We start from the raw sequence: 72,089 nt of genomic DNA, 5'->3' as shown, positions 1-72,089 counted from the left end.
GCCGTCACCGTGGGATCACTCAGTACCAAAGACTCCACATAATGAAACCATGCCAAATACTAACCAGCTCTGTGTCTGCCGGGCTGTAGAGGGCATGCTGGGAAATGGTCTGTCCACTGATCACTGCCAGTCCTCAGGAACTTTCTGCTGGCGTCTTCAGGAGTGTGAGCTCAGCACGCTGCTGCTGGGACGAATATGGAGGAGAGTCATCAGCAAAACACCGAGCACCTCTGCTAATTACTCTCTCCCTGAACCGCACCATTTACTATTTTCTAATTTTAGGTGTGTGCAGGTTTTACCTACAATAACAAATCAATATTATTTGTTTTACATATTTTGTTGATTTAAAAAAAAAAATTGAAATTATGTAAATGTACCACTTGTTTTAGTTTGTGCACCCTTCTACTTGTTAAACGCGCAGAACATAATGAACTTGTTAGGCCGTGATTGGATTTGTCATTACAGATTATCATCTGATACATTTTCTGACTCTTCAAACTTTGTGGTAACCACCCCCAGCTTGGGGCTGCGAGCCCTGTAAAGACTATAAAAAGACACCAATATGCTCCCAGCTTGTGATAATAACTGTCTGAAATGTCATTAAAAATGGGAACGAAACTGTGGAAGTCATGGCAAGATTTGGAAGAAGTGCGCGCACATCTGCTGGGTAGAAAGACGTCCGTGAGTGAAGGTGCCACAGGAAGGTTGAGCTGACGGCGGAGTGGTGGTCCACATTAATGAGGCATCAGATGAAACTTCAACCTGCCACCTCATCATAAAAGTCAGCATGTGAAGTCTGAAGCAGCTAAATAAACCACACGTCGCTGATTCATCGCAGTTTTAGAAACACATGAAGTTTAAATGAGGAAAAGACCAGGTTGCACTTTTTTATTGTTTTGGGATGTTTTTCTTCAGAAACTAATGATGTGGCTGAAAACAGAGAATTGAACTGTTGGTTCATGGTAAAATCTGATTGAATGTGTTTAATCCTTCTGCTCCCTGATCATCGTGTTTAGCATCCACCTCTGAGCCGGTCTGAGCGGTGAGCTGCTCGTTATCCGACATGCTCTCAGCATCAGAGCCCAGTCAGCTCAGCTTCCTCAGGCCGTTCCCTCGGCCTGGCTCCGCTCCAGCCCCTCAATGCAAATGATAGATGTTGTTTTCTCTGTTGAGGGAAAAGTCGTCCACGTTTTGCTCAACAGAAGGAAGTGTCGCGCCAAGCACGCCTTCAAGGTCAGAGCTCGGTGCCGTGGAGAGCCTCCCCCCATCTGGAGAGAGAAACGCATCGGTGTCCTTCACAGAGCTGGCTGGCTCCTCCACACTGCAGATAAACCATCCTTCAGAGGAAACCAAGTACACTCACTCAAGTACTCAAATACTCAAGTACTCAAGTACTCAAATACTCAAGTACTCAAGCACTCAAGTACTCGTCAGCTGATAAAGATTCTGCTTCGACAAACCAAAACTCTCGCTATATATACAGTACCAGTCAAAAGTTTGGACACACCTTCTCATTCAATGGTTTTTCTTTATTTTTATTTTTTTCTACATGGTAGATTAATATTGAAGACATCTCAACTATAAAGGAACATATATGGAATTATATGGTAAACAAAAAAAACAACAAAAAAAATGTCTTGCCTTCTTAATGTGTTTGAGAGCATCAGTTGTGTTGTGCAGAGGCAGGGTTGGTGCACAGCTCTCTACAGTGAATCGGCCTATTGGACTACAGTTCTGTCATATTGTGGTAAGAACCACTCAACTAAGTAAAGAGAAATGACAGTCCATCATTACTTTAAGACAGGAAGGTCAGTCAATCCAGAACATTTAGAGAACTTTGAATGTATCCTCAAGTGCAGTCGTGAAAACCATCAGACGCTCTGATGAAACTGTCTCTCATGAGGACCGCCCAGGACAGGAAGACCAAGAGTTACCTCTGCTGCAGAGGATAAATTCATTAGAGTTACCAGCCTCAGAAAATGCAAATTAACAGCACCTCAGATTAGAGCCCACATAAATGCTTCGCAGAGTTCAAGTAGCAGACACATCTCAACATCAACTGTTCAGAGGAGACTGCATGAATCAGGCCTTCATGGTCCAATTGCTGCAAAGAAGCCGCTACTGAGGAAGAAGAAGAAGAAGAAGAAGAAGAAGAGACTTGATTGGGCCAAGAAACACAAGGAATGGACATCAAACCAGTGGAAATCTGGACTTTGGTCTGAGGAGTCCAGATCTGAGATTTTTGGTTCCACCCACCGTGTCTTTGTAAGACACAGAAAAGCTGAGCGGATGGTTTCTACATGTGAGGTTCCCACCGTGAAGCACGGAGGAGGAGGTGTGATGGTGTGGGGGGGAGGGGGGTTTACTGGTGACACTGTTGGTGATTTATTCAGAATTCAAGTCATACTTAACCAGCATGGCTCCCACAGCATTCTGCAGCGACATGCCATCCCATCTGGTTTGAGCTTAGTGGGACCAGCATTTGTGTTTCAACAGGTCGACGACCCCAAACACACCTCCAGGCTGAAGGGCTGTTTGACCAAGAAGGAGAGCGATGAGTGCTGCGTCAGATGACCTGGCCTCCACCATCACCGACCTAAACCCAATGAGACGGTCTGGGATGAGTTGGACCGCAGAGTGAAGGCAAAGCAGCCAACGAGAGCTCAGCACCTCTGGGAACTCCTTCAGGACTGTTGGAAAACCATTCCAGGAAAAAGGTGGCTACTTGGAAGAATCTAAAATATAAAACATTCTGGTTTGTTGAGCATTTTTTTGTTTACCATGTGCCCCTTTATAGTTGAGATGTCTTCAATATTAATCTACAATGTAGAAAAAAATTAAAATAAAGAAAAAACATTGAATGAGAAGGCGTGTCCAAACTTTTGACTGGTACTGTATATATATATATATATATATATATATATAGAGAGAGAGAGAGAGAGAGAGAGAGAGAGAGAGAGATATTACTATATTTAGAGATATATAGAAATATATTTAAAAATAATATATATATATATATAATTAATATATAAATATATATAGATATCAGTATATATAGCTAATAGATATATAGATATTAATATATATATATATATATATAGATGTATATACTGTATATGTATATTGATATATGTTCATACATAACCTCCATCCTGACAAGATCCAATCATTCAAAAAACATATGTAACAGTTTTTTAAGTGCCTACAGTATAAAATACAATCAAAATGCAATGAAATAACGTTGCTTAATGTTACGAGGGGCCGATGACCTGAAAGCTCGACTCAAAACTCAGTAAGAAAAATGTCGACAAACTTTGAGTGAGAAAAGTCAAATGAAGCAAAGCAGAGGAACAAAGAGGCAAACGACAGACTCACATGTCGTACTCTTCCATGTTAGGACTCTTACTTGTGAAGCGCTTGAATATCGTTGTCTCAAACTGCACACTGCAGATAACCGTAACACCTGAACGCATCACCATGAACATATCTGCAGCTTTTACTGAATTATTTTACACAGAAGGAGAAAATGTTCCTGATGCTGTTCAGCAACAGTCTGGTGAAATGTAGTCAAACATAAACAAATACTTTCATTTAAAAACTCTTTCCGTTGGTGGTTGCGTGAAGATGAGTGATGAAGGTGTCCTTGGTTTCATTCAGTTTATGGGATGTTCTGATCATCTGCATGTTTCTGAACTGATGCACTGAAAACACTGTCAGTTACTTGGAAGATATCAAACAACTGCAATGGAAATCTTTCAGTTGTATTAATTTGTGTCTTCTCAGCATGTTAAGGCCACATATGTCACCATGTTTGTTTTTTATAGTTACCATGGTTACAGCAGTTGTTCTCATCTCTTGCAAGGTCAGTGGAAAAGACTGTGATTCACATCAGGAGTCTTAGTGATACAGAACGACCGTCCTCAGAGAGTCCAGCTGTCAGTCCAGCCTGGTTGAACTCTGTCTGTCTGTCTCTTTGTCTCTGTCTGTCTCTGTCTGTCTGTCTGTCTCTGTCTGTTTCTGTCTCTCTCTCTGTCTGTCTGTCTGTCTGTCTGTCTGTCTGTCTGTCTGTCTGTATGTCTGTCTTTGCTTGTCTGTCTCTCTGTCTGTCTGTCTGTCTCTGTCCTCCCTGCTCATGTAGCAGTAGCGTTAGCATTAGCAGAGCAGAGACTGCTTCAGGGACTCATCCACAGTCTCCATCTGCACTAAACTACACGACTACAACGTCTCTGTTAATAAATTACATTGAGGAATATCTGTTCCTTCTCACTCATTAATGTCCTGCGACACTTTCATCTACTCACAATGTTCCTTTTATTTATTTTTCATCTATTTTTTCATTATTTATTATTTGTATTTCTTTAATGTATTACTGACATCACCACATCTGAGCCATAATAGTTCTGCCTCCTATCAGTCTGCTTCTTTAAATACTACTGGTTGTGTCACTACTGAGGATGTAATAGTAATATGAGATGTTTTTATTAAAGTAGTCAGAACAGGTCGGATCAAAAAGATGAAGCTTCTGAAGAAGGAACACGACGGAGGGAATTATTGTCCAGGTGTGATTCTGCAGGTTATTAAGACTTTGCATTAATCACAAATTCATTTGTGCATTTGTCAGTCTTTAGTTTTTATTTGACAAATGATTTAGTTGTTGCTTTGGATTTAGTTTTGTGTTAAATTAATTTTGCTTGATAGTACATGTGAGATGGATTTCAGTGTCCCTTCATCTTAATGCAGAATCAAAGGCGTTCCTCATGCTGTGAAGGCAAACAGTCCAATCCTCGGGGAACCCCCATGAATCCTTCTTATTGTTCCTCTAATTTGTGGATGTGGTTGGATTTATTAATGCAGCTCACCACATCAGCGCTGTCTGTCTCTGAGCTGCATTATTATAGGATTGTAGGCTTTCTAAAGGAGATGGCGTTGTGCTCTGACGTGGACGTGCACTGATGAAAGAACATGTAAGAGATGTGCACTTGTCTCAAGCAACACTTCCATAACCCTGTGATGGCCGCGTGTTATTTTTAGAGATCTGACGGATGATAATGAGCATGTAAATGTTGGGTTTCCTTCCAGTGCAGCAGAGACATTGAGCCAGTCTCTCTCCCCCGAACACATTTCTTTGGTTAAATCATCCCAATTAGCCAACAAACCCAGACGTGGTCTCCTGGGAACGAGCTCCCCGCGGGAGGGCCGCATTAAATGAATCAGACTGTGCAGCAACGCTTGTGTTCCTTAAAAAAAAACAAGGCTTCTCTTCTTTTCAAAGTCTTTGAGTCCTGACTGAATGGATTTCCAACAGATACACGTTTAATGATTGTGTTTTCCACACCTTCGTGACTCCATACAGGGATTTGAATTCTAATCTTTGCTGGAACATTTAGAACATTTTCAGCATCGCTGTGTGTTCGGCTCTGAAGTCTAACCTGCTGCATAATGAGGATCTCCTCACCGAGCTAACAATCACACACTATTAAAGTCACCGTGCAGAGCCTGAAATCCTTTTGTTCGCCGCTAAGTGTTTTAATATCTTATTTTATGTGTTTGACTTTTCATTATTTAAGCTTTTGTTCCACTTGACTGTGAGAGGATGTCATCATACGAGGCACAGACTCAACCTTTAGAGCGACGCATCAAACGCTCGTGTAGAATTTCTTCTCTGATTTCTAAGAACATTAAATGTCTCTTTTTAATGACTTTCATCACAGTGTTTTTTTTTTTCTCTTTTTTTTCTATCAAAGTGTGTCACTTTGAGTTTAGTGAGAGTTCAACCAGGGAGAATATTTCCACCTCGTCTCTCTTTCATTCACCTTGAGCTCAGCCTGTCTTGGTTCTCTATAATACCGACTCGTGTCTCCATCCATGTTCATTTTATCACAAAGGACCAAACATTGTCCACCCTCTCCTGAATACATGTCTCATCCACTCTCTGAGAGGTGACCGACGACACTTCAACACTTCAAATCTGAAGTTCGCTTGTATCTTTTGTTTATATGCTATTAAACAGATTTTTGAAGAAAAGCCACAATGATGACTAAAAAAGTTTGACCACGCAGCCTTGAGCTTCGGCGTGTCGGAGACATTTTGATGCAGTCGTCTGGCCACCGTTGTTAAAAACATCCAACAGCAACTGTTCTCTTTATCTGGTCACGACACTTCTCCCATCGACTGCTGTCGCTGTGTTCACTGGAAATATGTATTAAACACCAAACACAAGTTTAAAAAGGATAATTGTATGTATTAAAGCAAAATGTTTATCTAAATCACTAATGTCAAAAAAGTAATTACCTCCCTGAACTTAATAACTAGTTTTTAAAACTTTATTATCCAACAAGTAGCTCTGCCCCCAGAGATCTGATTGGTCAACTGAACATTTGCAACAAATCACCATGACAACACATCCTGCTCATCACTAGAAATATCACATAGAATTAGAATAAAATGTCCTATAATATGTAATATAATGTAGTTTCTACTAGTTATAGTTCCATGTGACCCATTTGGTGAAGTCTGATCTCTTTTGGTCCTTTTTGGTCACTTTTAACGTGATTATCGACATCGCTACTGACCGCATCTGACTGAGTCCCTTCATTGCCATTTTTCATTTTATCAAATTAAAAATACACAGAGCTCTCATGTGAAAGGCCCCCTGACCAGAAAACGAAGCTGCACTGAGGCTACAGTCTGTAAATATGAGAGAAATATTAATCTTTCCATATTTAGGGGCGGCACGGTGGTGCAGTGGTTAGCACCGTCACCTCACAGCAAAAAGGTTCCGGGTTCGAATCCGGTCCTGGGCCTTTCTGTGCGGAGTTTGCATGTTCTCCCTGTGCTTGCGTGGGTTCTCTCCGGGTTCTCCGGCTTCCTCCCATCATCCAAAAACATGCACCTCAGGTCAGGTTACCTGGCGCCGCGCTAGTGGCAGCCTGCTGCAGCAGCTCCCCCCTGAGAGCCCCCCTGCTGTAGTGAAGACATTTCCCCTCGGGGATTAATAAAGTGTATAAAATCAAATAAAAATCTAAAAGGGATGAATTCAACTCATCACAGTTTTTCAGTGTGACAGATTGTCTTCTTTTGTATTTCCGTTATATCAAAGTCTTCCAGTGACTCAGTGACTGGCATCCATCTGTCCACATTTACACAAACTCTTTGTTCACACAGGACTGACGGATCCTCAACGGGTCTATCCACTAGAGAGCAACATATGTTGATTGATCATTTTTTTAAAGATTTAGACCAAATCCTGGGCAACAAGAAATTGAAAATCCCGTCACATCATGCTGAGCAACCTTTAGAACAACAGAGCCTCTCTTTGATCAATCTCTGTCTCTAATATTCTCTCTGCAGTTTCACTAGCACGCTGTATTCTTCATTTAATTCATTTAGAAGAGAATACAAGACCCCTCTGAGTTACAATAAAGGAGCCCGAGCATGTGCTTGAAATAAACTTGTTAACCAGCACCAATTAGGCCAGAATTTTGTTTTGGATTCTTTTGCTGAGGAGACCTTGTTAAGGCTCCGTCACACGAAGGCCTTCAGTGTGAGACGGACTAAAAATACAGCTCAGAAAGAAGATGCTTCAACCTAAATATTTACCCGTCCTTTCGTACATCTTGACGGTTGCTAAGGAGCCCGTGACAACGCTACAATAACAACGGGAAATGAAATGTGTGAATCCAGAAGAGAAAACAACATGGAGCAGCTAAAGTCCTTCAGAAGTGTGGCGGTGGAAGAAGCTCTGGTTCTGTCCAGAAGATTCAGAGCTTCACGAGTCCGAGCAAACGGTCACCGACTGCATTAACACGGATGAGAACGTCTTTGAAGCAGAATTATTTCTATCGCCATGGAAGTTTGTTTGTGTTGGTGTAATGATGCATGACAAACAAAAAATTAAGAGACAAAGAAATAGAAAAATTCCTTGTGTTTACGTGGAGTTTTCCAAGTCGTTGTCAGTTGTGTTCCCAGACTGTTGGTGAGGCTGCAGTCGGGCAGGAACGCTTCTCCTGGCGGGAGGTTTCGGTCCAGATCAGACCAACTTTAAGTTCAGTGTTTTAAATAAGGAAACTTCGGTATGTCGACATGAGGAACCGGGAATTGAACCGCCAACTTCCATCTGAGCCACAGCTGCTGGACCGGGTCGGTGAGGGTCTATCCTACTAGCTTCAGGTCCGGGCGGGGGGGCAGGTTGTACCAATCACCCTCTTAGAGTGCCGTCGCACCGGTCCAGCAGCAAACCGCACGGCGGAGTCGTGCTCCATCGCTCCCGGCTTCAACCTCTTCTGCTGCAAACAAGAATCGTATCCTCTGTTGAGCCGTCCTGGTGGTGCAGCCGACGTTCTGCAGGTGAACCTCAGGTCCAGGAGAAGGTCTGAAAGGATCTGAGCTCTGACAACAGAACGTACTCTCACGCTTTGTGACCACGGCGGTTGTTTGTTTGCTGTTGTTGCTAATTAGTTGCAACGACTGTATGCAGACACGATTCCTACCAAACTTCTTGACGCGGTTGTCGAAGTCATGAGTAAAACAGTGTAAACGTGACATGTCCTCTCCGTCTGTGTTCATTCTGTTCTCTTTAAAAGTCCAGCTAACTGTATGAGAAAGTGAGTGTAAATACTAATTGACCAACTCAAAAAGTGATTTAGTGTTAAACAATCTAATTATCTTGTTTACTTTGAAATTAATTTAAATTCAGCACCATAGCTAATATCGGAAGCCGATTTAATGAGTATGTTTTTAAGCAGATTTGACTGTGTGCTCCTGTGTGTCAGATTTCCTTTTAAATTAATGGTATCTGTCCTCCAAAAGCCAAAACTGTGGTGTGAAATAACCCTGTTAGCTGACCTATTTTAAACAGAACATGAAGCCAACCACAAAGCTTTAATGAGGACAGAGCTGGAAAAGTTTCACTCTTAACTCCCGGTCAGATGTATGTGCGTAACGGCTATTTTCAAGCTGGCTGGTGTTGAAATGAAATGAAACCACATCTTTGTTTGTCCCACGTTCAGCAAACCGAAGCCTGAAGCACACGGCTGCATCAGACAGAAATAAAACTGCAGCATCATCCACATTGTACGTAGCTATGGATCCAATTAGGATGGCAGTGCAGTTAGGTGCAGAGAGATATTAAAATGTGATAACATCAGTGATGTCTGCCTGTGCTGCTGCCGTGTCTTCTTTCTCGGTAACGCCTCTCCACAGCGAGGTACATATCCTGCTCTAAGACACAGGAAATTAAACTTGTTTTCCTTCCCGTGATAGTTACTGCCAGGAGATTAGATCACCGTGGTGAACTCACCTCAGTCGCTGATGTAAACCCCTGCGGTGTCAGACTGTCCCTCAGAGGCCACCGTAGGTGCCTGTGGGCCACATGTCTTTCCTGCCAATAATCACCCCATTAAAATGAATGATTTCGCCCGGACCGTGTACTGTACATAATCGTCAATTAGCCGTTGGCGTCGAGATGGCACCTCGGCTAACCTCTGAGTCTGCTGCTGCCTCATTACAGGGAGTGTGACTCACTCGTGATCACAGCCGCTCTCCGGGCAATAATGGGGATTGAAACATCAGCGTCGTGTTCGTGAGGTTCACACAGAGCTACGAAATGAACTGCGTGCAGCATCTTTGCGCTGCTTGATCAGCGATATGAGGAGGCTTCATAGAATTGGTTTGTTTTTTAATGACACAATTAGAAAATTATGAAACGGGAAAGAGGAGGCAGACAGAAGCAGGATGTCTTCTTTAAAGCCTCTCTGAGTGTCAGGACTCTGTCTGCATGTTGGTTTGTTGTTTTCTGTCTCATGTATCTGACAGAGCACATCGGCTTCACTTTAAAGTTCAATGCGCAGGTGCTTTTTAAAACTCTATTATACCTCGAGCAATGCAAATTATTATGAAGACTGCAACGATTGTATGATTTGTTTTTAACTTCCTGACTCTCATGTTTCTACTGCCTCGTCTTCACACAACTACCACCGCATCTGAGTACTGGTCTGATCCCGCCCACTGAGGACGAGCGAACACAGCATTATCTGTTTCTGTGAAACCAACAAAATGATCTGTATCTGTATTGCTGCTCAGATGGGGCGGGGCTTAAACCGGAAGTGGGTTGAGGTAACCGGAAGTTGTTCATTTAAGCCTGAGATTGCTGAACATATTATTCATTGGAAAAGTATTTACAGAACACCCCAGAATTGAGCTTCAGAGCAAAGTTTTTATCACAAAAGTAAGACAACTGTTTGTTTTTTAATAAAAGTTGTTGTATCTGTTGTTATTCTTGAGCTATAGGGAGACAAAATGTAATATAAGCTAATACAGCAATTAATGAGTGTGTGTGTGTGTGTGTGGGGAGGGGGGGTATCTTCAGCCTGGTTTTGTTGATTCATTCAATAAACTGATGGGGGTAAGCTGGGTGATTCATGCAGAGCCTTACACTGTGTTGTCAGTGAGAGCGGTCAGCTGAGTGAAGCAGCGATCCGACGGAAAAAAGGAAAACAAACCGGCAGAGTGACGAGCGGCGACCTGTAAGGACAAGATGTTTCATACAGACCTGATTGAAATGAACTGATGCAAGAAATAAACCAGAAGAGCAGCGAGTTGTTAACTCCTGCAGAAGCTCTGTCTCAGAGCAGCAGTGTGAGGGGAGGTGGGGTTCAGTGTGTAGCTGTGTGCACACAGTTAGTGTCTGTTAGAAGATGGAGCCCGCACGGATATTGACACAACTACTTTGACTAGAACTCTTCAAAAGTACATTACCCGTACCGGACACTCGTTTCTGCCGACTACCTGTCTCATCCCTACTGCCCACCTCTATGAAAATGGTCCCACTCTGTGATTTGCTCAATGATTTGCAAATCCCATATTTAATTGCAAACAGAACAAAGACAACATATCAAATGTTGAAACTGAGAAGTTTTATTGGAGCAACACGTCTCAAACAAGTTGGGACAGGGTCATGTTGACCACTGTGTTGCTTCATCTCTTCTTTTAACACTCTGGAAACATCTGTGACCTGAGGAGACCAGTTGCTGGAGTTTTGAAAGTGAAATGTTGTCCCATTCTTGCCTGATAGAGGATTTCAGCTGCTCAACAGTTTTGCGTGCGGTGTGGTCCCACCTGTCCTGTCTATTGGTCCGTCTCCGTCCAAAGTGATCGAGAAAACTTTCCAATCATAAATACTGTTAATATTCAGTTCCTCTTTCTGCCTTCATGCTTTGTCTGCACTCAGATGCTGTAAACATGCAGAGGGCCATCCTCAGCTCACAGATTAGTGTTTGTCACAGCTTCAGGCCTCTCAGTGAACTTTCAGACTCATTTAAATCACGTTTGTGTGTGTTCACCAGAGACAAGCTCTGATTTGTAAAGAAATGAAATCTTATGGAGGAAGTTTGTCCTCGTCATCACATTTACCTGCTTTTAAGTGCCTGTGTTCAGGGTTCGGGGTTCGGGGGGGTTCTTTCTGCACTCAACAGTAATATTTTAGGTACCAAATATTTTTTCTGAATCTCTCGACACTCAAATGGACATTAAGCTGCCTCGTCTGTGGTCTGCTTGTTGTGAGCTCCTGAATTCTCCAAACAGTATATATTTCACAGACTGACTGACTGTGATGGCTCAAACACTAACAGACAGTAAGTGTGGATGATGGACCGCCGTCGTTTTTGATTTCAGACAGAGACTGTGTTGTTCAGGTCAGCATCTGCTTCTGTACAGAGGAGATTTTCATGGCAGAAAGGGGGCGAAGCTTCAGCTTAACGTACAAAACTGCAGTTAGAAGATTTGTCTTCTTGTAAAGTCTGAGATGATATACATATATACTAAGGTTGAAAAGTCAGCAGCACTTTTTATTTCAGTGTCCACATACATGTATGACATTTTGCAATTCTGGTCTCCTAAAATATCATTAAAGTGTCATTCTAAATTATGTCGTCCCGTATCTCCAGTATGTAATATTATAATATGTCCTCCACAGTTTCATAAAAACATCATATGTGATCCAAAATGTCAAATAAAGTTATACTTTACTATGTCATCCAAGAAGTCATCAAAAAGTTTTGTTATAAAAATGCCATACTACGATATGTCTTCGGAAATTTAAAAAACATTTCATACCATAGTATGTTGTTTAAAACATCATACTACAGTATAATCGTCTAAAACGTCAAAAAAGTCATACTATCGTATGTTTTCCAAAACGTCAGAAATATGTCATCAGAAATATTAAAAAAGTCATACTATAGTATGTAATCTAAAATATGATAAAAAAAAGTCATACTATAGCATGTCGTCTGAAATATGATAAAAAAAAAGTCATACTATAGTATGTAATCTAAAATATGATAAAAAAAGTCATACTATAGTATGTAATCTAAAATATGATAAAAAAAAAAGTCATACTATAGTATGTAATCTAAAATATGATAAAAAAAAGTCATACTATAGTATGTAATCTAAAATATGATTAAAAAAAAGTCACACTATAGCATGTCGTCTAAAATATGATAAAAAAAAAAGTCATACTATAGTATGTAATCTAAAATATGATTAAAAAAAAGTCACACTATAGCATGTCGTCTAAAATATGATAAAAAAGTCATACTATAGTATGTAATCTAAAATATGATAAAAAAAAAAGTCATACTATAGTATGTAATCTAAAATATGATTAAAAAAAAAAGTCACACTATAGTATGTAATCTAAAATATGATTAAAAAAAAAGTCATACTATAGCATGTCGTCTATAATATGATAAAAAAGTCATACTATAGCATGTCGTCTAAAATATGATAAAAAAAGTCATACTATAGCATGTCGTCTATAATATGATAAAAAAAGTCACACTATAGCATGTCGTCTATAATATGATAAAAAAAAGTCACACTATAACATGTCGTCCCAAAAGTGATAAAAAAGTCATACTATAGCATGTCGTCTGAAATATTAAAAGTCATACTATAGCATGTCGTCTGAAATATTAAAAGTCATACTATAACATGTCTGAAATATTAAAAGTCATACTATAGCATGTCGTCTGAAATATTAAAAGCTATACTATAACATGTCATCTAAAATATTAAAAGTCATACTATAACATGTCTGAAATATTAAAAGTCATACTATAGCATGTCGTCTAAAATATTAAAAGTCATACTATAACATGTCGTCTGAAATATTAAAAGTCATACTATAGCATGTCGTCTGAAATATTAAAAGTCATACTATAACATGTCATCTAAAATATTAAAAGTCATACTATAACATGTCTGAAATATTAAAAGTCATACTATAGCATGTCGTCTAAAATATTAAAAGTCATACTATAACATGTCGTCTGAAATATTAAAAGTCATACTATAACATGTCGTCTGAAATATTAAAAGTCATACTATAGCATGCAATCTAAAATATGATAAAAAAAAGTCATAATATAGCATGTCGTCTAAAATATGATACAAAAAAAAGTCACACTAATGGAATCCAAATATAGTCTAATATTTTAACGTCATTTTAACAACGTACTGTAGAAAAACATTTACATGATATTTCTGAAAACATACTTTTGTATTATTTTTTTGTGGCATTTCTGACAATACGAGGACATTTTAATGACGTTCTTGACAACAGACCATAACGTAACATTTTTAGGATATTTTGGACAAACTTTTTTTACATCATACTGGAGTATTATATTATTTTGACTTTTTGGGCAACGTTATACAAACACATGTTTTTGATGTTTTCAAAGACAAACTATAATATGACATTTTTATCACGTTTTGTCTGACATTAAATATTATGAAATATTTAGAACATTTTGTAAAACATGATAGCATGACATTTTTACTACCTATTCACAATATCGGCGCTTTAAATTTTCCACAAGCCTCGTGTTGTGACGTTTAAGGAACGGTCTGATTTGCTGTATATGGACACGGCTGATCTCCTAATTAACTAAACAACTCAAGAGCTAAACATAATAACCTACCATTTACCTCTGTAATATCAACAAAGAATATAAACGGAAGTGACACAAGTAGGTTATCAATATTATTAAAGAAAGGATCAAATTAGGACACGTGCCACCTGGACGGCAATTAACAAACAAAGATCAGGTGGCTGTAACACACACACCAACCCCAACACAATTAATACATGCCGAATTATCCCCAAAACACACAAAGTCTTACTATTCCCAAAGTGCGCAAACATAAATGGATTCAAACTATCTTTACGAATAAGTCCCAAAAAAGTGTAATGATTGGTGAAGAGTGGCGAGCCGCCGCCAACCAACACATCTGCCCAGCGCTGTTCGTAGGGAGAATCCAAGGAAAGAGTCCAGAACATTTCATTCCCTCAGAAAGATCCCAGGACACGCTGCCAGGTAACGTCCTCCGGACGCTGACGCCACCTGTCCGAGTGGTCCTCTCACATTTAGAAACTCCAGTAAATGGAAACCATATCCATATTCTGTGAGGATGCAACCGGCCACTGATAACAAATCATTTACAGTATTTAAAGTGATGGCAAAATGAACAAATGACATGTCCGCCATCACAATGACTATATAAATGACAAACGTAGGTGACCCTTACAATGTTACCCCCCTTGTTAGCTTGAGACAATGTTAGCCTCTGTCGCTTTTAGACGCCGCCCGTGTTGTCGTTGCCTAGCAACAGTGTTTTTACATCTTAACCACCTGAACAACAAGCAGACAGTGCACACGACTGTAACCACGAGCTCATGAGCTCCGTTGGAGGAAGCTGCTGCAGCTGATGACAAAAACACTTGATAACAGAAAGGAAAGAAGAGAAAAGGAGGAAACGCCCACGAGGCGGAAAATAGAAGCTGTGTCAGCTCTCCTCGCAGATCTGGAGGGAAGGCAGCTGATGCAACTGAAAAAGACATTCTGAACTGGAAGATGAAGGAAAGAGGAGGAGGAGGAAGTTAACCGTCGCCTTTATAACATAACTGGCTTATTTAATATGAAAGGTAAAGTCACTCACATCACGTTCCCAAAAAACCTTCACATAAATTATTCAAATGGTTGTGGGAGGAGGAGTCGTCATTTGCATACAGATAAAAGTCAATTTAATATTGTAAATTACCTTTTTATACGGCAATCAGGAAGATTTGGTTTTAATCTTTCAATAAATGTCTCGCTGTGTGTTTTCTCTGCCTACCTGGTGAGTGTGGGCGGGTGAGGAGGAGGAGGAGGAGGAGGAGCAGTGGGGAAGGGTGAAAGGGGGGGGGGGTGAGGAGGAGGAGGAGGAGCAGTGGGGAAGGGTGAAAGGGGGGGGTGAGGAGGAGGAGGAGGAGCATTGGAGAAGGGTGAAAGGGAGGGTGAGGAGGAGGAGGAGCAGTGGGGAAGGGTGAAAGGGGGGGTGAGGAGGAGGAGCAGTGGGGAAGGGTGAAAGGGGGGGGTGAGGAGGAGGAGCAGTGGGGAGGGAGGAGGCAGTGGGGGAGGGTGAGAGGGGTGGGGGAGGGGTGGAGATATCCCACAGGAAAAAGATTCCCCATTCGTTGTGCTGCCTTGCCTTTAATTAATAGATTATGTACACATGCACACTCCTGTCAGTCTCTCTCAGCTTCCCATTACCACGGTGACCTCTCTCTCTGCTGCCCGGCAACCTCTTACACACACACACACACAGACACACAGACACATAGACACACACACACACACACACACACACACACACACACACACACACACACACACTCACACTCACACTCACACACTCACACATAGCAGGCACAGGCTCGTAGGGGTTGATGAGTAGGTGGCAGAACGGGGTATTGGGAAGTAAATGTGCTGGAAGAGTAGAACCAATGAGGCCTGATGAGAATTGTTGCGTTTCAAACACACCTGACTGAGACAGCACGAACACCGTAGACTCAAATCTGTTCCAACAGTAAGATCATACAACATCCTCAACGATCACCGTACAGCAGCCAGGCCTGCTGCGTGAGAGAAATGGTTTCAAATGTTGAAGCCAAATGTGGCGCCTGCAGAAAGTGTGACTTTATTTAGGACTGAGACCTTCAGGGGCTCCATTATGTGTGTAAACGTAATGTTTCGTAGTGTTCCTGCAGGCAGTCTGCATGAAATGAGTCCATGTGCCTGCACACATAACTTACATTGCACACATAAATTCCCTGCGACTGCACCCGGCGGGCACACAGCTGGGAAACTTTCTGATAATTTGCGTGCACAAATGATTTTACTAATGAACGAACGGCTGCAGATGAATTAGTAAACGGTGCTTTTAAATTAATGATTAGTGCCCCGAAATCAGGGAAGTCATTCTCTCAAATTAATAACACTGACTCAATAACTTTTACAGTTGTGAAACTCCAGAGCACAAACACTGAGAACAGACCGCTGCGTTTACAGGACACATCCTGGACACAATTCATTATTACAACGTATTTTTCAAGGCATATATTATTTCACATGTCTGTAAGGGGGAGTCACTTCTTACTTTAAATATAATTGCATTCCAGGATACAATGAGAGGAGAAAAAGATGGTGAGCTTTGAAGAATTTACAGAAGGTAGAATTTATTAGTCCAAACAAAGTCATTTAAGTGTCTTATTGTACGACTGCTTTTGTTGGAAACTTGAAAATGGGGGTGTAGGAGACACTCCACTGAAGACGGGATACTTCCAACCAGAAACATCCCAACCAAACTGAGAGCTCAGAACGAGCCAGTGGGCCTCGAACTGAGATTATTTTGTCAGATTTACCTCTTCAGGTTTGAATTTTCTATCTAGTTTTGGACATTTATTATACATCTGATAAAAAAAAAAAAATTCATGTATGTCCCTCCTGGAAGGATAGTTCCACCAATTTACACATTAAAATGTATTTCCACTGTGTGGCGTTAGAGAAGTGAGTTTATCTGTGCTCACCTGTGCTGCAGGCTGCAGGACACATCAGTGTAACACACCTGAGTCTGACTGAAGCTGAGAGTTCAGGGGTTGATATTGAATGTTCCATATCTTAACAAAGAAGATCAAATCGATTATGATCCTTTTATGAGCACAACACTGTGCCGAAGGAAACAGATTCAGAGGAGAAAGTTGGACGGAGACTTGGCACCCATCCTGAAGAACTCTCTTAAAGGCAAATCAGAAACCAAAATCGACATGTTTCCCAACCAACTGCACCATCCACAGAGTTTGAGGTTGGACCACCCGAGCTGACTGAAGTCATCCATGTGGTAAGAAGAGCAAGGTCAAGTTCTGCCCCCGGGCCGAATGGTATCCCATACAAGCTCTACAAGAGATGCTCTCAAGTCCTGGAAGAACTATGGAAACTGATGAGGTGATCTGGAAACAACAGAGGGTTCCCGCTGAGTGCCGTCGAGCTGTGGCCGTCGTAATCTCCAAAAAGATAAAATCATCTACGATTGGTTAATTCCGAAGCATCTCACTGCTGAATGTGGAAGGGAAGATGTTCTTCTCTGTGAAGTTCCTGCTACAAAACAATTACATTGACGCAAGCTGCCAAAAGGCTGGAGGCCCGGGTGTCTCAGGTTGTACAGAACATGCAACCCTAATCTGGGATCGGATCCAGTCCGCCAAGAAGGACAAGAAGGACCTTCATGTTGGCTGGACTTGGAAAACACATCCATAACGCATCAGATTTGCCACTTGCTGCAGGACTATACAACCAAGTGGCTACAACTTGGCAAGAGAATAGCAATGAGGTGTTGCATCTCACCTGTCCTACTCACAGGCACTTTGAGGTCATCCTGACTGGTGCAAGGACAGTGGTCAGAGGAGTTCGCAACAGTGCAGGCCATCGGTTGCCACCCTTTTGTTGCTTCATGGATGATGTCACGAGCCTGCTGCAGCCAGCTGCATGCACAACACGGCTACTCAAGAGGCTTGAAGAGCCTCTCAATCCTCAAGGGTAGCCAAGTGGACACGGTCTCTTTCCAAGTGGGAGGAGAGAGAATCCCGGTGCTTGCAAAGCAACCAATCAGAAGCCTGGGCAGAGAGTAAACAGCTGATCTCACAGACAAATATGTGGCAGCTGCAGTCACAAACCAACAGACAGAGGGACTAAAGAGGATTGACCAGAGCTACCCTCCTGGAAAATATAAAGTCTGGTGTTACCAATTCATGCTATGCCAACGCGTAAGGGCCAGATCGGTTTCTGTGGTCAAAGAAGACGTTTTGTGTTGATATATCCTCGAAAGTAAGATGAGCTGTGATTAGTGACTGTATATTGTTGTTCATTGGGGTTGTGGACAGCCCATATAATCACTGCACATGTGCAGTAAGGAGCCATGTGACCAGGATAAGATTAAAGTCAGTTTCTTGATTACCTGATGGAAAGGAGTGGACAGGACTAGTTTTTGAACGTACAACTCTTTGTTGATGGAGGACAGGTGGATTATTTCCTGAAGGTTGGATGTCATCTGAGAGAGAGAAGCTCTGAAGGATGTACGATGCTGGGACAGATCTATGCCTTGGTGTGTTTGGGACTTCGACTTTTTTACAAGTACTGTATGTGTGTCCAGTCTATTATTCTACTAATCTAAAGAAGTTGCAATTACTTGGAACTGCTCCTACACAAGGTGTGATGTGGTCACTCAAGATGTGCGAGATAACGGTAACAACAGTTGCAAAACTGGATGCCATCAGACTTCCAAGGTGCCTCTGTTCAGAAGGAATGCACTGCAACTACCACTGAAGAACATCTCACTTGGTGACAGGCTGGAGAAGACTGCTGGAGCTCAGACAGTCAAGAGACCAACTGGTGAGGAAAGCTGGTCCCAAGATCCGGACTGGTAGAGCACGTAAGACATGGAGGACTGTGTGGATGATACCATCTCGAAGAATCCATCGTTGGAAGAATCCAGCAACGAGGACGGTGGCTGTGCTGGGGAGAGGCGCTGCAGCTATGGTCGAAAGCATCCGCCAAAGAAAGAAAGGCAATGGTGGTCTCAGAAGTGACAAGAATGGAGGAGGACAAGTTATTGGTCAAATCAGTCAGCCAACGACAGCAGGGCCAAGATCAATGGGACGGACCGACCTGTGGACGATACCTCAGGCAGGACTGAGGTTTCTAGTCAGAGCCAGGTATGACACATGGTTCGGCTCTGAAGAAAACTGTGGCTTGTGCGGAACAGCTCAAGGAAATCTTCATCACATTCTGTGTGGCTGCAAGACCGCCTTGGCCCGGGGTCGCCATCGGTGGCGGCACGACCAGGTGCCAAGGAAGCTAGAAGAACTCACTGGGAGCATGAGGACCGTGGCTAACAAGAAGCATGGATTTGTGGCAGCTGGACACTCAGTTCAGAACTGCCCCACACGGGACAGAACATTTCCAGAGGAAATAACTGGGCAATGAGAGCAGACCTGGACAAGCAGCCAAAGTTTCCCACGATCATCACCACCACATTGAGACCTGACATTGTCCTGGGGTCAGAAAACGAAGCCAGTTGAGCTGACAGTCCCATGGGAGGTCGGCATCCAGGAAGTTATGAACGGAAAATGTCGCAGTTTGCTGAGCTTGTGGCCGAATGCCAAGAGAACGGCTGGAGAAGAACAACCTGTCCAGTGAAGTTCTCAGTCTCTGAACCAGAGACTTATTCAAAGGGCAAGGAAGCCCTAAAATATTTCTCTGAAGAGGCAGAAAAGGGAAGCTTCTGGCTTTGGCTAAGACGGAAAGACAAGAGCTAAGGAGAACCGAAAAGCCTTGTAGTGGAACCACCTGAAATCTAAATCCAGCTGCAGGTAGTGGCAGGGAGACGTCTCCGACCGCTGCCCCATCCATCCGGAGATGTTCAGGTTATAGGATGGACGAAACATCGGTGAAGGATGGCTCCCAGCTGGAGACCCGGCAGCTGGTACTCAGGCACCGGCAGAAATACCCATCAGGTTCCAACATCAACCTCTCACACAATAATTACAACCTAAATTAAACCTCTCCAGCTCACCGTGTGTGTGCTGCGTGCAAGAGATTTCAGATGTCAGTAAAATGAGTGGAATCTTTATACATTAACATGACAATTATATTAGAATTAGTTTTAAATGAAAATAAAACAATTTTAATCACTTATTCCTCCTTGTCCCTGCAGTTGATCCTAAATGCTTCTCTCTCAGTACGCTGGTCTACTTGTGGTTCCTGGAGTTTCCAGAAGTAGAATGGGAGGCGGAGCTTCAGTTTTCAGGCTCCTCCCCTGTGGAACCAGCTCCCAGTTTGTGTTCGAGGGGCAGAAACCCTCTCTAGCTTTAAGATTAGACTCAAAACGTTCCTTCTTGATGAAGCCTATAGTTAGGGCTGGCTCAGGTAGACCTGAACCAACCCTTAGTTATGCTGTTATAGGCCGAGGCTGCTGGAGGACCTCGTTACATGCTGAGCTTCTTTTCTTTCCTCCTCCTCTTTAACTGACTCATACCTCACCATCTTCTTCTCTCCCATAGTTTCTTCTTATTATCTGTTGTCTCCATTCAGTTCCTTCACTCGTGTAGTTTCTGTTCTTTCTTTTCCAGATGTCCCGTCATGGAGCTGCATGTCTCTGCTCTGTGATTGTCGTCTCCACCAACAGTTCTTCTCTTCTATCTCTATGCTGTCCTTTTCTCTCTCTGCTCTCCTCTCACCCCAACCGGTCGAGGTAGAAGCTCCGCCCACCTCTGATCCTGGTTCTGTTAACAGAAGCTCCGCCCACCTCTGAGCCTGGTTCCGTTAACAGATGCTCCGCCTGCCTCTGATCCTGGTTCTGTTAACAGATGCTCCGCCCACCTCTGATCCTGGTTCTGTTAACAGATGCTCCGCCCACCTCTGAGTCTGGTTCTGTTAACAGATGCTCCGCCCACCTCTGATAATGGTTCTATTAACAGAAGCTCCGCCCACCTCTGAGCCTGGTTCTGTTAACAGATGCTCCGCCCACCTCTGATCCTGGTTCTGTTAACAGATGCTCCGCCCACCTCTGAGTCTGGTTCTGTTAACAGATGCTCCGCCCACCTCTGATAATGGTTCTATTAACAGAAGCTCCGCCCACCTCTGAGCCTGGTTCTGTTAACAGTTGCTCCGCCCACCTCTGATCCTGGTTCTATTAACAGATGTTCTCCACCTCTGATCCTGGTTCTGTCGGAGGTTTCTTCTTGTTAAAGGGAGTTTTTCTTCCCTCTGTTGGAGGTTTTTCTCCCTTAAAGAGGAGTTTTTCCCTCCTAGCTTATGTGGGAATTATTGAATTATTGAATTATTGAATTATTGAATTGTTGAATTGTTGAATTGTTGGTTTCTCTGTATAATATTGTAAAGTTTTGCTGTAAAGACTTTAATGTGTTAAGTGCCATGAAATAACCTGTGTTGTGATTTGGCGCTTTATAAATAAAATTGAATTGAATTGAATAAAATGTGGTAATGACCAAAAATCCCAGAAAGCCAGATGATTTCTTTAAAGGAAATAACCAACTTCTAAAGGCCAAAGTGTCTGTTTTTTATTATTTCTCTGCACACGACTGTCTGCTGTCCTTCTGTCACGGAGATTCTCTGATGCTGACAGACAGATGACGACGTGCATCAGATGTTTCCGTGTCTGCGTCCTGTGACCAGCGCAGGCAGCTGAAAAGTGTCCTGACAATAATGTACTTTGCGCGGCGGTGGTTGTACACCTTGATGATCAATGTAAGTCATAAAAAGCGGAGTGACAAAGAGAAGAGATAAATCTCTCCGGTCCTCAGCGAAGCAGGACACATAAAAGCAGGCGGCGGCGGCTTTTCATGGCTGTTTCCAGATTCCTCTCCTCACCTCGGGGCGGAAATGCAAATAAAATCGAGATTATAAAAAAGGATAATGTGTGGGCTTTGGAAGATAAGGAATGAAAATATCAGCGGGCCTCTTTTTGATTTGTATGTCCAGCGGCGACACTTGAGATGAACGAAGCATGTCTTAAATTACCATGTAATAAAATTTTTACCTCAGAAGGTGGGGAGTCTCGCTCCAAAAACAGCATTGGCAGCTTAATGGTGCCAGAATGTGCAGAAAAAGACCATTATATTCTCCCATCTGTGACAAATCGTAATAGTAATGTGGCATGTAAAGATGGAAGTGCGCTGATGTTACGTCTGGTGGACATCCTCTCTGTTGATTTGATGATCTAGATTGATGGAAGCATGAAAGACAGAAATCAGCAGGTCATTCCTGGCCAGTAAGTATGAAGACTGAGCTCTGGTCTCTGCTGGAAGATACGTTGCTGAAACAAAAACAACAAATGTTTTTTTGAATTTTTTGCAAATTGTTTTGTTTATATGCAGATTTTAGGTCGTCTTCATCGATAATGTTTCTACTTTATATCTGTAGAAGAGTAAAAATGGTCTTTTGGATAAGATTCATCACAGAAGCAGGTTATGTAAATGGCCCGACCTCTGATTTGGTCATTTTGGAGAGAAGAAACAAATAAATAGATAAATGAAGAGGCAGATACGCACCCAACACGTGGATATGAGCGCGCTGAGCTCTTTACAAAGCTAAAAGGACCCTGATCTCCTCCATCAAGAAGTCAATGTGGACCTTCAAGTCAGGCAGACACCAAGAAGCTGGCCTGTCCCGTCTGATCTCTGTCAGCCAGATCACCACAGAGAGTGGTGGTAGATGCAGTCAGAGGTATTACTATCATTTCATATGACTGACGGTATACCTACTGAACTCGTAGTAAGACAGAGAATGTGTTATTTTTGTAAGTTGGGTGAACTGACCCTTTAATTTAGACAAAGTGTTGCACAGCTCAGATTTGGAGACAGCTGCTGGTGGAGGTGGTGGCAGACTGGCGCCGACCCGACAGGGAGGGGGGAGCTAGGGGGGAGGGGGGAGGGGGTGAAGGGAGCGGTGCATTAAAAAGACACAGTCCTGTCTGTGCAGTCAGAACCACAGAAAAAGAGAACAAAAGCAGAATCAATACTGCCATTATCAGCCCTGTGTAAGACTGAATTAGATGTCATACAGCCGCCGGGTTAAAGACGGGGTTTGACATATGTGAACATTAAGAATGCTGCATGATGGAAACAGCTGTGTGTGTGTGTGTGTGTGTGTGTGTGTGTGTGTGTGTGTGTGTGTGTGTGTGTGTGTGTGTGTGTGTGTCGGAGCTGCTTCCATGCATACAGACACATTTGGTACATTTCAGTCTTCAGGGACACAGTGGTGAGGAAATGATGAGTCAGCGGTGGACTCTATCAGCCATTATAGCATCTGAATCATTCACAGAGAGGAGGAGGGCAGAAACATTGTTTTCCCACAAACATGTCATGTTGACGTCATCACTCAGTTCAGCTGCATCAGACGGGTAACGTAGTCGTTACTACGGCGATGACAGGCAGAGCAGTTACATCTTAACAAAGCAAACAGTAATTCAAAGTTAAGTCACAGAGAGCGACGTTTCATTAACATCCAGGTTTTATAGTTATCTTTATATCCTGCATGAAACATAGTTTCTTCTGAAACGTATGTTTTTACATGTATGTGGGTGTAAAACGCAGCCAGTAGAGACACGTTACATCTGGTGATGTCAGAGCCATGATGGTCGGACTCCAACACGGTGTCACGGCAAAGCGTGAAATAGACACGCCCGTCCACTTCAGCAAAATGTGAGATAGCCACGCTTTGGCCTGTCGAGGCGTGAAAGTTGCATTTTTTGTCAGTGTGTAGCTTACACAGGTAAATGTCAGGTGACCCGGGGTCATGTGACCAAGGTCCTGCAAGGCTGGTTTAGAGACCAAGTACAAGGCAGGAGGCGTGTCATTCATCACAGACCGCCATGTGGGACGATGAGGTTTGAATCCAGGAAGTCACAACAATTATCTTGAGTTGAGTTGATGTTATTTTGCCAAAAGTTCCACGTTCCTGTAAATCACGAGGCTCAAAGCACACCGTGGGTTTCACTATCGCCCCCTACAGGAAAACGTGTAACTTCCACGCCCAGACAAGCCAAATGAAGCTATCTCACGTGTCTATTTCACGCTTTATAGCGTGACAGTTATATGTTTCTGTAAAATCCAAAACAGGATTTAAAATCCTTCTCTTTACATATGAAGTGACAAAAACAGCTCCAGGTAGCTCTGCACTCCTGGAAACATAACTATGAAGATCATATTCCATTTCCACCATTATATTCTGATCTGGACCAAACCTCACAGCTTCCCTCCGACTGAAGCCTCATCAACAGGACCCGTCCCATCAGAGACCAAAGAGACCAAACATCCCGGTGAAACCTGCATTTGGACCATCTGGGTTTCATGGTTGCTGCATCTTTTGGTTGCCGTGCGTTACTCCACCAAGACAAGCTCCTCGTGTGGAAACGTCCCAGCAAACCTGTTCCCAGAGTGTCACAGACAGTTTCTGTTTCCAGCCTTTCAGATGATGTGAATATGAGGAAAAGAAAACAGATCATCTGTCACCAGCTTTCAACACCGAGTTTCTCCCGGTGGAGCTTCTCGCTTGCTGTGCGATCAGGGAACACCATGAAAGGTATGCAAACCCTGAAAATGAAATCTGTGGACGTTAACACAAAGAAGCTTCAAAAGAGGAAACATTTTCCTGCTTTTTCAGCGTTGCTTTTAATATTTCAGGATGTCAGCCGCTGACAGGACGATGCCGGCTGCTTTAATTCCTTCTCTGAGGGAAGCAGCAGACGATTTCCTTTTATGACCGGAGAAGTAAAGGAGCAGTGGAAGAAGACGAACATCCCCTCAGCATACTGTAGCATGAAGCCCATGAGGCCAGATGTACTGACTGCACTCAGTCGTGTTAACATTTGGTGGGATGCTGTTTGAATGTTTGAATGTCAATTTGAGAAATGCCTTGTGGGAGCGCAGACACATGGCACACCGAAGAACAACGGTGCCGCTTTTATCATTCACTCTCTTCACTTGTATTCCTGTTTGCTTTTATTATTTGTAATTCACTTTGCTGTTCCCCTGCTGAGCGTTTCAGATGCAGCTTTACTGTCTCCCATTCAACATGCATTCATTCGCAGGAATGTTTCCGGTAATTTCCCACCTGCCTTGTTGTGCTGCTGATCATCTGCCTTTGGAAATTACACAACCTAATTTAATTTTAAAACTCCACTATCTGTAATTTGATGCTACTGTTGTGTTGGAAGGCACCGAAGCACCGACCATGAAGTTAAACAGAGGAAATGTCTTCACGTGTTTCTGAATGGACATTTTAAAGCTTGTTTAGGAGGTAGTTGGTCATTTTAGAAGTAAAAGTTGTTAAGAAAACAAGAAAGTAAAATTTCGATGTTTGTAAAGCATCTGTAACATTACAGAAATACAAAAAATGTTTCACATCAAAGAGACAGGTTGTATCAGACATGCTCATATCAGTCGTGAAACATTAAACTTTAAATCCTTTAATAAAAAGTGCAAAATCAAAAGTCATTAACCAAATTATAGGAACACATTAGTTAACTACTGGAGTGGGAGAGCACTTCTGAATGAAGGCTGACTTTTTCATTTAATAACAAACTTTATTTGTAATGCACCTTTACACAAATAGAGTTCAAATATAAAATGAGCGATATGCTTTTTAAAGGTGAGGTAGTTCAAGTGCAAGAGAGCTTCAAGAGTAGTTAGTTAAAGGCTGAAGTAAAGAGAAATGTTTTGAGCTTTCTTTTAAAAGTATGAACTGAGACGTGGATCTTTGTGTTGATATGAAGTTAAGCAGCGGTCATGAAACAGAAAATAATAACATAATAATCTGAAGGGCTGTGAGACGATGACTATGAAATAAAAAAGTTCCTGTGAACAAAGTTGTATTTTCTTTTCTTTGCTTTTACCTTAATGAAATGAATACAAACATATGAATTTAAAGGAAACCATGTGAGACATGTAAAGGCCAAATGTCTCTTTGGAGGAACTCCTGACAAATGAGAAGTATGTCTCATCTTTTTTTAAGGCCACAAACCTAAAAGGTCGGGTGCCACTGCTTTGATCTTTAATCTGTAACAGTACATATGTGTTATGAGCTTCATATTAATTTATAATGTAAGAAGTAACAGGACGGGGTGGGATGTACACTCGACGTGTTGTCACGCAGAAAATGGCCGTGATATTTGTAAAGGAATCACCATTTAGTTCCAGATATAAACAGGACTCTTCATCAGTCAGACAGCTCAGCTATGAGAGAGAGGAGGTGAAGAAGCCCATGAGGGAGTTGAACCCGTGAGAGAGGCCTTCGTCTGCAGTGATAGAGAGCAGGAGAGCGGCGTCCTGCCCTGGTGATGCATCGGCCAGACGAGCTATTGATTGGCTCCGCCCGCTCGCTTTGATGCATCATGTCATCTTTGTTTGGAGAGCAGGATTCAGGACGCAGGCACTTCCACTGAAAGCTTGCAGAATAAAAGCGGCCTGCATCGGTCGTATACGCGGCGGCGTGTCTGCGTGATGATGGATCAGGTCATCTGCCGGGTCCCAGGGCCGGACCGCGGAGCGTCATCTTCATCAGACAAAGCCTGACAGGACGTCCATCATCACCAAGTCATGCCGATGGGGCCGGTCCCTCATGGAGCAACGCCGGCTTACATCAACACAGCAGCAGCAGCTTCATCATTTCCACTCAGTTCAAATTGAAAGTCCGTGTTTGACCGTGATCATCGGGGGTTCAGGCCCACAGCGGCCAACCGGTGTTTATATACGAGCTCATTACTGTGTTACATCCACGTGCTGAGCGTCATGCACGGCGACAGACTGAGGAGAGAACACGGTCGTGAGATTTCTTCCAGAGAAGCCTCGGACACTCCCTCCATCATACTGCCTTTTATGGTCGTTACGTTTCATCGTTAGTCATTAAAACTCACTGAAACACTCAAACCTGCGCTGCAGCAAACATGTCCTCTAATCTATCGGGTCCTGCAGGGACACGACTTCAGGTCTTCACCTACTGAGACGTGAACAACGGTGACTTTCTGCAGACTTGTCAACAAACACCGTTTCCGAGGTCCAGGGAAGCAGTGGAAGTTCTGCTGCCTGATGTTGTGATGTTATTTGTGGAGTTTGAAGTTGCAAGTTCAGAAAGAAAAATTCGATTTTTTTTTTTTTTAAGCACCACCAGAGAAAGTAATAAATGTGTAATCACTTCCTGTGATAATAATCCTGCTGCACATCACAGACATATTTTAGTTTCAATTTTTTTTTCATTAATTTATCTAACTTGGAGAACCGTGGAGATAAAAGGTCCTAAAAGTTCCTAAAAGGTCCTAAAAGTTGCGTATGTTTCCAGAACAGACCGTCTGTGAGTGGAATATAGAAACAAGGACTACATCAGCTGTCAAAATAAGAGCTTTAGATGCTGTTTAATTCATGTTAGTTATGGAGATCCACAGGGTTCAATGCTCAGTCCAACATGTTTCATACTATACACGCTTCCCTCAGGCTGTATCATCAGAAACACTGCATAAACATCCATCTTTATGCAGATGATGTCCGGTTATATCTTCCTGGGAAACCAATCACTCAGTCAAACTTCAAGGATGTCTGAAATGACCCGACACATCTTAGAAACGTTTATCCAATCATGTAGTTACTCTGGATGGCGTTGGCTTGGCCTCCAGCACCTCGTCTATGACCAGGTTCATCCTTCAGCATCCTCCAGGACAGATTTTTTTTTTCCATCTCCTCAATGTCGTTAAATCAGGAACATCCCGCCTCAGCACGATGCAGAGAAATGAATCCATGCATGTGTTACTTCAAGGTGAGACTATTGTATGTCCCGGTGGCTCTTTGAAAGGCGTCCAGATGAAACAGAAGCCGATAGAGCATCTCCCCGCCGTCGGCTGCTTGTGGAACTGAGAATTCAATTTTAAATTCTGCTGCTGGCATTCAAGGCTCCTCGTAATCAAGCTCCGGCTCACATCACAGATCTCAGAGAACCCCGTCATCCCAACAGAGCAGCGCACCGTCAGAGTACCGACTTCCTCACAGCTTCCTCACAGCTTCCTCACAGCTTCCAGACCTTCAGCTATCGGCCTCCTTCCTGTAGAACCAGCTGACTGCTTGGATTCTCTACCTTCAAGAAACCTTCCTATTTAATAAAGCTTATCAGTAGAGCAAGTTACAACCACCTGAATTATGTCTTTGCTCTTCACTGTTTTAACTCTGACAATATTTTAATGTTTATGTGTTGGTTTGCATCTTTTGTTATACTTCTCTTTTTGTGTGTTTGTAAAGTGTAGCGGTTCCAAATGATTTTACAATGTAAATAAAACTCAATTGATCATTTTCTTTAAAAACATTAGATACATTTTTATGGGAACATCTTGTAAATAGTTTTATAACATTATTCTACTTTTAAGAAGAACATTGTGGGAATGTCCTGCTGAAAACATGACGAACACATTTTCCCTTCTAGCTGTGTAACATTAAAACCACTGACAGGTGAAGAATAACAATATATAACTTCAGTCAGCTATACATTTTCCCTTCATAAGGATTCTGATGTTCAGTTCACTCCCATTTATTTGAATAGGGTGGACAAAATAATAGGAACACTTCTCAACATAAACAAGTCTCCAAAATGACCCATTAAATAAATCAGCAGCTGTCAGACTGAACAACTCAACCTGATTTACTAAATGTATGCGTGTGTAAAATCACCTGCAAAACAATGTCCATCAGATCTACTGACGACGTGCAGCGAGGACTTCATCTTTCTAATGTCCAGTTTAACACACATTGTCCATTCTGCCTGTTTTCCTCCATCATTTGTAATATTGGACGTTTCTACCTGAAGGTGTAAAATACATGAAACATGGAAATAGAACAAGTTATCACCTGCAATGATATTTACTAAACCAGGAAGTAGAAACAGAAGTGATTATTGTGTATTTTAGTACGACTGAAGGTTTTAATCAGATGAACATCAGGAGAGACGGCTGCTCTTATTGTGAAGGAGACACGGCTGCTCTTATTGTGGAGGAGACACGGGAAACCAGAGAATACGTAGACAACGTGGTTTTACACCCGTTAAACATTTCTGATGTCAGAGGCAGAAATGATTCAGACATATCGTTTGTCCAGCGATGATATTTCTGAGTTATTGAATGAACTGAAAGATGATTGACAGCCAACAACAAGGAGGAGCCACGAAATACCAGCAAAGTCAGAACTTCTTCCGACTCAGCATTTTGCTGCCTCTGGGTGGTTCCAGCGTATCTCTGCTTGGATCTCCCTCCAGTCCTGTTGTTCAGGTGAGCTGTCACATCCTGAATGAGTCCTGCAGAATTCACAGGTAGCTTCATCAGGTTCACGAGACCTCCAGGAACTCCATGAAACATCAGCTGCTCATCACAGAAAGATCTGGACCTGCTGATCAGTGTCTGTTAGAAGATCTCATCCACCGTCCTCCTCTTTTATTTACCCACGCTTTATTATTAAGCCTTTTTTTCTTTTTCTTTTTCCCACAGTATTTAGTTTCTTGCTGATAATCTTCTATAAAGTGTTTTGTTCTTGTTATATTTATATTTCTTAGTTTCAATGAGATCAGATTTCCTTTTCCTTTTGCGGTTGTTGTTTTCAACACACAAACACCTCATTTAAATAGAGATTTGGACCTGATTTCAATCCCATAATTACCTAGTAAATCACACACAAAACGGGTGCGAAAAAAATGTGCAAACTTTTGGAAGGAACACAGTTTAGTTTTTAGTCTTTATTTGAGATCTTTGTAAATCAGGCCCGTATAATATTATTGGCTCTTCACCCGTCACTGGTTTTATGTTGGATCAGTGTAGTTCCTCTGAGTTCTCCTCATCTACCAGTCTTGATACTGTTGCCATGGTTACGCATATTTGGTGTTTTTTTTGTGTGTCACTAATAATAATATGATCAGTCTACGGCAAGCCTGAAGCAGACCACGTAGGGAGGTGGTCACAGCTTCAGAGGGGAGTTCAACGTTCGCAATAATTCTCATCCCAACAATACAAATGAGAACATGAGGAGGAAGAAGAAGAAAAGGTGGAGAAGGAGGAGGAAGAAGAAGAGGAGACAGTATGAAGAGGAAGAAGAAGAAAAGGTAGAGGAGGAGACAGGAGGAGGAAGAAGAAAAGTTGGAAGAGGAAGAAGAAGAAAAGGTGGAGGAGGAAGAAGAAGAAGAAGAAGAAGAAGAAGAAGAAGAAGAAGAAAGGGTGGAGAAGGAGGAGGAAGAAGAGGAGACAGTATGAAGAGGAAGAAGAAGAAAAGGTGGAAGAAGAAGAAGAAAAAGAAGAGGAAGAAGAGGAAGAAGAAGAAAAGGTGGAGGAGGAAGAAGAAGAGGAGGAAGAAGGAGGAGGAGGAGGAGGAGGAGGAGGAGGTATCCTTGTAGTATTTTAAAGCATCTGTGATGCCAAACAGACAAAAGCGTTTACATGTATGTTTGATGACGACCAGCGTTGGCTACCAGCTGCTGATCAGAGACGGATGACAGTAAAATCAGATATTCTGCAGCAACATTAAATCCTCCTCCTGAAGAGGTGGAGCTGTAGATAGATGCTCCGTCCTGCTCTCAGTCCACCTCGCAAGTACAGCAGGCCGAGGGCAGCTGGGAAACTGTGGGATGTTCACAATTTAAATAAATAAATAACTCTAGCATCTATCTGGAAATATAAAATAAATCCAACATCTATCTGGAAATATAAAATAACTCTAACATCTATCTGGAAATATAAAATAAATCCAACATCTATCTGGAAATATAAAATAACTCTAACATCTATCTGGAAATATAAAATAACTCTAACAACTGGAAATATAAAATAAATCCAACATCTGGAAATATAAAATAACTCTAACATCTATCTGGAAATATAAAATAACTCTAACATCTATCTGGAAATATAAAATAAATCCAACATCTATCTGGAAATATAAAATAAATCCAACATCTATCTGGAAATATAAAATAAATCCAACATCTATCTGGAAATATAAAATAACTCTAACAACTGGAAATATAAAATAAATCCAACATCTATCTGGAAATATAAAATAAATCCAACATCTATCTGGAAATATAAAATAACTCTAACATCTATCTGGAAATATAAAATAACTCTAACATCTATCTGGAAATATAAAATAAATCCAACATCTATCTGGAAATATAAAATAACTCTAACATCTATCTGGAAATATAAAATAAATCCAACATCTATCTGGAAATATAAAATAAATCCAACATCTATCTGGAAATATAAAATAAATCCAACATCTATCTGGAAATATAAAATAAATTCAACATCTATCTGGAAATATAAAATAACTCTAACAACTGGAAATATAAAATAACTCTAACATCTATCTGGAAATATAAAATAACTCTAACAACTGGAAATATAAAATAAATCCAACATCTGGAAATATAAAATAACTCTAACATCTATCTGGAAATATAAAATAACTCTAACATCTATCTGGAAATATAAAATAAATCCAACATCTATCTGGAAATATAAAATAAATCCAACATCTATCTGGAAATATAAAATAAATCCAACATCTATCTGGAAATATAAAATAAATTCAACATCTATCTGGAAATATAAAATAACTCTAACAACTGGAAATATAAAATAACTCTAACATCTGGAAATATAAAATAACTCTAACATCTATCTGGAAATATAAAATAAATCCAACATCTATCTGGAAATATAAAATAAATCCAACATCGATCTGGAAATATAAAATAAATTCAACATCTATCTGGAAATATAAAATAAATTCAACATCTATCTGGAAATATAAAATAAATCCAACATCTATCTGGAAATATAAAATAACTCTAACAACTGGAAATATAAAATAACTCTAACATCTATCTGGAAATATAAAATAACTCTAACAACTGGAAATATAAAATAAATCCAACATCTGGAAATATAAAATAACTCTAACATCTATCTGGAAATATAAAATAACTCTAACATCTATCTGGAAATATAAAATAAATCCAACATCTATCTGGAAATATAAAATAACTCTAACATCTGGAAATATAAAATAACTCTAACATCTATCTGGAAATATAAAATAAATCCAACATCTATCTGGAAATATAAAATAAATCCAACATCTATCTGGAAATATAAAATAAATTCAACATCTATCTGGAAATATAAAATAACTCTAACAACTGGAAATATAAAATAACTCTAACATCTGGAAATATAAAATAACTCTAACATCTATCTGGAAATATAAAATAACTCTAACATCTATCTGGAAATATAAAATAAATCCAACATCTATCTGGAAATATAAAATAAATCCAACATCGATCTGGAAATATAAAATAAATTCAACATCTATCTGGAAATATAAAATAAATCCAACATCTATCTGGAAATATAAAATAACTCTAACATCTATCTGGAAATATAAAATAAATCCAACATCTATCTGGAAATATAAAATAAATCCAACATCTATCTGGAAATATAAAATAAATTCAACATCTATCTGGAAATATAAAATAACTCTAACAACTGGAAATATAAAATAACTCTAACATCTATCTGGAAATATAAAATAACTCTAACAACTGGAAATATAAAATAAATCCAACATCTATCTGGAAATATAAAATAAATCCAACATCTATCTGGAAATATAAAATAAATTCAACATCTATCTGGAAATATAAAATAACTCTAACAACTGGAAATATAAAATAACTCTAACATCTGGAAATATAAAATAACTCTAACATCTATCTGGAAATATAAAATAAATCCAACATCTATCTGGAAATATAAAATAAATCCAACATCGATCTGGAAATATAAAATAAATTCAACATCTATCTGGAAATATAAAATAAATTCAACATCTATCTGGAAATATAAAATAAATCCAACATCTATCTGGAAATATAAAATAACTCTAACATCTATCTGGAAATATAAAATAAATCCAACATCTATCTGGAAATATAAAATAAATCCAACATCTATCTGGAAATATAAAATAACTCTAACATCTGGAAATATAAAATAACTCTAACATCTATCTGGAAATATAAAATAAATCCAACATCTATCTGGAAATATAAAATAAATCCAACATCTATCTGGAAATATAAAATAACTCTAACATCTATCTGGAAATATAAAATAAATCCAACATCTATCTGGAAATATAAAATAACTCTAACATCTATCTGGAAATATAAAATAACTCTAACAACTGGAAATATAAAATAAATCCAACATCTGGAAATATAAAATAACTCTAACATCTATCTGGAAATATAAAATAACTCTAACATCTATCTGGAAATATAAAATAAATCCAACATCTATCTGGAAATATAAAATAAATCCAACATCTATCTGGAAATATAAAATAAATCCAACATCTATCTGGAAATATAAAATAAATCCAACATCTATCTGGAAATATAAAATAACTCTAACAACTGGAAATATAAAATAAATCCAACATCTATCTGGAAATATAAAATAAATCCAACATCTATCTGGAAATATAAAATAACTCTAACATCTATCTGGAAATATAAAATAACTCTAACATCTATCTGGAAATATAAAATAAATCCAACATCTATCTGGAAATATAAAATAACTCTAACATCTATCTGGAAATATAAAATAAATCCAACATCTATCTGGAAATATAAAATAAATCCAACATCTATCTGGAAATATAAAATAAATTCAACATCTATCTGGAAATATAAAATAACTCTAACAACTGGAAATATAAAATAACTCTAACATCTATCTGGAAATATAAAATAACTCTAACAACTGGAAATATAAAATAACTCTAACATCTATCTGGAAATATAAAATAACTCTAACAACTGGAAATATAAAATAAATCCAACATCTGGAAATATAAAATAACTCTAACATCTATCTGGAAATATAAAATAACTCTAACATCTATCTGGAAATATAAAATAAATCCAACATCTATCTGGAAATATAAAATAACTCTAACATCTGGAAATATAAAATAACTCTAACATCTATCTGGAAATATAAAATAAATCCAACATCTATCTGGAAATATAAAATAAATCCAACATCTATCTGGAAATATAAAATAAATTCAACATCTATCTGGAAATATAAAATAACTCTAACAACTGGAAATATAAAATAACTCTAACATCTGGAAATATAAAATAACTCTAACATCTATCTGGAAATATAAAATAACTCTAACATCTATCTGGAAATATAAAATAAATCCAACATCTATCTGGAAATATAAAATAAATCCAACATCGATCTGGAAATATAAAATAAATTCAACATCTATCTGGAAATATAAAATAAATTCAACATCTATCTGGAAATATAAAATAAATCCAACATCTATCTGGAAATATAAAATAACTCTAACATCTATCTGGAAATATAAAATAAATCCAACATCTATCTGGAAATATAAAATAAATCCAACATCTATCTGGAAATATAAAATAAATTCAACATCTATCTGGAAATATAAAATAACTCTAACAACTGGAAATATAAAATAACTCTAACATCTATCTGGAAATATAAAATAACTCTAACAACTGGAAATATAAAATAAATCCAACATCTATCTGGAAATATAAAATAAATCCAACATCTATCTGGAAATATAAAATAAATCCAACATCTATCTGGAAATATAAAATAAATTCAACATCTATCTGGAAATATAAAATAACTCTAACAACTGGAAATATAAAATAACTCTAACATCTGGAAATATAAAATAACTCTAACATCTATCTGGAAATATAAAATAACTCTAACATCTATCTGGAAATATAAAATAAATCCAACATCTATCTGGAAATATAAAATAAATCCAACATCGATCTGGAAATATAAAATAAATTCAACATCTATCTGGAAATATAAAATAAATTCAACATCTATCTGGAAATATAAAATAAATCCAACATCTATCTGGAAATATAAAATAACTCTAACATCTATCTGGAAATATAAAATAAATCCAACATCTATCTGGAAATATAAAATAAATCCAACATCTATCTGGAAATATAAAATAACTCTAACATCTGGAAATATAAAATAACTCTAACATCTATCTGGAAATATAAAATAAATCCAACATCTATCTGGAAATATAAAATAAATCCAACATCTATCTGGAAATATAAAATAACTCTAACATCTATCTGGAAATATAAAATAAATCCAACATCTATCTGGAAATATAAAATAACTCTAACATCTATCTGGAAATATAAAATAACTCTAACAACTGGAAATATAAAATAAATCCAACATCTGGAAATATAAAATAACTCTAACATCTATCTGGAAATATAAAATAACTCTAACATCTATCTGGAAATATAAAATAAATCCAACATCTATCTGGAAATATAAAATAAATCCAACATCTATCTGGAAATATAAAATAAATCCAACATCTATCTGGAAATATAAAATAAATCCAACATCTATCTGGAAATATAAAATAACTCTAACAACTGGAAATATAAAATAAATCCAACATCTATCTGGAAATATAAAATAAATCCAACATCTATCTGGAAATATAAAATAACTCTAACATCTATCTGGAAATATAAAATAACTCTAACATCTATCTGGAAATATAAAATAACTCTAACATCTATCTGGAAATATAAAATAAATCCAACATCTATCTGGAAATATAAAATAAATCCAACATCTATCTGGAAATATAAAATAAATTCAACATCTATCTGGAAATATAAAATAACTCTAACAACTGGAAATATAAAATAACTCTAACATCTATCTGGAAATATAAAATAACTCTAACAACTGGAAATATAAAATAAATCCAACATCTGGAAATATAAAATAACTCTAACATCTATCTGGAAATATAAAATAACTCTAACATCTATCTGGAAATATAAAATAAATCCAACATCTATCTGGAAATATAAAATAAATCCAACATCTATCTGGAAATATAAAATAAATCCAACATCTATCTGGAAATATAAAATAAATTCAACATCTATCTGGAAATATAAAATAACTCTAACAACTGGAAATATAAAATAACTCTAACATCTGGAAATATAAAATAACTCTAACATCTATCTGGAAATATAAAATAAATCCAACATCTATCTGGAAATATAAAATAAATCCAACATCGATCTGGAAATATAAAATAAATTCAACATCTATCTGGAAATATAAAATAAATTCAACATCTATCTGGAAATATAAAATAAATCCAACATCTATCTGGAAATATAAAATAACTCTAACAACTGGAAATATAAAATAACTCTAACATCTATCTGGAAATATAAAATAACTCTAACAACTGGAAATATAAAATAAATCCAACATCTGGAAATATAAAATAACTCTAACATCTATCTGGAAATATAAAATAACTCTAACATCTATCTGGAAATATAAAATAAATCCAACATCTATCTGGAAATATAAAATAACTCTAACATCTGGAAATATAAAATAACTCTAACATCTATCTGGAAATATAAAATAACTCTAACATCTATCTGGAAATATAAAATAAATCCAACATCTATCTGGAAATATAAAATAACTCTAACATCTGGAAATATAAAATAACTCTAACATCTATCTGGAAATATAAAATAAATCCAACATCTATCTGGAAATATAAAATAAATCCAACATCTATCTGGAAATATAAAATAAATTCAACATCTATCTGGAAATATAAAATAACTCTAACAACTGGAAATATAAAATAACTCTAACATCTGGAAATATAAAATAACTCTAACATCTATCTGGAAATATAAAATAACTCTAACATCTATCTGGAAATATAAAATAAATCCAACATCTATCTGGAAATATAAAATAAATCCAACATCGATCTGGAAATATAAAATAAATTCAACATCTATCTGGAAATATAAAATAAATTCAACATCTATCTGGAAATATAAAATAACTCTAACAACTGGAAATATAAAATAACTCTAACATCTGGAAATATAAAATAACTCTAACATCTATCTGGAAATATAAAATAACTCTAACATCTATCTGGAAATATAAAATAAATCCAACATCTATCTGGAAATATAAAATAAATCCAACATCGATCTGGAAATATAAAATAAATTCAACATCTATCTGGAAATATAAAATAAATTCAACATCTATCTGGAAATATAAAATAAATCCAACATCTATCTGGAAATATAAAATAACTCTAACATCTATCTGGAAATATAAAATAAATCCAACATCTATCTGGAAATATAAAATAAATCCAACATCTATCTGGAAATATAAAATAACTCTAACATCTGGAAATATAAAATAACTCTAACATCTATCTGGAAATATAAAATAAATCCAACATCTATCTGGAAATATAAAATAAATCCAACATCTATCTGGAAATATAAAATAACTCTAACATCTATCTGGAAATATAAAATAAATCCAACATCTATCTGGAAATATAAAATAACTCTAACATCTATCTGGAAATATAAAATAACTCTAACAACTGGAAATATAAAATAAATCCAACATCTGGAAATATAAAATAACTCTAACATCTATCTGGAAATATAAAATAACTCTAACATCTATCTGGAAATATAAAATAAATCCAACATCTATCTGGAAATATAAAATAAATCCAACATCTATCTGGAAATATAAAATAAATCCAACATCTATCTGGAAATATAAAATAAATCCAACATCTATCTGGAAATATAAAATAACTCTAACAACTGGAAATATAAAATAAATCCAACATCTATCTGGAAATATAAAATAAATCCAACATCTATCTGGAAATATAAAATAACTCTAACATCTATCTGGAAATATAAAATAACTCTAACATCTATCTGGAAATATAAAATAACTCTAACATCTATCTGGAAATATAAAATAAATCCAACATCTATCTGGAAATATAAAATAAATCCAACATCTATCTGGAAATATAAAATAAATTCAACATCTATCTGGAAATATAAAATAACTCTAACAACTGGAAATATAAAATAACTCTAACATCTATCTGGAAATATAAAATAACTCTAACAACTGGAAATATAAAATAAATCCAACATCTGGAAATATAAAATAACTCTAACATCTATCTGGAAATATAAAATAACTCTAACATCTATCTGGAAATATAAAATAAATCCAACATCTATCTGGAAATATAAAATAAATCCAACATCTATCTGGAAATATAAAATAAATCCAACATCTATCTGGAAATATAAAATAAATTCAACATCTATCTGGAAATATAAAATAACTCTAACAACTGGAAATATAAAATAACTCTAACATCTGGAAATATAAAATAACTCTAACATCTATCTGGAAATATAAAATAAATCCAACATCTATCTGGAAATATAAAATAAATCCAACATCGATCTGGAAATATAAAATAAATTCAACATCTATCTGGAAATATAAAATAAATTCAACATCTATCTGGAAATATAAAATAAATCCAACATCTATCTGGAAATATAAAATAACTCTAACAACTGGAAATATAAAATAACTCTAACATCTATCTGGAAATATAAAATAACTCTAACAACTGGAAATATAAAATAAATCCAACATCTGGAAATATAAAATAACTCTAACATCTATCTGGAAATATAAAATAACTCTAACATCTATCTGGAAATATAAAATAAATCCAACATCTATCTGGAAATATAAAATAACTCTAACATCTGGAAATATAAAATAACTCTAACATCTATCTGGAAATATAAAATAAATCCAACATCTATCTGGAAATATAAAATAAATCCAACATCTATCTGGAAATATAAAATAAATTCAACATCTATCTGGAAATATAAAATAACTCTAACAACTGGAAATATAAAATAACTCTAACATCTGGAAATATAAAATAACTCTAACATCTATCTGGAAATATAAAATAACTCTAACATCTATCTGGAAATATAAAATAAATCCAACATCTATCTGGAAATATAAAATAAATCCAACATCGATCTGGAAATATAAAATAAATTCAACATCTATCTGGAAATATAAAATAAATTCAACATCTATCTGGAAATATAAAATAAATCCAACATCTATCTGGAAATATAAAATAACTCTAACATCTATCTGGAAATATAAAATAAATCCAACATCTATCTGGAAATATAAAATAAATCCAACATCTATCTGGAAATATAAAATAAATTCAACATCTATCTGGAAATATAAAATAACTCTAACAACTGGAAATATAAAATAACTCTAACATCTATCTGGAAATATAAAATAACTCTAACAACTGGAAATATAAAATAAATCCAACATCTATCTGGAAATATAAAATAAATCCAACATCTATCTGGAAATATAAAATAAATCCAACATCTATCTGGAAATATAAAATAAATTCAACATCTATCTGGAAATATAAAATAACTCTAACAACTGGAAATATAAAATAACTCTAACATCTGGAAATATAAAATAACTCTAACATCTATCTGGAAATATAAAATAACTCTAACATCTATCTGGAAATATAAAATAAATCCAACATCTATCTGGAAATATAAAATAAATCCAACATCGATCTGGAAATATAAAATAAATTCAACATCTATCTGGAAATATAAAATAAATTCAACATCTATCTGGAAATATAAAATAAATCCAACATCTATCTGGAAATATAAAATAACTCTAACATCTATCTGGAAATATAAAATAAATCCAACATCTATCTGGAAATATAAAATAAATCCAACATCTATCTGGAAATATAAAATAAATTCAACATCTATCTGGAAATATAAAATAACTCTAACAACTGGAAATATAAAATAACTCTAACATCTGGAAATATAAAATAACTCTAACATCTATCTGGAAATATAAAATAACTCTAACATCTATCTGGAAATATAAAATAAATCCAACATCTATCTGGAAATATAAAATAAATCCAACATCGATCTGGAAATATAAAATAAATTCAACATCTATCTGGAAATATAAAATAAATTCAACATCTATCTGGAAATATAAAATAAATCCAACATCTATCTGGAAATATAAAATAACTCTAACATCTATCTGGAAATATAAAATAAATCCAACATCTATCTGGAAATATAAAATAAATCCAACATCTATCTGGAAATATAAAATAAATTCAACATCTATCTGGAAATATAAAATAACTCTAACAACTGGAAATATAAAATAACTCTAACATCTATCTGGAAATGTAAAATAAATCCAACATCTATCTGGAAATATAAAATAAATCCAACATCTATCTGGAAATATAAAATAAATTCAACATCTATCTGGAAATATAAAATAACTCTAACAACTGGAAATATAAAATAACTCTAACATCTGGAAATATAAAATAACTCTAACATCTATCTGGAAATATAAAATAACTCTAACATCTATCTGGAAATATAAAATAAATCCAACATCTATCTGGAAATATAAAATAAATCCAACATCGATCTGGAAATATAAAATAAATTCAACATCTATCTGGAAATATAAAATAAATTCAACATCTATCTGGAAATATAAAATAAATCCAACATCTATCTGGAAATATAAAATAACTCTAACATCTATCTGGAAATATAAAATAAATCCAACATCTATCTGGAAATATAAAATAAATCCAACATCTATCTGGAAATATAAAATAAATTCAACATCTATCTGGAAATATAAAATAACTCTAACAACTGGAAATATAAAATAACTCTAACATCTATCTGGAAATATAAAATAACTCTAACAACTGGAAATATAAAATAAATCCAACATCTATCTGGAAATATAAAATAAATCCAACATCTATCTGGAAATATAAAATAAATCCAACATCTATCTGGAAATATAAAATAAATTCAACATCTATCTGGAAATATAAAATAACTCTAACAACTGGAAATATAAAATAACTCTAACATCTGGAAATATAAAATAACTCTAACATCTATCTGGAAATATAAAATAACTCTAACATCTATCTGGAAATATAAAATAAATCCAACATCTATCTGGAAATATAAAATAAATCCAACATCGATCTGGAAATATAAAATAAATTCAACATCTATCTGGAAATATAAAATAAATTCAACATCTATCTGGAAATATAAAATAAATCCAACATCTATCTGGAAATATAAAATAACTCTAACATCTATCTGGAAATATAAAATAAATCCAACATCTATCTGGAAATATAAAATAAATCCAACATCTATCTGGAAATATAAAATAAATTCAACATCTATCTGGAAATATAAAATAACTCTAACAACTGGAAATATAAAATAACTCTAACATCTATCTGGAAATATAAAATAACTCTAACAACTGGAAATATAAAATAAATCCAACATCTGGAAATATAAAATAACTCTAACATCTATCTGGAAATATAAAATAACTCTAACATCTATCTGGAAATATAAAATAAATCCAACATCTATCTGGAAATATAAAATAACTCTAACATCTGGAAATATAAAATAACTCTAACATCTATCTGGAAATATAAAATAAATCCAACATCTATCTGGAAATATAAAATAAATCCAACATCTATCTGGAAATATAAAATAAATTCAACATCTATCTGGAAATATAAAATAACTCTAACAACTGGAAATATAAAATAACTCTAACATCTGGAAATATAAAATAACTCTAACATCTATCTGGAAATATAAAATAACTCTGACATCTATCTGGAAATATAAAATAAATCCAACATCTATCTGGAAATATAAAATAAATCCAACATCGATCTGGAAATATAAAATAAATTCAACATCTATCTGGAAATATAAAATAAATTCAACATCTATCTGGAAATATAAAATAAATCCAACATCTATCTGGAAATATAAAATAACTCTAACATCTATCTGGAAATATAAAATAAATCCAACATCTATCTGGAAATATAAAATAAATCCAACATCTATCTGGAAATATAAAATAAATTCAACATCTATCTGGAAATATAAAATAACTCTAACAACTGGAAATATAAAATAACTCTAACATCTATCTGGAAATATAAAATAACTCTAACAACTGGAAATATAAAATAAATCCAACATCTATCTGGAAATATAAAATAAATCCAACATCTATCTGGAAATATAAAATAAATCCAACATCTATCTGGAAATATAAAATAAATTCAACATCTATCTGGAAATATAAAATAACTCTAACAACTGGAAATATAAAATAACTCTAACATCTGGAAATATAAAATAACTCTAACATCTATCTGGAAATATAAAATAACTCTAACATCTATCTGGAAATATAAAATAAATCCAACATCTATCTGGAAATATAAAATAAATCCAACATCGATCTGGAAATATAAAATAAATTCAACATCTATCTGGAAATATAAAATAAATTCAACATCTATCTGGAAATATAAAATAAATCCAACATCTATCTGGAAATATAAAATAACTCTAACATCTATCTGGAAATATAAAATAAATCCAACATCTATCTGGAAATATAAAATAAATCCAACATCTATCTGGAAATATAAAATAAATTCAACATCTATCTGGAAATATAAAATAACTCTAACAACTGGAAATATAAAATAACTCTAACATCTGGAAATATAAAATAACTCTAACATCTATCTGGAAATATAAAATAACTCTAACATCTATCTGGAAATATAAAATAAATCCAACATCTATCTGGAAATATAAAATAAATCCAACATCGATCTGGAAATATAAAATAAATTCAACATCTATCTGGAAATATAAAATAAATTCAACATCTATCTGGAAATATAAAATAAATCCAACATCTATCTGGAAATATAAAATAACTCTAACATCTATCTGGAAATATAAAATAAATCCAACATCTATCTGGAAATATAAAATAAATCCAACATCTATCTGGAAATATAAAATAAATTCAACATCTATCTGGAAATATAAAATAACTCTAACAACTGGAAATATAAAATAACTCTAACATCTATCTGGAAATATAAAATAAATCCAACATCTATCTGGAAATATAAAATAAATCCAACATCTATCTGGAAATATAAAATAAATTCAACATCTATCTGGAAATATAAAATAACTCTAACAACTGGAAATATAAAATAACTCTAACATCTGGAAATATAAAATAACTCTAACATCTATCTGGAAATATAAAATAACTCTAACATCTATCTGGAAATATAAAATAAATCCAACATCTATCTGGAAATATAAAATAAATCCAACATCGATCTGGAAATATAAAATAAATTCAACATCTATCTGGAAATATAAAATAAATTCAACATCTATCTGGAAATATAAAATAAATCCAACATCTATCTGGAAATATAAAATAACTCTAACATCTATCTGGAAATATAAAATAAATCCAACATCTATCTGGAAATATAAAATAAATCCAACATCTATCTGGAAATATAAAATAAATTCAACATCTATCTGGAAATATAAAATAACTCTAACAACTGGAAATATAAAATAACTCTAACATCTATCTGGAAATATAAAATAACTCTAACAACTGGAAATATAAAATAAATCCAACATCTATCTGGAAATATAAAATAAATCCAACATCTATCTGGAAATATAAAATAAATCCAACATCTATCTGGAAATATAAAATAAATTCAACATCTATCTGGAAATATAAAATAACTCTAACAACTGGAAATATAAAATAACTCTAACATCTGGAAATATAAAATAACTCTAACATCTATCTGGAAATATAAAATAACTCTAACATCTATCTGGAAATATAAAATAAATCCAACATCTATCTGGAAATATAAAATAAATCCAACATCGATCTGGAAATATAAAATAAATTCAACATCTATCTGGAAATATAAAATAAATTCAACATCTATCTGGAAATATAAAATAAATCCAACATCTATCTGGAAATATAAAATAACTCTAACATCTATCTGGAAATATAAAATAAATCCAACATCTATCTGGAAATATAAAATAAATCCAACATCTATCTGGAAATATAAAATAAATTCAACATCTATCTGGAAATATAAAATAACTCTAACAACTGGAAATATAAAATAACTCTAACATCTATCTGGAAATATAAAATAACTCTAACAACTGGAAATATAAAATAAATCCAACATCTGGAAATATAAAATAACTCTAACATCTATCTGGAAATATAAAATAACTCTAACATCTATCTGGAAATATAAAATAAATCCAACATCTATCTGGAAATATAAAATAACTCTAACATCTGGAAATATAAAATAACTCTAACATCTATCTGGAAATATAAAATAACTCTAACATCTATCTGGAAATATAAAATAAATCCAACATCTATCTGGAAATATAAAATAAATCCAACATCGATCTGGAAATATAAAATAAATTCAACATCTATCTGGAAATATAAAATAAATTCAACATCTATCTGGAAATATAAAATAAATCCAACATCTATCTGGAAATATAAAATAACTCTAACATCTATCTGGAAATATAAAATAAATCCAACATCTATCTGGAAATATAAAATAAATCCAACATCTATCTGGAAATATAAAATAAATTCAACATCTATCTGGAAATATAAAATAACTCTAACAACTGGAAATATAAAATAACTCTAACATCTATCTGGAAATATAAAATAACTCTAACAACTGGAAATATAAAATAAATCCAACATCTATCTGGAAATATAAAATAAATCCAACATCTATCTGGAAATATAAAATAAATCCAACATCTATCTGGAAATATAAAATAAATTCAACATCTCTCTGGAAATATAAAATAACTCTAACAACTGGAAATATAAAATAACTCTAACATCTGGAAATATAAAATAACTCTAACATCTATCTGGAAATATAAAATAACTCTAACATCTATCTGGAAATATAAAATAAATCCAACATCTATCTGGAAATATAAAATAAATCCAACATCGATCTGGAAATATAAAATAAATTCAACATCTATCTGGAAATATAAAATAAATTCAACATCTATCTGGAAATATAAAATAAATCCAACATCTATCTGGAAATATAAAATAACTAACATCTATCTGGAAATATAAAATAAATCCAACATCTATCTGGAAATATAAAATAAATCCAACATCTATCTGGAAATATAAAATAAATTCAACATCTATCTGGAAATATAAAATAACTCTAACAACTGGAAATATAAAATAACTCTAACATCTATCTGGAAATATAAAATAACTCTAACAACTGGAAATATAAAATAAATCCAACATCTGGAAATATAAAATAACTCTAACATCTATCTGGAAATATAAAATAACTCTAACATCTATCTGGAAATATAAAATAAATCCAACATCTATCTGGAAATATAAAATAACTCTAACATCTGGAAATATAAAATAACTCTAACATCTATCTGGAAATATAAAATAAATCCAACATCTATCTGGAAATATAAAATAAATCCAACATCTATCTGGAAATATAAAATAAATCCAACATCTATCTGGAAATATAAAATAAATCCAACATCTATCTGGAAATTTAAAATAAATCCAACATCTATCTGGAAATATAAAATAAATCCAACATCTATCTGGAAATATAAAATAACTCTAACATCTGGAAATATAAAATAAATCCAACATCTATCTGGAAATATAAAATAACTCTAACATCTATCTGGAAATATAAAATAAATCCAACATCTATCTGGAAATATAAAATAAATCCAACATCTATCTGGAAATATAAAATAACTCTAACATCTGGAAATATAAAATAACTCTAACATCTATCTGGAAATATAAAATAAATCCAACATCTATCTGGAAAAATAAAATAAATCCAACATCTATCTGGAAATATAAAATAAATCCAACATCTATCTGGAAATATAAAATAAATCCAACATCTATCTGGAAATATAAAATAACTCTAACGTCTGGAAATATAAAATAACTCTAACAACTGGAAATATAAAATAACTCTAACATCTATCTGGAAATATAAAATAACTCTAACAACTGGAAATATAAAATAAATCCAACATCTATCTGGAAATATAAAATAACTCTAACAACTGGAAATATAAAATAAATTCAACATCTATCTGGAAATATAAAATAACTCTAACAACTGGAAATATAAAATAACTCTAACATCTGGAAATATAAAATAACTCTAACATCTATCTGGAAATATAAAATAAATTCAACATCTATCTGGAAATATAAAATAAATTCAACATCTATCTGGAAATATAAAATAAATCCAACATCTATCTGGAAATATAAAATAACTCTAACATCTATCTGGAAATATAAAATAAATCCAACATCTATCTGGAAATATAAAATAAATCCAACATCTATCTGGAAATATAAAATAACTCTAACAACTGGAAATATAAAATAAATCCAACATCTATCTGGAAATATAAAATAAATCCAACATCTATCTGGAAATATAAAATAACTCTAACATCTATCTGGAAATATAAAATAACTCTAACATCTATCTGGAAATATAAAATAACTCTAACATCTATCTGGAAATATAAAATAACTCTAACATCTATCTGGAAATATAAAATAACTCTAACATCTATCTGGAAATATAAAATAAATCCAACATCTATCTGGAAATATAAAATAAATCCAACATCTATCTGGAAATATAAAATAAATTCAACATCTATCTGGAAATATAAAATAACTCTAACAACTGGAAATATAAAATAACTCTAACATCTGGAAATATAAAATAACTCTAACATCTATCTGGAAATATAAAATAACTCTAACATCTATCTGGAAATATAAAATAAATCCAACATCTATCTGGAAATATAAAATAAATCCAACATCTATCTGGAAATATAAAATAAATTCAACATCTATCTAGAAATATAAAATAACTCTAACAACGGGAAATATAAAATAAATCCAACATCTATCTGGAAATATAAAATAACTCTAACATCTATCTGGAAATATAAAATAACTCTAACAACTGGAAATATAAAATAACTCTAACATCTGGAAATATAAAATAACTCTAACATCTGGAAATATAAAATAACTCTAACATCTATCTGGAAATATAAAATAACTCTAACATCTATCTGGAAATATAAAATAAATCCAACATCTATCTGGAAATATAAAATAAATCCAACATCTATCTGGAAATATAAAATAAATTCAACATCTATCTGGAAATATAAAATAAATTCAACATCTATCTAGAAATATAAAATAACTCTAACAACGGGAAATATAAAATAAATCCAACATCTATCTGGAAATATAAAATAACTCTAACATCTATCTGGAAATATAAAATAACTCTAACAACTGGAAATATAAAATAAATCCAACATCTGGAAATATAAAATAACTCTAACATCTATCTGGAAATATAAAATAACTCTAACATCTATCTGGAAATATAAAATAAATCCAACATCTATCTGGAAATATAAAATAAATCCAACATCTATCTGGAAATATAAAATAACTCTAACATCTATCTGGAAATATAAAATAAATCCAACATCTATCTGGAAATATAAAATAAATCCAACATCTATCTGGAAATATAAAATAACTCTAACATCTATCTGGAAATATAAAATAACTCTAACATCTATCTGGAAATATAAAATAAATCCAACATCTATCTGGAAATATAAAATAACTCTAACATCTATCTGGAAATATAAAATAAATCCAACATCTATCTGGAAATATAAAATAAATCCAACATCTATCTGGAAATATAAAATAAATTCAACATCTATCTGGAAATATAAAATAACTCTAACAACTGGAAATATAAAATAACTCTAACATCTATCTGGAAATATAAAATAACTCTAACAACTGGAAATATAAAATAAATCCAACATCTATCTGGAAATATAAAATAACTCTAACAACTGGAAATATAAAATAAATTCAACATCTATCTGGAAATATAAAATAACTCTAACAACTGGAAATATAAAATAACTCTAACATCTGGAAATATAAAATAACTCTAACATCTATCTGGAAATATAAAATAAATTCAACATCTATCTGGAAATATAAAATAAATTCAACATCTATCTGGAAATATAAAATAAATCCAACATCTATCTGGAAATATAAAATAACTCTAACATCTATCTGGAAATATAAAATAAATCCAACATCTATCTGGAAATATAAAATAAATCCAACATCTATCTGGAAATATAAAATAACTCTAACAACTGGAAATATAAAATAAATCCAACATCTATCTGGAAATATAAAATAAATCCAACATCTATCTGGAAATATAAAATAACTCTAACATCTATCTGGAAATATAAAATAACTCTAACATCTATCTGGAAATATAAAATAACTCTAACATCTATCTGGAAATATAAAATAACTCTAACATCTATCTGGAAATATAAAATAACTCTAACATCTATCTGGAAATATAAAATAAATCCAACATCTATCTGGAAATATAAAATAAATCCAACATCTATCTGGAAATATAAAATAAATTCAACATCTATCTGGAAATATAAAATAACTCTAACAACTGGAAATATAAAATAACTCTAACATCTGGAAATATAAAATAACTCTAACATCTATCTGGAAATATAAAATAACTCTAACATCTATCTGGAAATATAAAATAAATCCAACATCTATCTGGAAATATAAAATAAATCCAACATCTATCTGGAAATATAAAATAAATTCAACATCTATCTAGAAATATAAAATAACTCTAACAACGGGAAATATAAAATAAATCCAACATCTATCTGGAAATATAAAATAACTCTAACATCTATCTGGAAATATAAAATAACTCTAACAACTGGAAATATAAAATAACTCTAACATCTGGAAATATAAAATAACTCTAACATCTGGAAATATAAAATAACTCTAACATCTATCTGGAAATATAAAATAACTCTAACATCTATCTGGAAATATAAAATAAATCCAACATCTATCTGGAAATATAAAATAAATCCAACATCTATCTGGAAATATAAAATAAATTCAACATCTATCTGGAAATATAAAATAAATTCAACATCTATCTAGAAATATAAAATAACTCTAACAACGGGAAATATAAAATAAATCCAACATCTATCTGGAAATATAAAATAACTCTAACATCTATCTGGAAATATAAAATAACTCTAACAACTGGAAATATAAAATAAATCCAACATCTGGAAATATAAAATAACTCTAACATCTATCTGGAAATATAAAATAACTCTAACATCTATCTGGAAATATAAAATAAATCCAACATCTATCTGGAAATATAAAATAAATCCAACATCTATCTGGAAATATAAAATAACTCTAACATCTATCTGGAAATATAAAATAAATCCAACATCTATCTGGAAATATAAAATAAATCCAACATCTATCTGGAAATATAAAATAACTCTAACATCTATCTGGAAATATAAAATAACTCTAACATCTATCTGGAAATATAAAATAAATCCAACATCTATCTGGAAATATAAAATAACTCTAACATCTATCTGGAAATATAAAATAAATCCAACATCTATCTGGAAATATAAAATAAATCCAACATCTATCTGGAAATATAAAATAAATTCAACATCTATCTGGAAATATAAAATAACTCTAACAACTGGAAATATAAAATAACTCTAACATCTATCTGGAAATATAAAATAACTCTAACAACTGGAAATATAAAATAAATCCAACATCTGGAAATATAAAATAACTCTAACATCTATCTGGAAATATAAAATAACTCTAACATCTATCTGGAAATATAAAATAAATCCAACATCTATCTGGAAATATAAAATAAATCCAACATCTATCTGGAAATATAAAATAAATCCAACATCTATCTGGAAATATAAAATAAATTCAACATCTATCTGGAAATATAAAATAAATCCAACATCTATCTGGAAATATAAAATAAATCCAACATCTATCTGGAAATATAAAATAAATCCAACATCTATCTGGAAATATAAAATAAATTCAACATCTATCTAGAAATATAAAATAACTCTAACAACGGGAAATATAAAATAAATCCAACATCTATCTGGAAATATAAAATAACTCTAACAACTGGAAATATAAAATAAATCCAACATCTGGAAATATAAAATAACTCTAACATCTGGAAATATAAAATAACTCTAACATCTATCTGGAAATATAAAATAACTCTAACATCTATCTGGAAACAGGCTTTTAACCGAAATACTGAGGTTTTGATTTTAAGTTAAAAAAAAAGAAAGTTATATTCAACTTCAACTAGTATTTTTTAAAATTAATATTAGCATTAAAACTATTCTTCAACTTAAACATATTTATAGATCCTTCCATTGAGTGTATTTCTCTCCTTTGAGTTGGATGTTGAAACCATCAGTCTGAGCTGGAATCTCAAGGATTTCTTGTCTTTAATCAGAACACATCAATCTATTTATTAATAACTGGCTACACACTGCAGGCTTTTACGGTTGTGTTAAATAAAAACTTGATCCAGGTGTCGTGGCACACTATAAACATACATCCAACCTGCTGTTCATTTCTAACAGAAGCCTGTTGCCATGGCGACACAGTTCAGGTGGTCCACAGTGAATGTTCCCCTCAGAAGGTCCCAGTGGAACTCGGTGTTGACAGTCTGACTCTGGGGGACGAGTTCACGGTCTGGAGGAGGATGTCTTCAAACCGGAGACAGCTGGAGTAGTTTGTTCTAGAAGAGACAGGAAGTCTCACTGAGAGACACAGAGAGACATACTGAGAGACATTCTGAAACACTGAGACACCGAGAGACACTGAGACACACAGAGAGACACAGAGACAGAGAGAGACAGAGACAGAGAAAAAGAGACGCAGAGACAGACACAGAGACACGGAGACTGGTCATCTGTCTGATTGTCTCTGAAGGTTGTAAAACTAAGCATTCAGATTTGTCATTTAATTTTCATTTGTTTTATTAAAAATATTTTGTTAAATCAAAAATCAAAAGCAGACTGTTTTCTTTTTAATTGAATAAAGAATAACGATAATGGAGGTCGATTACTTTTGTCAGATTGAAATGATTTCAGATAAGATTGTGGTTTTTCTTTTACAACCAACACATTCATCCACGGCTTCATGTTGTGATTCAGCAGTATAAATCAAAGGTCATTATTTTACTCAACCAATATTGTTCCATTTGTTCTTCTTCCAGAGCAGCTGTTCTGTTGGTTTAATTGTAGGATTAAATCACATAAGATTCCTAAAAGTCTCCGTTAATGATGTTTGTTGCAACTTTACTGAAAGATGCTCTAAAGCTGATAACCGTGTAAAATCCAGAAAGCTTGGAAACGTGACAACTGAGGCCATTTGTGTACTAAAGGAGATGAGTAGATAGAGGAGATCAACGGTGGACAGAGAGGAGCTCAACGGTGGACAGAGAGGAGATCAACGGTGGACATAGAGGAGCTCAACGGTGGGCAGAGAGGAGATCAACGGTGGACAGAGAGGAGATCAACGGTGGGCAGAGGAGATCAACGGTGGACAGAGAGATCAACGGTGGACAGAGATGAGATCAACGGTGGACAGAGAGGAGATCAACGGTGGGCAGAGGAGATCAACGGTGGACAGAGAGATCAACGGTGGACAGAGATGAGATCAACGGTGGACAGAGAGGAGATCAACGGTGGACATAGAGGAGATCAACGGTGGGCAGAGAGGAGATCAACGGTGGGCAGAGAGGAGATCAACGGTGGGCAGAGAGGAGATCAACGGTGGACATAGAGGAGATCAACGGTGGACAGAGATCAACGGTGGGCAGAGAGGAGATCAACGGTGGGCAGAGAGGAGATCAACGGTGGGCAGAGAGGAGATCAATGGTGGACAGAGAGGAGATCAACGGTGGACAGAGAGGAGATCAACGGTGGACAGAGAGATCAACGGTGGACAAAGATGAGATCAACGGTGGACAGAGATGAGATCAACGGTGGACAGAGAGATCAACGGTGGACAGAGATGAGATCAACGGTGGACAGAGAGGAGATCAACGGTGGGCAGAGGAGATCAACGGTGGACAGAGAGATCAACGGTGGACAGAGATGAGATCAACGGTGGACAGAGAGGAGATCAACGGTGGACATAGAGGAGATCAACGGTGGGCAGAGAGGAGATCAACGGTGGGCAGAGAGGAGATCAACGGTGGGCAGAGAGGAGATCAACGGTGGACATAGAGGAGATCAACGGTGGACAGAGAGATCAACGGTGGGCAGAGAGGAGATCAACGGTGGGCAGAGAGGAGATCAACGGTGGGCAGAGAGGAGATCAACGGTGGACAGAGAGGAGATCAACGGTGGACAGAGAGGAGATCAACGGTGGACAAAGATGAGATCAACGGTGGACAGAGATGAGATCAACGGTGGACAGAGAGATCAACGGTGGACAGAGATGAGATCAACGGTGGACAGAGATGAGATCAACCGTGGACAGAGAAGAGATCAAAGGTGGACAGAGATGAGATCAACGGTGGACATAGAGGAGCTCAACGGTGGGCAGAGAGGAGATCAACGGTGGACAGAGAGGAGATCAACGGTGGACAGAGAGGAGATCAACGGTGGACAGAGAGGAGATCAACGGTGGGCAGAGGAGATCAACGGTGGACAGAGAGATCAACGGTGGACAGAGATGAGATCAACGGTGGACAGAGAGGAGATCAACGGTGGACATAGAGGAGATCAACGGTGGGCAGAGAGGAGATCAACGGTGGGCAGAGAGGAGATCAACGGTGGGCAGAGAGGAGATCAACGGTGGACATAGAGGAGATCAACGGTGGACAGAGATCAACGGTGGGCAGAGAGGAGATCAACGGTGGGCAGAGAGGAGATCAACGGTGGGCAGAGAGGAGATCAATGGTGGACAGAGAGGAGATCAACGGTGGACAGAGAGGAGATCAACGGTGGACAGAGAGATCAACGGTGGACAAAGATGAGATCAACGGTGGACAGAGATGAGATCAACGGTGGACAGAGAGATCAACGGTGGACAGAGATGAGATCAACGGTGGACAGAGAGGAGATCAACGGTGGGCAGAGGAGATCAACGGTGGACAGAGAGATCAACGGTGGACAGAGATGAGATCAACGGTGGACAGAGAGGAGATCAACGGTGGACATAGAGGAGATCAACGGTGGGCAGAGAGGAGATCAACGGTGGGCAGAGAGGAGATCAACGGTGGGCAGAGAGGAGATCAACGGTGGACATAGAGGAGATCAACGGTGGACAGAGAGATCAACGGTGGGCAGAGAGGAGATCAACGGTGGGCAGAGAGGAGATCAACGGTGGGCAGAGAGGAGATCAATGGTGGACAGAGAGGAGATCAACGGTGGACAGAGAGGAGATCAACGGTGGACAGAGAGATCAACGGTGGACAAAGATGAGATCAACGGTGGACAGAGATGAGATCAACGGTGGACAGAGAGATCAACGGTGGACAGAGATGAGATCAACGGTGGACAGAGATGAGATCAACCGTGGACAGAGAAGAGATCAAAGGTGGACAGAGATGAGATCAACGGTGGACAGAGATGAGATCAACGGTGGACAGAGAGGAGATCAACGGTGGACAAAGATGAGATCAACGGTGGACAGAGATGAGATCAACGGTGGACAGAGATGAGATCAACGGTGGACAGAGATGAGATCAACGGTGGACAGAGATGAGATCAACCGTGGACAGAGAAGAGATCAACGGTGGACAGAGAGGAGATCAACGGTGGACAGAGATGAGATCAACGGTGGACAGAGAGGAGATCAACGGTGGACAGAGAGGAGATCAACGGTGGACAGAGCGATCAACGGTGGACAGAGATGAGATCAACGGTGGACAGAGATGAGATCAACGGTGGACAGAGAAGAGATCAACGGTGGACAGAGATGAGATCAACGGTGGACAGAGAGGAGATCAACGGTGGACAGAGATGAGATCAACGGTGGACAGAGATGAGATCAACGGTGGACAGAGAAGAGATCAACGGTGGACAGAGATGAGATCAACGGTGGACAGAGCGATCAACGGTGGACAGAGATGAGATCAACGGTGGACAGAGATGAGATCAACCGTGGACAGAGAAGAGATCAACGGTGGACAGAGATGAGATCAACGGTGGACAGAGATGAGATCAACGGTGGGCAGAGAGGAGATCAACGGTGGACAGAGAGGAGATCAACGGTGGACAGAGAGGAGATCAACGGTGGACAGAGATGAGATCAACGGTGGGCAGAGAGGAGATCAACGGTGGACAGAGAGGAGATCAACGGTGGACAGAGAGATCAACGGTGGGCAGAGAGGAGATCAACGGTGGGCAGAGAGGAGATCAACGGTGGACAGAGATGAGATCAACGGTGGACAGAGAGGAGATCAACGGTGGACAGAGAGGAGATCAACAGTGGACAGAGAGGAGATCAACGGTGGACAGAGATGAGATCAACGGTGGACAGAGATGAGATCAACGGTGGACAGAGATGAGATCAACGGTGGACAGAGAGGAGATCAACCGTGGACAGAGAGGAGATCAACGGTGGACAGAGAGGAGATCAACGGTGGACAGAGATGAGATCAACCGTGGACAGAGAAGAGATCAACGGTGGACAGAGATGAGATCAACGGTGGACAGAGATGAGATCAACCGTGGACAGAGATGAGATCAACGGTGGACAGAGATGAGATCAACCGTGGACAGAGAAGAGATCAACGGTGGACAGAGATGAGATCAACGGTGGACAGAGATGAGATCAACCGTGGACAGAGATGAGATCAACCGTGGACAGAGAAGAGATCAACGGTGGACAGAGATGAGATCAACGGTGGACAGAGATGAGATCAACCGTGGACAGAGAAGAGATCAACGGTGGACAGAGATGAGATCAACGGTGGACAGAGATGAGATCAACCGTGGACAGAGAGGAGATCAACGGTGGGCAGAGAGGAGATCAACGGTGGACAGAGATGAGATCAACGGTGGGCAGAGAGGAGATCAACGGTGGACAGAGATGAGATCAACCGTGGACAGAGAAGAGATCAACGGTGGACAGAGATGAGATCAACGGTGGACAGAGAGATCAACGGTGGACAGAGAAGAGATCAACGGTGGACAGAGATGAGATCAACGGTGGACAGAGAAGAGATCAACGGTGGACAGAGATGAGATCAACGGTGGACAGAGATGAGATCAACGGTGGACAGAGAGATCAACGGTGGACAGAGATGAGATCAACGGTGGACAGAGAGGAGCCCCTCAGAGGGTTAGAAAACAGGCAGCGACGTCAGACTGAGCTGTCAGGGTGGGACGCATGGAGACGCTGTCCTCGCCGTCCATCACACGACTATCGGGCTCATTAGAGCTCCGTTACCAGAGGCCAGCCCCCCACCCCCACGGACGGAGGACGGCTTCAGAGCAGACAGAAGAGAGGAGAGACAGAGGAGGTGAACGCAGAGCTACAGAAGAGTTTTATTAGGCATGCTACAGAGGTAATGCAGAATACACCAGAGACCATGAGAGGGGAAACTCAAAAAGCAGGAAACCAAGTTGCACCTCACACTGTTAGAAAATAATTCATCCTTTAATTGCGCCTCTTCAGAGCGAAACCAAATCATTACATTTTGAAGATGTATAAAACTGGACTCGGAAGAAAAAAATATACATGACTATAGTTTGAGAAAAAGCCTCCTGTTGGGTTTTAAAAAACAAGAAGGAATTAACAAATTCTGGGCTTTTGCCCCAAATGCAACAATTCAGTGTTTTTAAATGCTTTTTCTGTTAAAGGAACTAAAGGAACACTAAAGGCACAGAAACTTTGGTCCGTCTGAGTAGCCCTCGCAAGTGAACTGTCACATGACCATGAAATCACAGTGGGCTCATTTCTTAACGGCTCCCACAGCATGCAACACGTGTGAGACCCTATCATCACTATGCATGCTGAAAAAAACATTGTCACTGACGATTACACCTCACGGCTCCCAACCAAACATGAAAGGCTTCAAAAACACAGAAAGAAACACTTCGCCACAAGCCACATCATGATGCTTCATCGTATGCACGGATGCTGATGTGAGAAGGGGGGTGGGGAGAGGGGGGTGGGGAGAGTTGCACTCTGAACATAAACTCAAGTTCAACATAAACTGCCTGTCAGACTGCTGTAAAACAACAAGACTCTCCTGCTGCTAAACTAAAAAGAAAAACAGTCTAAAAGTGTGGAACAAAAGGAAGCGATGCTACGAGCGGGTGGTGTCAGAGTCAGACTGGAATAAAGTCTGAAGGAGTACAAAACAGCTAGCGTTGTCACCAACCCCCACAATATCCAAACCAATGTGCCCCATGAGGAGGGGATGGACGAGCGCGTCCAGCGGTAGGAACAGGTGATACTGTCAGTAAGGCACATGAGTACTGTGTCTTCAACTAAATCAAGAGTTAAACACGGACCTACGTCAAACTATTAAACATTCATGTCAATGTTCTGCTTGACATCAAAATACAGAGGTACAGTTAAGATCCAGAATATTCTCTTTAAAAAAAAGGATGCAAGTCAAAGGTTTGAGTCTCTAAAGGAATGACAGGATCAACTAAACCCCAACAACAAAACTGACTCCATCTACGTGGTCCCCCAGAGTCCAGACACAGTCTGAAAGGTTTCTGACCACCAGCTCCTCCAAACAGTCCGCCGTCGTACCGCCGAGTCCTCGGCTCACGCTCTCAGATGGTGGACTTGGAGAAAGACACTCTCAGGTGCTGGTTGCCTCCCATGTTGTAGTTGTGGAGGTCGATCAAGGCCTGGATGGCCTCCTCCACCGTCGACATCTGGATGAGAGCCATTTTGCGATCCCTGGGGATGAAGCAGCAGTAAATACCAGGAGCGATGAAGAAGAGGAATAAAAAGCTTTCATTAAGGGATGTCTACGTACTGGAAAAACTTGAATGCTTTGACGGTGCCGCCGGCGTTGGAGAACAGCAGCCGCAGGTCGTCCTCCGTCACATCTTGTCTGTTGAAGAGGACACATGACAGTTAGGGAGGAATCTCAGCTCTGTTCACGGGCACCGAGGCGTTGTGATGGAAACACTTGAGTCGGGTCTGTTTACGATCCAGCGCACCAAGGACACCGTTTCTGTGACTTCTCTTTGTAGCTTCTCAGCATCACAAACAAAACCACATTCACTTCCTTTGTATTGGAGCAGCAGCAGAAATATTAAAAGCCGCACCAAGAAATCCAAACTATGGACGGATACACGAGCAGGAAAGTGAGAAAAATGTTGTGTGCTATTTATCACTTGGTTTCACATTGGTGTCGGAGTCATATCTGGGTTCAGGGTTGAGGAAGATGTAGAATTCCTACACTGAAATAGTGAGTTATCACAAAGTGCACCAAATGTTACTTAAACCAGACGAAGGACTTGAAGCTCCCCTGGTTGGGGGGGGTTCCTGAGAGCGCCCCCTGCAGCATCATGTCCGTCTGACCTGAGCTGACTGGCCTGATACTTACGGGACGTTGGAAAGGTGAAGGGTGGCAGAGGGCGGGAAGATGTTCTGGAAGTTCTTGGAACCGGGTTTCTTGAAGCGGTGAAGCGGAGAGTTGGCGAAGTCCTTGGTGAGGCCCTGGTCGTCCAGGCCGTCCCGAGGCAGCGCCACCGTCTGGTGCTTGGACAGTGTCACCCGGATGATCTTCCCGTACATCTTCTGGCCATTCAGGTGGCTCATCGCTTTGGGAGGGAAAAGAAGATCAGTGATGAGAATTGTTCGTCTACAAATGCAGGTTAAAACTCTCCAAAGAAGAAACCAGATAGAAACATGATCCATAAACACCGCCGGCCTCCCTCCTTCATCCTGTGATGTTTCCTCAGGCTGCGACCACCAAACAAACTCATCACGTTTTCAGACAATGATAACACCTTGTTATTTCACATTTAATTTCTGCCTCAGGGCCTCCACACAGACACACACTCACACAAACACACACCCTACAACCCTCTGAATGCCTCCTGCCTGCTGTAATTATAGGAGGTCATGGTTTTGCATTGAATAGCAGCCAAAGTGTGGCCCATCGCTTTGTGTCGTTATGCTAATCTACCTCCATGATTACTGTGTCTTAGCTTTTAATCCTCAATAGAAGTGTGTAACCAGGGCTGAGGTATGTGTGTGTGTGTGTGTGTGTGTGTGTGTGTGTGTGTGTGTGTGTGTGTGTGTGTGTGTGTCTGTGAGGCCAAGGTTTCCAAAGCTTCAATAGGAATCCTTGAATTTATTTTAAAGCTCCATCACAGAGTGTGAATCAGGTGCAGGACTTGAACACAGTGCCGCCTTCTCTGGACCGAGATCATTGAAGATGGACTGAGGTGAAGTGGACAACTGTCCTGAGGTCTGATGGATCACAATCTGAGATTCTGTTTGGAAATCATGGACGCTGCATCCTCCAGGTTAAAGAGGAGAGGGACCATCCAGCTTGTTATCAGCTCAGTTCTAAAGCCAGCATCTGTGATGGTACAGGATGCATTAGTGCACATGGCATGGGTAGCTTGAACATCTGGAAGGAAGCATTAATGCTGAATGATATATTCAGGTTTTGGAGCAACATATGCTGCCATCCAGACAACGTCTCTTTCAGGGAAGGTCTTGTTTATTTCAGCAGAACAACGTCCAACCACATTCTGCACGTATTCCAACAGCATGGTTCTCTAGTAGAAGAGTCCGCTGATAAACTGGCCTCCTGCAGTCCAGACCTGTCAATCATTGAAAACATCTGGAGCATCAGGACATGAACAATACAACAAAGGAGACCCTGAACTGTTGAGCAGCTGAAATCCTCTATCAGGCCAGAATGGGACCACATTTCACTTTCAAAACTCCAGAAACTGGTCTCCTCAGTTCCCAAAGGTTTCCAGAGTGTTGATAAAAGAAGAGGTGATGGGACAGGTTCATGTTTACCACTGTGCCAGTGGTAAACATGAACCTGTCCCATCTTCGTTGGAAACGGGGTTGTACATGTAGCTGTCTCGTCGAGTGTCTACCCAACAATGGACAATATGTTTATGTAGGTCAACGTGGAGAACAGAGTGAAGACGTGTCTCGACTCCAACAGTCTCGTAGCGTCATATCAACGATACAAGTAAGGCGAGTTTAAAGGTCATGCGAGTCATAATACATGGTATCAAGATTTCAGACCTGTAAATGAATCGTTCTGAATCTGTTCTCGCAGCATTTGTGGGAAACAGCTGCTGAATCATGAGTTGTACATGTTGGTAGAGTAAACCTGTTATTTCAGATTAATCAGCAATTACAATTTCATGCTCTTCGGTTCAGGTTCAAGCTGCAGGTTGTCCACATCAGTGAGTTTTAGTTACTCTACACTGAATCACTTCAAATGTCACAACGCCCAACCTTAGCCTACCCAGAAATAATAAAAGCACAAACGGTAGCTAATTTATATAGTATGCATATACGCAAACCAATACAGATCACACATCCAGATACATCTACTCACCTAGCTGGGCCTGGTTGGAGTCAGACATCTGAATGAGAGCGCTGTCCTTCTTGTTGTAGAGGATTTTCACCCTCTGGACATCACCGTACACTCCTGCATTAGAGCCACAGGCAGGCAGGAGGAGAGGAGGTGAGGTGGAGAGAGAGCAGACAGTTAGGAAGTATAAAGTCAGCAGCAGAGACAAGGATATTTCAAGACAGGAAACAGAAGAAGAAAGGAGAGCAGAGAACACACGAGAAGTTGACAGGAGACTTGAGAGGTGTAGGAAGAGGTACAGAGAAGAGGCCCCCTCTAAACAAACGCTATCGAGCTGTGGCATAGCTAGGAATCAAACAGCATGCAGAAACAATGGCTTAACAGTGCATTAACAGGTGACTACAGAGCAAAGGCATGAACGTTAACCCAGAGCAGTAAACAGGGGGCTAAACGGTTTTACAAATTACCAAACAAGCTACCGTCTGCAAACAGTATACATACAATGTTATTGTAATAATAATAATAATAATAATAATAATAATAATAATAATAATAATAATAATGTCAAATATAGAACAGAAATAGAACAAAAAGAGAAAGAAGAGGAGAGAGAGAGGAAGTGAGAGTAGAGAGTGAGAGTGAGAGAGAGAGCTAACGATAACATACCGAAGAGGGTAAACAGACTTTGGGGCGTAACCATCTTTAGAGGGAGAGAAGAGCAACAAGCAGCGTGAGACAGGTAGAGAGGTAGAAGAGTCGGAGCGGAGCGGAGTAGAGATGGACAGATCGATCCAGAACGGAGGTAGGTAGGAGGAATGGTGGTTTTTGTTTTCCCCCCGGAGAGTGATGGAGGTGGTGGGTCATGGAGGAGGGGGGGGGGGGGGGACGGCAGAAGAGGAGGAGGAGGAGGAGGAGGAGGAGTCATGGGTGGGGGAGGGGGGTAATGTGGGTCGTCAAAGGAAGAGGAGGAGAGGGGGTGATTTGAGGTTAAAAGTTTAAAAAAATACCCCCACCGGCACATGGAGCGGAGGAGGGGTGGAGGGGGGGGGGACAGGGAGGCCAATGCCAATGAGGGGAAATACAAAGAAAATATAAAATAAAAAGTGAGGAAGGGGGAGGGACAAAAAATAAAATATAGGTCAGTACACTGGAATAATGCAGGTAGTTTGGTCAGATAATGGATCAATGTTTCCTTCAGTCTAAATACAGCACATAACTCAGTCTTTGGCCCTGGACAAGCATGGGGTAAAGGTACATTCATGTCAAAATCATAATCAAAAAAAAAATCAGCAATATAAAGTCATAACCATGAGATAAAAAACACATGCAGCAGCTCACACATCTGAAGATCTACCATCTTTCAGGAGGGGACAATGGTACTACAAGAGTGTGAGAGGCTGGGGGGGGAAGATTAGTTCAGAGAACATGCAGTAGAAATCAACACCGTCTGGCATGCAAGAGTTGATGTGAAGGCCACCTGAGCAACACGTGTCTTTCACACAAGTCGGACAGGCCAACAGAAGACGTGAGCTCAGTATCTTAACATCGGGGTTCAGGTGGAGCGGGTCAGATACTGTCAACGGCCTCCAGGATGACACACTCATTCAGTCAGAGATCACACAATCCATCCAAGAAACAGTTTCAAAAAAACAAAGCAAAACAGGAAAAAAGGCAGAGGAGAAGGGAGAGAAGACAGCGAGCAAGCGGTTCAGGGAGGCAGGTGTTTGTTCCCGGGACTGAGACGGGTTAGGAGACCACAGAATGATTTCATATGAGCTTTCATATGAGCTGAGAAGAGGTGAGGAGAGCTTAGAGAGAAAAACAGAAGAGAGACAGTTAGCCCAGTTAGATACAGTCTGACAAGAGGAGGGGAAGGGCGGGACATCGGAGGACAGAGGGGACGGTTCTGGTGTCGGGACAGAAACTACAAACCCCCTTCATCTAACGGGGACGTAACGAGTCTGGACAGCAGACACCAGCAGGACCCTGGGTCCTACGGTCCGTAGAGGACACGCCAGCAACACAGCACAGCAAAGCTGAGACGGACACCTGCTGCTCATCACTGGACTTTAAAAGACGTGGATCTATTAGAACGGACGGCATGGACCGGCTGAAGCCTCATAATAAAGACTTCTGAGGGGAAACCACATCTACAGAGATGAAGAAATCCAACTGGTAAAATACTGTTAAATTCATCATTGATGAAAATTGAGTTTCCTTCTTTTTTTTTTTAAAGGCTCCAATACAAGTTTTTCTATAATTAAAGAATTTCACTTAAAAGATTGTTTAAAAACTGTCCAACATCCCAGACGTGCTTCAGGTCAACTCACCAAGTCCAGTGGTTTAGTTTAGTTTAACGGACTCAAGATGTCACATCATAAATGTATTAAAAACCATTCTGAATGTGTCCTGAATGATGGACACGGGACAATAAAACAGAAACGGTACAACAAAGACTGACCAGAACCAGCAACAGAGAAAACAAGAAGAGATGGATGGAGGCGGCGGGTGGGGGTGGTGGAGTTGAAGCTCGAGACGCTCCATCTGACTGCGGTGTGTCCGTGTGCTACTCACCTCCTCGTTGAGGTTGCTGACCAGCAGGACCCCACTGGATCCTGCCTGTCCAGCAAGGGCCACCCGCCCTGCAGCGGCAGCAGCAGCCGCTGCGGCGCTCAGGGGGTTCAGGGCTCCTGACAGGAAGTAGACAAGACAAAGGATGGAATGGAGAGCAGCACTCCCACCGGACCGAGGCAGCTCGGACACCACCGGTCTCACATCAATACGTGTCCGAGCTGCACGGCGTTTACTGCTCGGTCCGACTGGTCAAATCTGAGCCAAAGGTTTCAAATGAAATTTAACTCGACCAAGTCATGACAACAACAACCACAACAACATGATCAAAGGAGGGAATAATGAAAGTGATGTACCTGGGATCTTACCGAGGAGGGAGGTGGAGTCCTTGTTGAAGGCGGCCGCCACCGAGTGGTCGAGGCTCGGCTGCCCGTCGCCGGCCGGCAGCTCGGGTCGGGTGTAGTCGCGACTCTTATCGTTGTTGTATTTGACGTTGAGGTTGACCAGCTTGGAGAAGTCGATACGCAGCGTGCAGCATGAATTGTAGATGTTCTGGCCGTCCAGAGCCTGCGAGCACAACAACAGCAGCAGTGTTACAGGGAGCAGCGGTGACGGTGACGGTGGGACCGGCAGCTGAACCTCTCACCAGTTTGGCCTGCTGCGCGTTGGCGGGATCGCTGAACTGCAGAAGAGCCTGGAACTGATTGTTCTTGGTGAACGTGATTATCTTCATGACCGTGCCGAACTTGGAGAAGATCTGCCGACGCAACAGAGGAAACTTTAACACCGAGCCGTGAGCCGCGGACACTCAGTGTGAGTCGGTGCTGCTGACCTGCTGCAGGACGTCCAGCGTGACGGGGTAGAACATGTTGTCGATGATGATCCTCAGCACCGGGCTGGAGGCCGCAGCCAGAACCTCCTGTACATCTGAGCTGGGTGACTGGACCGCTGACACCGCCTGCAGCACCGCCTGGGTCCGCTGCAACCAAACACAACATGTCAGCTTCTATTTTTAACAAAGGAGCGCACCAGCTAGGAAGATGACCCACTTCATGAATTAAATGTCCAGATAGCCTCCGTCGTTGTTATAAGAGCCCGATCGCAACACGTGTCATCAACAAAGCACTAACGAGGTCCATTAGTAGAAGCAGGTGTGTGATGTCTGGTTCAAAAGAGAACCTGCCGACTCAGCAGTCTGTTCGGCTGTGTTCACACTAACGGCGCAAATCTGATTTTTAAGTCAGAACAGCAAAAAAAAAAAACCCATTAAAGTGATTTTTTTTCAATCCTGATCCAAACCAGGAGGAGGTGGTTTGAAATGTGATTCCACTCAGATTTCTTGCGTCACACGGTGACGACGTCGTTGTCAGAGAGACAGTGAGCAGATGTGGAGGACAACGACAACAACAGTCCACTGACAGAAGCAGAAATAAAAAGTCTGCTGCCACTTTCATGCCGGCAGCTTCCGTGTTGGAAAGCCAGCTAGCTGCACGTACGTCGTTACCACAGCAACCCATTCAGATGGGTTCGTGACGTCTGAACATAACAAGTCTGATCTGTTCACTTTCAGTCGCAGACAGACCGTCTGTCCTGAAGACGGTGTGAGAGCAGAACCCGGCTCCACCCACCTGGTTGCTGGCATCGGTTTTGAGCTCCTTGTGATTGGAGTACTGAATGAAGACGGGCACGTTGCGGACGTGAGGCGTTACTGTGGCGTAATAGTTCACCATGGTGACGGCCGCCTCCTCCGTTCCCATCTCCAGGAAGGCCTGCGAAGAAGAGAACATTCACCAACATCAAGACGTGGTCACCTGACGCCTGCTGCCATCTCCTCCAGAGACGTGTTGAGTACTTTAAGATATGTGGTTGGATGAGAACCCAACAGGCCGCTGACCTCCTCAACTATCCTACCAACACAGGAGGCTGCTGACGGACACACGGACACACCGAGGACCTCTTGGTATGGAGCCACCAGCTCGTTTGGGATGCTCTGTGATAACCAGGCCGAGTGTGTCCAGCGAGGTGTCGGCTGGACCCCCGTCCTCGAGGACCGCCTCCTCTCACCGGTGTCAGGCTGATGCTAAACATCTGCTTTCTCTGGATACAACCAATGAAATGTGTGCGTTTGTTTCACTCACCTGGTTCTTGCCCTTCAGCGTGAGGATGTTGGTGACTTTGCCGAAAGGCAGGCCGAGGGCGATGACTTCGGTCTCGGAGGCCTCGAGGGGCAGTTTCCTGATGTGGATCACACGGGACGGAGGAGCCTCCTCCACCTTCTGCTTCTTACTGTCGCTGCCGTTGGACGCTCCGTCTGCGACGTGAACAGAAGCGCCGATTAACTCGCCGGTACCGGACACAGCTGCTCGGCCTGAAGGGCGAGCCTGGCGATATCCTGGATTTTAGTTTTTGTCAGCAGATCTTCAGAATTAGAAACGAGCAGCCAACAACATGACTTCAGTCCATCTGTGAATCTCTCCGACTGTAATAACTTATTGAATCCTTTCTGACTTGTCCTCCAGCAGCTCTCAGGTTCCCACTCAACAAACACAGGCTCAGATAAATACTTGTTTTTTTCTGATATAAAAAGGCTCAGTAATCTCCTGTAACACACTTGAGACCATTTTACAAGTGATTAACTTCCTTAATACCAGTTTTACCAGACAGGAGAAGTTCTTCTCTGCAGCTCTGTGTTGCTAACACGACAGCATCCTCGCTACTTCTGGTCCATTCAGGTTGGCCGTGTTTATAAAATGCTGATATTCTGGTCTGTTTTCAGCCGTTTGAGTTTCGTCCATTGCTATCTTAACTTCAGGCTTTTATTACACTGGGTTTTTGTCACGTAACGAGTGGAGTTGTCCAGCTTCAACCTTCATTAAACAACTTTTAGCGACAGAAAAATATCCGTGGACTCTCACACGGAGCTGAAATGAAGCGGGACACTGGATTTGATTTACAGATATTTCAGTTACCAATTTGACTTGGATATGAAACATAATCTCATTCAACTGATTCTGTAACTTGTACAAGAAACTCTAACATACGAGCATTATTCAAAATATGAATGTTTACATTAAGAATAGACCCCAAACCAGGTTTTTATTCTTCGCCAACAAGTGCCAATCCAATATATTAACTTTCTAAACATATCTTCTTCAATGTATTATAAATAACACCTTTTAGATTTCATCATTATGCAGATAATAATAATGATACCTGGAAGACTTTGTCGACGTCTCACAATGCTGTTGTGCAATCAACGGGATAGAAACTAAAGAAGCACAGTATCAGAAGAGGAGCGACCCAAAGACACAAACCATAAATGAATGAAAAGTCAACAACCAACTACCAGAACCTGAGCTATGTTACATAAGTTAGAGCGACTCTGCCGACTGAAGTGAAGTTGTGACTGTTTCAGGATTTCTTTTCCATTCTGGCATGTTGGGATGTTTTTTTTCCTCCTTGTGGTTTCATCACCACTTGTATAGACAGACTGAACCATGTCAGCTTCATGCACGGTGACAAATAAAACCCCAAATAGTATTGTCCAAATAATTGATGAAGAATTTTCATTTTCATTTGTAAAATATGAGAAAAATGTGACTCACTGTACAATGAAGTGCTTTACAACTCAATATCGAGCAAATTAAATAAAATATGAATAGTTGACCAGCCCACAATACTAATTTACTTCTATCAATCGCTGCTACATTTATAACTGCTGAAATTATATTGTAAAGTCTTGCTGTAAAGACTTTAACGTGTTAAGTGCCATGAAATAACCTATGTTGTGATTTGGCGCTTTATAAATAAAATTGAATTGAAATATATTCATCTTTGTTTTTTTGTTTCTTTTCAACGTCAATCATAAAAGCACATTTCTAATCTTGATGAAAGATGTAATAATGTCCGTCAGTCACAGGACTGTAAAGTGACAGAACTCCCGACCCGCTCAGGTTTAATGCTCCACGTTATCAGAAATCCTTCTTTTATAAAGCTGCTCTGGACAATACTTCGCTTTAATCTGTCCATCTGTGGGAGACTGATTATTTCAGATAGATAGACTTTATTAGCCGGGCCCCGGGGTGGCGTTAGCTTCGATGGGGGAGGTGTGGAGATGTGGAGGACTGAGACTTTGATTACAGAGACAACCTCCCAAAACTCCCGTGTTTAACATGGTTCTGATTGTGTGCCGATGTGAGCAGCTCTTTCAGTCATCTTTAATTGTGCAGTTTTCTTTCTCCTGGTACCATCCAAACGGCGAGGAGGCATTAAAATGCAGCGGTACCCACCAGTCACATGCTGCGCTGTGTGGGTGCCCACCTACTGAGGAGCGTGATGTTATTCAGACACTAACGGCTCCCACGGGAGAGCGCTTCAACTCACGCTGCCCGTTTCACTTTTCAAACATCTATTAATGCTTTGATTTCTTTTAAAGCCGTCTGACACGACCAATCAAATGGCTTCACGCTAATTGCACCGGTCCCCTCCCTGTTCAGGTGGTCGGGAGGAACTCACCGCTGATACTGCTCATGCCAGAGTTGGGACTGTTGTACATACTCAACTCCTCTGATCCTCTCTGTGGAAACAAAGACAAAGACAGTCAGTCAGATGGCAGAAAAAAAATACAAACAAGAAACTATTTCCATTTTGCAGACAACAATAAAAGGAGCTCTCTGAAGGCGGTTTAAAGGAACCGAAGGGGAAGAGGAGGTGGTGGAAAGGGGCATAAAGCAGCAGAGGAGTGGTCGGGCTCCTGTTTTTCTGGTGTGGGTTTAATCTTGCTGAATTTAAGATGTCAAGATGTGTCATTTCATCCTGAGCTCTGCCGGGTCCCAGAAGGCCCGCTGGAGCTGCCGGGCTCCCCGCGCTCTTAAAGCTGACTGATGGGATGACGAGCAGCGCGGCTGGGGACCCATTACACACAACTTTATAATAGCCTCATACTCCCCCGCCCTGTTTCTGTCTGACTGAATTTGAACCAATTGTTCTTCTGTCACTAACATTCTTTATGGTTACGATAAACTAGACGTTGCAGGCCCTGCTCCTGCAACATGACACAAATAAATTGAAAGGGCGATAAAGTTGTCTGACTTAGGCCGAAATGTGAGCACACAGAGCACAAGACACACGAACAGATTTCTCCTCCAACAGCTGGCAACCCTCTCCGTTTCCTCTGCGACGCTGAAATATTGACGGGCGGCAAAGACTCGCAACATCAGAGGAATCAGTGTTTTATGACTCTCCTGTCTCCCCGGGAGACAGGACTTAACTTTGTTTGGCGCAGACTGAAATGCAACAGGCACTCGACAAATCAGGTTATGAAGCCAGAAGAACACCAGAAGAACACCAGAAGAACACCAGGAGGACACCAGGAGGACACCAGGAGGACACCAGGAGGACCGGTTGGTTCGGTCTTCAGCAGGGAAACAAGGACCACTCACTTCATTTTCTGTGGCACAGTCCAACAGTTCGGTGTGATTTTGGATATAAATCGGTGATTTTTCTTATTTTCTATATGTAGTGTTTGAGTACTGATGGCCAATTAGGCACTTTCCAGTATTTTCAATATCTAAAAACAAAAAGATGTTTTTTTTGTTTTGTTTTTTTCTCTGATGTATCAAAAGTACCAAAGTGGCTCATTCAGTATCATTTATAAGGTGTACGAAAACCCCTGCGATTAGAAGCATCACTCCAACTTCTAATGAACCAAACCTGATGTGAACGCTCATTCAGGGCAGACGGCATCACTATGACCTCTGACGTCACTGTAATCGAACGTGTCCGTCTCCTGTTTGAATCAGCGCCCTCCTAATTCTATCTGTTAAATAAAAACATCAGACATTTCCACTCGGTCGGACCGCGTCACCGAGGACGAGCTGATCGGGCCGCTCGGCAGGACGGGAAGAGCTCCGTACGTCGCACCTGACTTCCTGTTGTGTCTCGCACTCCAAATGTTTGGATTTTTTGAAGTTTGAAAATGTGAAACATCTATAAATTACGATCTGTTGCAGTAAGCCACAGCCACTTCAAGACATCATTACCAACAGACCCTTTATTGTGCAAATGGGAAAATGAATTTCATATCCATGGGTCCTCTCATTGGTGAAGCTAATAACAGTCCAGTGGGCCTCTTCCCAAACACGGTCTGAAGGTCCTGAAGGTCCTGAAGGTCCTGAAGGTCTCCACCGAGATGGATGACGATTAGAGAAAAACCCCTTTGTGAATTCTACTGGTGAGCATCGTTCAGAGCGGTGTTTCTGGGCCGTGGTGGGTCAACATTTAGGGTTCAGAAGAACATGACTTCACTTTATCAGGTCTGTGGTTTGAGCAGCGGCAGAGGACACGTTAAACAGAGCAACAGGCCTGAACCCTGAAAACACCTGAAACACCTGAAACACCTAAAACACCTGAAACACCTAAAAACACCTGAAACACCTGAAACACCTGAAAACACCTGAAACACCTGAAACACCTAAAACACCTGAAAACACCTGAAACACCTAAAACACCTGAAAACACCTGAAACACCTAAAAACACCTGAAACACCTGAAACACCTAAAACACCTGAAACACCTAAAAACACCTGAAACACCTGAAACACCTGAAAACACCTGAAACACCTGAAACACCTAAAAACACCTGAAACACCTAAAACATCTGAAACACCTAAAACACCTGAAAACACCTGAAACACCTGAAACACCTAAAACACCTGAAAACACCTGAAACACCTGAAACACCTAAAACACCTGAAAACACCTGAAACACCTAAAACACCTGAAACACCTGAAACACCTAAAACACCTGAAAACACCTGAAACACCTAAAACACCTGAAACACCTGAAACACCTGAAAACACCTGAAACACATGAAAACACCTGAAAACACCTGAAACACCTGAAACACCTAAAACACCTGAAAACACCTGAAACACCTAAAACACCTGAAACACCTGAAACACCTAAAACACCTGAAAACACCTGAAACACCTAAAACACCTGAAACACCTGAAACACCTGAAAACACCTGAAACACATGAAAACACCTGAAAACACCTGAAAACACCTAAAACACCTGAAACACCTGAAAACACCTAAAACACCTGAAACACCTAAAACACCTGAAAACACATGAAACACCTAAAACACCTGAAACACCTGAAAACACCTGAAAACACCTGAAACACCTGAAACACCTGAAACACCTGAAAACACATGAAACACATGAAACACCTGAAACACCTGAAACACCTGAAAACACCTGAAACACCTGAAACACCTGAAACACATGAAACACCTGAAAACACCTGAAACACCTGAAACACCTGAAACACATGAAACACCTGAAAACACCTGAAACACCTGAAACACCTGAAACACATGAAACACCTGAAACACATGAAACACCTGAAACACCTGAAACACCTGAAAACACATGAAACACATGAAACACCTGAAACACCTGAAACACCTGAAAACACCTGAAACACCTGAAACACCTGAAACACATGAAACACCTGAAAACACCTGAAACACCTGAAACACCTGAAACACATGAAACACCTGAAAACACCTGAAACACCTGAAACACCTGAAACACATGAAACACCTGAAACACATGAAACACCTGCAGTGGAGAACAAGGAGCAAAGACTCAAACTCACCTTCACTCCTACTGCAACATCACTGATGCTGAAACAGAAGAAGACATGTGACATGGTCAACAACATCCTGTCTGACCACCGGACCACCGGACCACGGAGCAGGTCCGGTTCACGTGGTCCGGTTCAGTTCACGTGGTCCGGTTCGGTTCACGTGGTCCGGAACCAACCGCTCATTCATAACTATTTCAACATAAAAATGTCTCAGTAGATGTTCTCAGTAATCACATGAACATCAACTCTACGGATCAGGAACACTTGTTTGGATGTCTCGTTGTTCAGTGTTGATCAGAATCAGATCAGAATCAGATCAGAATCAGATCAGATCGATCAGAATCAGATCGATGAGATCAGATCAGATCAGATCGATCAGAATCAGATCAGATCAGAATCAGATCAGATCAGAATCAGATCAGAATCAGATCAGAACGATCAGATCGATCAGATCAGATCGATCAGAATCAGATCGATCAGATCAGATCGATCAGAATCAGATCGATCAGAATCAGATCGATCAGATCAGATCGATCAGAATCAGATCGATGAGATCAGATCAGATCAGATCAGATCAGAATCAGATCAGATCGATCAGATCGATCAGAATCAGATCAGATCCACCATGTTGGTCCGGACAGCAGCCTGGAGCCGAGCTAGCCGAGGCTAGTTAGCCTCAGCTAGTTAGCCTCCACACAAAGGACCGACGCTCCTGTCGTGCAGTTAGCTTCGCGGTTTGCTGAACGTCGCTCCGATAAACACGGGCCGGTAGGAGCACACCTCCTCCCCGGGCCGGTAGGAGCACACCTCCTCCCCGGACCTCCCGCTGAACGTTTAAAGACGTCGGAGAAACCGCAGCTAACGTGATCGAGCTAACGTATGCTAACAGCGCGTGGCTATGGAAACCCGCGTCCGCGAGACAGAGACTCGGCTAACGGACCGTGACGCACCGCGGACCGGTACCGGTACCGGTTAACGGTCCGGTACCGGTCCGTCCTCCTGCTGCCGCAACACACCGCGAGAACGACGGACGGAGCGGCGATAATAAAACATTACCCGTCCATTTCTGTTAGCGACGTCAGGGAGCTGCTTCCTCCTGGAGCTAGGGTTCACACACACACTGACGGAGAGATACACACTGGAGATACACACTGATACACACACACTGACGGAGAGATACACACTGAGACACACACACTGACGGAGAGATACACACTGAGAGATACACACTGATACACACACACTGACGGAGAGATACACACTGAGAGACACACACTGATACACACACACTGACGGAGAGATACACACTGGAGATACACACTGATACACACACACTGACGGAGAGATACACACTGAGAGATACACACTGAGACACACACACTGACGGAGAGATACACACTGGAGATACACACTGAGACACACACACTGACGGAGAGATACACACTGAGAGATACACACTGAGACACACACACTGACGGAGAGATACACACTGAGAGACACACACTGATACACACACACTGACGGAGAGATACACACTGGAGATACACACTGATACACACACACTGACGGAGAGATACACACTGAGAGATACACACTGAGACACACACACTGACGGAGAGATACACACTGAGAGATACACACTGAGACACACACACTGACGGAGAGATACACACTGAGAGACACACACTGATACACACACACTGACGGAGAGATACACACTGGAGATACACACTGATACACACACTGACGGAGAGATACACACTGAGAGATACACACTGAGACACACACACTGACGGAGAGATACACACTGAGAGATACACACTGATACACACACACTGACGGAGAGATACACACTGAGACACACACTGATACACACACACTGACGGAGAGATACACACACACTGACGGAGAGATACACACACACTGACGGAGAGATACACACTGGAGATACACACTGATACACACACACTGACGGAGAGATACACACTGAGACACACACACTGACGGAGAGATACACACTGAGAGATACACACTGAGACACACACACTGACGGAGAGATACACACTGAGAGATACACACTGAGACACACACACTGACGGAGAGATACACACTGAGACACACACACTGACGGAGAGATACACACTGAGAGATACACACTGAGACACACACACTGACGGAGAGATACACACTGAGAGATACACACTGAGACACACACACTGACGGAGAG

The 72,089-nt window shown here is 38.6% G+C and overlaps 1 protein-coding gene across 2 annotated transcripts; it reads right to left on the bottom strand.

Moving 5' to 3' along the window:
- Positions 1-55,622: 55,622 nt before the first annotated feature.
- Positions 55,623-71,017, bottom strand: LOC138199275 (polypyrimidine tract-binding protein 2-like). Of its 2 annotated transcripts, none has more exons than XM_069151220.1 (14): positions 70,919-71,017; positions 69,872-69,899; positions 66,722-66,782; positions 64,345-64,517; positions 63,835-63,975; positions 63,039-63,185; positions 62,853-62,963; positions 62,563-62,773; positions 62,210-62,325; positions 60,302-60,335; positions 59,660-59,752; positions 57,668-57,884; positions 57,092-57,169; positions 55,623-57,012 (listed from the first exon to the last, which is right to left on the bottom strand). In XM_069151220.1, the coding sequence occupies exons 1-14, from the start codon at positions 70,924-70,926 to the stop codon at positions 56,883-56,885; spliced, it is 1,548 nt and encodes a 515-aa protein (XP_069007321.1). In that variant the 5' UTR covers positions 70,927-71,017; the 3' UTR covers positions 55,623-56,882. The 2 variants fall into 2 exon arrangements, with proteins under 2 accessions (XP_069007321.1, XP_069007322.1); XM_069151221.1 differs by having other exon boundaries at positions 62,575-62,773.
- Positions 71,018-72,089: the final 1,072 nt, after the last annotated feature.

The sequence above is a fragment of the Embiotoca jacksoni genome, unplaced genomic scaffold, assembly GCF_022577435.1.
Source record: "Embiotoca jacksoni isolate LCO1_2020_lvr unplaced genomic scaffold, fEmbJac1.0.p SCAF_17, whole genome shotgun sequence".
In the NCBI taxonomy this organism is placed as follows: domain Eukaryota; kingdom Metazoa; phylum Chordata; class Actinopteri; family Embiotocidae; genus Embiotoca; species Embiotoca jacksoni.
The sequence above is the reverse complement of the archived record's forward strand: the minus strand, read 5'-3'. Positions and strand labels throughout refer to the sequence as shown.

Excerpts from the sequence above, each read along its gene's own strand:
- LOC138199275 (XM_069151220.1), bottom strand. Across the intron at positions 63,186-63,834 it reads AAACCGATGCCAGCAACCAG|CGGACCCAGGCGGTGCTGCA; the intron begins GTGGGTGGAGCC and ends GTTTGGTTGCAG. Across the intron at positions 62,326-62,562 it reads CCTCCTCGGTAAGATCCCAG|GAGCCCTGAACCCCCTGAGC; the intron begins GTACATCACTTT and ends ACTTCCTGTCAG.